The following is a 72,089-nucleotide window of genomic DNA, read 5'->3' on the forward strand; positions in this document are numbered from 1 at the left end:
TGTAATGACACATCGCGAGGCGAAGTGCACCGTTGTCAAACGCGCAAATACCGGTCCGAGGTTAAGCCAAATTTAAGTGAAGTTAAATTTGCCCGTCCGACACCCGAATTAGTGCTATCGCTTGGTTGGCGTCCACAGAAATACTTCGTGATCCAGTGCGTATAATATCGCACCGCTTCCTTAACGCTTTTTTATTATCTCATTTGTTTGCGTGCACACGACCAGAGGCGCGAAATGACAGTTTCATCGTCTCTCTCATTTCGCCACTTCGAGGAAGATCAGTTTGAGAGAAACAGAATGGATGCACGGCGGCTCCTCAAGTCAACGGCTGTCCCGACGTTGTTTGATTTTAGACGTGTTTGCCCACATTCGGCTTGCTAGCCTAGTATCCGCATCAGATAATCTGAGGAGCACAAGAGCCTCGGATATGTTTGGGTACTGATGAATTAATTTCTTTCTTGCGCAAACAGCGCAGCCGAAGCGAAGAAAGCCGCCTGCACCGCGGCTTTTTCCTCGTAGTTCTACACCTGACGCCACAAAAGGCTCTTCGCCAACCCCTGAGACGCCACCTGACCAGGATGAGACCCGAGCCGACAGCGATGCAAAATATTTTTGATATGCGCGGCTGACTAAAACGTCAACTAGTTGTTCATCTGCATCAACAGACGCAGTTAAAGCCTTTTGCATGTCATGCACCTTATAAACTCCGTCATGCTCTGGCAGTACAAAAGGCATTGCTCTGTAAAGCAGTCACTGCAGTTAAAATAACCGCTTTGAGCATCTGAGACGGCCAAAAAGTAAGTGCTGTCCTAGCTGCACAGTGGTCATTTGCTCTAAAAGCTGCGCTTGTAAGCACAGGCTAGCTCTTTTCTCATTTATATCACTAAGCAAAAAGTGCTCAGAACTGTGAGCATATATGCAGAAACCTTATACAGCTCAGCCTGCTAGCGAAAGCGCGTTCTAAAGAGGGATACCGGCCGACGCTCCGTAGGCCCGCATTTCAGCGCTTGCCCCAAGATGGCGCCCACGAAGGTCGTGTCTCCACCCTGTACGGCGCAGCGCTGGGCATCGAGGCACCCTAGGCCGGCGCTCCGCGGTGCGCCTCTCGCGGCCGCCTGGGGAAGTATTGCGCGCAAGCGCAGTGACAGCTCTAGGCGGGGCCTTCGCCGCGTCGTCTGCTTCAGCGCGGCGGCTCCGCCAAGCCACGCTCGCTATGAGGTGAAGCGAACTTTGCTCTTGCTATGCGCAATAAAACGACAGTCCGGCACTGCTGTGGAGAGGCGCAGCAGCCGCGCTTGGTTCTGTGTAGCGCGTGGTATATCGGTGGCGTTTGCCCCTGTTCTTGTTTCCTTCCTTTCTTTCTTTCATGCGATTAAGGCTCTCGTGCAAAACTTGGTCCATGTGTGAATGAGATGCCCAAGCTCTGCGGACATTTCGACAACTCAGGTACTCAGCTCCTTGGTGGCGATCAGCCAATCTATTCCCCGGACTCACATGATTTTTTTCATTGCCTCAAAGTTGGGAGAAAGAAAAAAGGAAAGAAAGGAAGGAAGAAAGAAGAAAAGAAACAAAGAAAGGAAGAAAGAAAGAAATACAGAAAGAAATCAAGAAAGAAAGAAGGAAAGAAAGAAAGGAAGGAAACACGAACAGGGGCAAACGCCACCGATATACCACGCGCTACACAGAACCAAGCGCGGCTGCGGCGCCTCTCCACAGCCGTGCCGGACTGTCGTTTTATTGCGCATAGCAAGAGCAAAGTTCGCTTCACCGCATAGCGAGCGTGGCTTGACGGAGCCGCCGCGCTGAAGCAGACGACGCGGCGAAGGCCCCGCCTAGAGCTGTCACTGCGCTTGCGCGCAATACTTCCCCAGGCGGCCGCGAGAGGCGCACCGCGGAGCGCCGGCCGCGCTGGCCGCACGGAGCGGTGTTCAGGTTGGAAGTGGACGCCTCTGTACACTCTGCATTGAATTCACCGATGATCCCGTATATAGCTGCCACGGCAATCCTTGCTACACTTCTAGTGGTTGTATTAAAATGACCAAGTATTCAACCAAGGAAAGCCATGTATTACCAAGCCTAGCCATCAATATGCTTCGCATCTAACTAGGCTTAACCTTAGCTAAGCCTCAGCCTTATTTTTTCCTGGAATTAATAAGAAATCTGATTTATCATTGCCTGCTCTCAGGCAACTGACACTGCATCATTTGCATTTTAACCATAAACACCGCATACATGTCTACACAGATGGCACAGTGACTTCAACAAGCTCTGCTGGGTCTGTGGTGATACCGGCCAGCTCTATTTTAATGAAGGTGAGGACTACCTATCTCACCTCTTCAACTGGTGCAGAACTAGCTGCCCTACGGGCTGCAGTTCAGTTCATTAGTCAGGAATCTGCACATGACTGGACAGTTTTCACCGACTCTAAAGCAGCCCTTCAAGGCCTGCAAACTGCACTATGCCGTGGGTCACACGAACAACTCGTTGCCGAAATCCGCAAGCTGTACCATGACGCCACATTGAAAGGGCATGACATAATTTTCCAGTGGCTGCCGGGCCACTGCGGCATTCATGGCAATCACCAGGCTGACGAAGCTGCCCGTTCTGCCCACAATGACGGAATCCCCGTTAATATCCCCGTAACGAGAGCTGACGCAGCGTGTGGGCTTCGTTCCTTGAGGCTGAAGCTCACACTTTCAGCATGGAACTCTGGAGAGTTGTGCAACCGTCGCCTCAGGACATTGGACCCTGAACTGCACCTGTGATGAGACAATCACCCATATCTTGTGTGAGTGCCCTGCCTTTGTAGCCGAAAGACATAAGCTGCGATGTGCTCTGGACCGCCTGGACCCTCGCCCTTTCACAGAGGCCAAGATCCTCGGTCCGTGGTCGTATTAACTTTTTTGTTTGCCCACCCCTCATGTAATGTCCCCTGTGGACCCTTGAGGAAACAATAAATAAATAAATAAAGGCTTACAAGACACTCTTTCGCTTTTTGAGAGCGACTGCCTTGATTGACAGACTGTGATTATTTCCCGTTCCTTCTCTCTTCCCTCTTTAATCCCCTCATTCCCTTCCCCTGTGCAGGGTAGCCAACCGGAATCCTTTCTGGTTAACATCCCTGCCTTTCCCTGTCTCTCTCTCTCTCTCTCCACGCCGATACCGGACGAAGCTGGAAGCGGCACAGACAAGTTGCAGGCAACACGACCTCGGGGTACTTTCGGAATGAAAACCCCGCGTGCAGATTCATTCGGAATCGGACTCTCGAGTCCGCCAGACTCACCGCGCACAGAAACGAGAACTATAAAAGCCGGATCCATAAGTGCAACGACAGAGCTCGTGTGCTCAACACTGCATTACAGATGATGGCTCGACTCCTAGAACGACAAATGGGAACATCATATATTGCGCTAAACGCCAGCACGACGCTTCAAATCACGACAACGCCGGATTTAGCAGGAACATTACCGACTTACTCCGTAACTGAAAGCGACAACTTTCAAGATTAGAAAATCGCAGTGGAGTCGATGGACTGACGCAGCAACTTTGAATGCAGGAATAATATTGCCACGTATCATTGGAGTGTTTGTTCGTTCACGCTCAAGGCAGCAGGAAAGGGTCGTTATCACTTCTGTTCGTGACGCGAGAAGCGACCAGACTAATCTCGACTATTCGCAGCCATGAAAGGCTGCATCTAGGTTTTTACAGATTACCGTAGATGATCTTGACCTGTTATCTGGAAGTTTCCTTGCCGGCTTTAAATTGAGCGATGCCGCGAGCGGCGGACATTCGTAGTTCGACGACCGACGAGCACGTTTGTTGCTTACGCCGCCACGAGTGATTCAGTTATTTTGCGGGCGCAAGTCAGCCCAAATAAAGAGCTTCGTTTCCAAGACTGGCTGGTGTCTTCCTGACCACTGGACTGCCGTCACTACAATGTGACATCTGGTGGAGGTGCTGGGTAGCCTCCCATGTTCCGGACACCCCCTACAAGTCGTGACGCCAGCCCTTTGAGTCATCTACCGCAGGACCTGAGTCCAGTCCACCGCGCAAGCCGACGCCTGCAAGGGGACGAACCTGAGTTCGGGATTCTGCCGGACCCTACCCGGAAGCGAAAGACAGCAGCAACGTCTACCATGAGCTTGCCCCAGACGATGACTCCAATCATTCTTCAGCAGCCCCGGGTGCCACCAACCTTCGACGCTTCGCCTGGCGCCGACCCCGAAGAATGGCTGGAGCAGTTCGACCGTGTGGCTATCTTCAACAACTGGGACGATGCCACGAAACTTAGATACGTGTTCTTCGCCTTGGAGGGACCAGCAAAAGTCTGGTTTGAGAATGAAGAAGCTAACCTCACGAACTGGGAAACCTTCAAGGAACAGCTTCTAAAGACCTTCACGAACGTCGTGCGAAAGGAGAGAGCCCAGCAGCTGCTACAGTCTCGCATACAACACCCAACCGAGACCGTTGCTGTGTACACTGAGATGAAGCGTCTCTTCCGGCGTGCCGACGCAAACATGAAGGAAGAAGAAAAAGTAAAGCTGCTTATGCGAGGAGTTAAAGAGCAACTCTTTGCCGGCCTCGTACGGAATCCACCGAAAACCGCAGCGGAATTCGCCGAAGAGGCAGCCACCATGGAAAAAACTCTCGATGCCCGAGCCCGCCAGTACGACCGCCAGCAGCGCGTTTTCTCAGCCAGCTGCCTGGACACCGTTAACAACGATAACCTGCGGGAGGTTATACGTCAAGTTGTGCGTGAAGAGCTCCGACGATTGCTGCCAACGGGAACGCAGCCGCAGCTTACTTCGCTCACCGACGTCATCCGGGACGAGGTTCAACAGGCCTTGGGTGTGGTGCCGACACCCACGCAGCCTCTGCAGCCCCCAGCCATGACTTACGCCGCAGCTGTGCGCAGTCCTGCCCCTCGACGACGGGACCCAAGCCCCTATCGCCATCAGCCAGCTGCGCTGGACCGCCGCCCTCTCGCCCCAGCCCGCCCGACGTACGAGCGTCGCACTCAGCCGAGGAAATGCGACGAGTGGAGAACTCCCGAACAGCGGCGCCCACTATGCTTTCACTGTGGCGAAGCCGGTCACGTCCTCCTGCACTGCCCATACAGAAGACTGGGCATCCGAGGGTTCTCTTACGACGCTCCACGACCCCGACCCGGCCAGCGACCAGCCGAAATCGAGGAGTTTTTGCGTCGGGAAGGATGCTCATCGCCGAGCCGCCTGTCATGTTCTCCGTCGCCATCGTCACCACGCTTTGTATCTCCTAACCGAGGTTACGCCGTGCGTGGACGCTCCCCCAGCCCCCGAAGGTTAAACTGAATAAAGCAGCCTCTGGAGGTGAGGTTGCTTCTAAGCGCAATGACAAAGATCCTCCATCGACGATTACTCAAGACCATACCTCGACTACGACGACAACACCGACGAGGACAACACCGACGACGACAACACCGACGACGACGACGACGACGCGGCCAGACTTGAAGCTTTTACCGCTGCCCAGTGAAGTAACGTCGGAGTACGCCCACCGCAGCCCCACTACTCGACGAAGCCGAGATCGGACACCGAAGACAACGTGCAATACGAGAACGCGAACAAGTGACCTTGAAGTTACGGTTGACGGTCACGCGGTTACTGCCTTGGTCGACACGGGAGCTGACTACTCAGTCATGAGCGGGCCACTCGCTGTCCGACTCAGGAAAGTGACAACAACTTGGGATGGCCCGCTGATCCGCACCGCAGGTGGTAACCTTATTACGCCGTCAGGACGCTGCACCGCGAGAGTTACAGTAAATGGGCGAATCTATGCTACAACCTTCCTGGTCCTACAGAAATGCTCGCGAGACGTGATTTTAGGAATGGACTTCCTGAATGAACATCGGGCGATCATCGACCTTCGATCCAAGTCGATCAAGCTTTCTACGGACAAAGCCATATCTGCAGCGACGAAAGCGACTCATCGCGTTGCCTTAAACGTCCTTGACGAAGTACTGAGCGTGCCGCCCCGATCAAGTGTCTTCGCCTGCATAGGTACCGTATTTTGCGGTGTATAAGACGAGGTTCTTTTAGAAAAATCTTGCTGGTGCGTCCTATACAAGGGTGCGTCTTATATGCGAATTTTACGGTTTCTTTTGCAAGTTCAGAAATTACTCAGGTTCATGTTCAAGCTTTTTCCACCGACAAATTATTACTACCAATAACGCGGTTGTAACATGGTTAATACTTCAATACGGGGACCGCCGTGCGCAACTTTTTTAGGTGAACTTTATCATGAAACGGCGGGGTTGACCACTTCCGGGATCTTAAACCCAGCGGCCGTTTCGGAGGCCCCAAGCAAAGGTAATGTGAAATGACAAAACATAGCGACAGTCGCGCTTCTCGCCATTGTCAAGACAAGCCAGGAGAAGCCGATGTTTTTTTTAGTCACCCTTTGCAAGTACGTAGTGCGAAGAGAATGCTTGAGATGCGTTGCCTTTTCGATAGCGCATCCGAAGATAAAGACTTTGAAGGTTTTATGTAAAAATAAATTGTTATGGACAAAGAGTTCTTTCGCTTTTTTTTCTTTTGTGCTAAAACGTGGGCTGGTATGGCGTGATGGTCGCATAAGCATGTTTAATTAAGCCTCACTAGCCTAACTGGGTAAATGGGGGTGCGTCTTATACACGGGTGCGTCTTATATACCAATTTTTTCAATGACACCCTGCATATATGGCAGGTGCGTCTTATACAAGGGTGCGTCTTGTACACAGGAAAATACGGTACTGGAGACGTCGAAACTGCCGAAGGCGTCGTCGAGGGGAACACCCAGTTACTCCTTGATCGAGGACTGGGCGTCGCAAGGGAGTCGCCCAAATCCGAAATGGCCAAGCCCAGGTGCTGCTAACCAACTTCACCGCAGAACACCGGCATCTAAACAAAGGTACGACGATAGCTTTCCTCGACGAGCTGGCAGACATCTGAGACATATTTGCCCTACCCGACCAACCCGTAGAACCATCTGACCAAGGCCATCAACCAACGTTTGATATCAATCCAGCATTACCACGTAGCAGACAAGACCAAATACGCAGTCTTCTTCAAAAGTACAGCGATTGCTTCTCATCAGCATCGAATGTGCGAAGAACCCGGCTTGAAGCACCGCATTGTCACAGACGAACACGCCCGACCACTGCGACAGAGCCCCTATCGCGTATCGCCGCTAGAACGCCAAGCTATTCGCAAGCAAGTTGAGGAAATGCTACGTGACGACGTCATCCAGCCATCAAGGAGCCCATGGGCAGCACCAGTTGTCCTAGTGAAAAAGAAAGACGGCACCCTTCGCTTCTGCGTCGATTACCGCCGCCTGAACAGCATTACGATGTCTACCCCCTCCCGCGCATCGACGACACATTGGATCGGCTATGCAACGCTAAGTACTTCTCATCGATGGACCTGAAGAGCGGCTACTGGCAAATTGAAGTCGACGAAAGAGATCGCGAGAAGACTGCGTTCATCACGCCAGACGGACTCTTCGAGTTCAAGGTGATGCCATTCGGCCTCTGCTCTGCACCAGCGACGTTCCAGCGAGTAATGGATACGGTGCTCGCAGGCTTGAAGTGGCAGATTTGCCTCGTTTACTTAGATGACGTTGTTGTCTTCTCCTCAAAGTTTGAAGACCACCTCAGAAGGCTTCGGATAGTGCTGGAAACGATCAAGTCGTCAGGCCTGACACTGAAACCAGAGAAGTGCCACTTCGCCTACGAGAAGCTGCTTGGCCACGTCGTAAGCAAGGATGGAGTTCGCCCAGACCCCCAGAAGACGGCTGCGATCGCAGAGTTTCCACAGCCTAGTGACAAGAAAGCTATACGCAGATTCCTTGGATTGTGCGCTTATTACCGGCGATTCGTCAAGAACTTTTCGCGCATCGCTGAGCCTTTGACCCAACTTACCAAGGCTGACGTGCCTTTTAAATGGAAAAGGCCGCAAGAGGAAGCTTTCAACGAGCTGAAGCGCCGCTTACAGTCCCCTCCTGTGCTCGGGCACTTTGATGAAAACGCCGAAACCGAAGTTCATACCGATGCAAGGAGTGTGGGCTTAGGAGCGGTCCTCGTTCAGAAAAATGGCACACAGGAGAAAGTTATCGCGTACGCTAGCCGTTCACTGTCGAGAGCCGAAGCCAACTATTCGACGACAGAGAAAGAATGTCTCGCCATTATTTGGGCCACGTCGAAATTTCGCCCCTACCTATACGGACGACCATTCAAGGTTGTGAGCGATCACATGCTCTCTGCTGGCTGGCCAATTTGAAAGATCCCTCCGGCAGCCTTGCTCGTTGGAGCCTGCGTCTTCAAGAATTCGACATAACTGTAGTCTACAAATCCGGCCGCAAACATTCCGATGCAGACTGCCTATCGCGAGCCCCCGTAGACGCAGCACCGGAAGAGGAAGACGACGATGCTTTCCTAGGACCGGTAAGTGCCAGCAGTTTCGCGCAGCAGCAGCGCTCGGATCCTGAGTTGCAAAGCCTAGTTGATCCTAGTTGCAAAACCTAGCCTCTCCGGGGGTTCAAGCGTCAAGTGTCGTCCTTGGTCCTTCACAATAATGTCCTCCTGAAGAAGAACTTCGCGCCCAACAGGACAGTACATCTTCTTGTCGTGCCCAAGAATCTTAGGCAAGAAATTACGCAGGCATGTCATGATGAGCCGACTGCAGGGCATCTCGGGATGGCTCGCACGTTGCACCGCATCCAGGAGAAGTACTATTGGCCGCGGCTAGCTACCGACGTTTCCCATTACGTGAAAACGTGCCGTGAGTGTCAGCGACGCAAAACGCCTCCTACTAGACCAGCCGGACTCCTGAACCCCATACCACCGCCAACTAAGCCCTTTCAGCAAATCGGGATGGACCTCCTCGGCCCCTTTCCGACCTCTTCATCAGGAAACAAGTGGATCATCGTGGCCACCGTCTACATGACCCACTACGCCGAAGCAAAAGCGTTGCCTAGTGGTACCGCAACAGATGTCGCAAAATTTTTTGTCGAACAAATTCTCCTGCGACACGGCGCCCCGGAAGTGCTCATCACAGACAGAGGAACGGCGTTTACAGCGGAGCTGACGCAAACCATTTTAAACTACAGCCAGACAAGCCATCGGAGGACCACTGCCTATCATCCACAAACCAACGGACTCACAGAGCGTCTGAACAAGACCATTGCAGACATGCTCTCCATGTACATCGACGCCGAACACAAGACGTGGGACTCCATTCTGCCCTACGTGATCTTCGCTTATAATACTGCCGTCCAGGAGACAACCAGGTTTACCCCATTCCAGCTGGTATATGGCAGGAAGCCCACGACAACACTCGACGCAATGCTCCCGCACGTTTCCGACGAACACAATCTCGACGTCGCCGCCTACCTTCATCGTGCCGGGGAAGCCCGAAGACTTGCGCGGCTTCGAATTCAAGACCAGCAGCACACTGACGCCCGACGCTACAATCTGCGCCGACGAGAAACGCATTACAAGCCAGGTGATCGAGTTCGCGCCGCCGTGGATTGAGCGAAAGTTGCTGCGACGCTACTTTGGCCCGTACAAGGTTCTCCGTCGCATCGGTGACCTCGACTATGAAGTCATCCCCGATGGCACGACAGCATCTCAGCGACGCCGCACACGCCCGGAAGTCGTACATGTCGTGCGCCTGAAGCCATATTGCCACGTATCATTGTAGTGTTTGTTCGTTCGCGCTCAAGGCTGCAGGAAAGGGCTGTTATCATTTTTTGTTCGGGACGCGAGAAGCGACCAGTCTAATCTCGATTGATCGCAGCCATGAAAGGCTGCATCTAGGTTTTTCCAGATTACTGTAGATGATCTTGTCCTGCTATCTGGAAGTTTCTTTGCCGGCTTTAAATTGAGCGATGCCGCGAGCTGCGGGCATTTGTAGATCGACGACCGACGAGCACGTTTGTTGCTTACGCCGCCGCCGAGTGATTCAGTTCTTTTGAGGGCGCAAGTCAGCCCAAATAAAGAGCTTCGTTTCCAAGACTGGTTGGTGTCTTCCTGACCGCTGGACTGCCGTCACTACAACGTGACATCTGGTGGAGGTGCTGGGTAGCCTTTCATGTTCCGGACACCCCCTACAAGTCGTGACGCAAGCCCTCTAAGTCATTCACCGCAAGACCTGACTACAGTCCACCGCGCAAGCCGACGTCTGCTAGGGGACGCACCTGAGTTCGGGACTCTGCGGGACCCTACCCGGAAGCGAAAGCCAGCAGCAACGTCCACCATGAGCTTGCCCCAGACGACGACCCCAATCATTCTGCAGCAGCCTCGGGTACCACCAACCTTCGGCGCTTCGCCTGGTGGCGACCCCGAAGAATGGCTGGAGCAGTTCGACCGTGTGGCTGTCTTTAACAACTGGGACGATGTCATGAAATTTAGGTACGTCTTCGTTGCCCTGGAGGGACCAGCAAGAGTCTGGTTTGAGAATGAGGAAGCCAGCCTCGCGAATTGGGAAACCTTCAAAGAGCAGCTTCTCAAGACTTTCACAAACGTCGTGAGAAAGGAGAGAGCCCAGCAGCTGCTACAGTCTCGCATACAACACCCAAACGAGACCGTTGCAGTGTACACTGAGGAGATGAAGCGTCTCTTCCGGCGTGCCGACTCGAACATGAAGGAAGAAGAAAAGGTCAAGCTGCTTATGCGAGGAGTTAAAGAACAACTCTTTGCCGGCCTCGTACGGAACCCACCGAAAACCGTGGCGGAATTCATAGAAGAGGCCTCCACGATGGAAAAAACTCTTGACGCCCGAGCCCGCCAATATGAGCGCCAGCAGCGCGTTTTTTCAGCAAACTGCGTGGACGCCGCTAACAACGATAACCTGCGGGAGGTTATTCGCCAAGTTGTACGAGAAGAGCTCCGACGATTGCTGCCAAATGGAACGCAGCCGCAGGTTACATCACTTACTGACGTAATCCGGGACGAAGTTCAACAGGCCTTGGGTGTGACGCCGACACCCACGCAGCCTCTGCAGCCCCAAGCCATGACTTACGCCGCAGCTCTGCTCCGTCCTGCACCTCGACGACGGGACCCAAGCCCCTATCGCCCTCAGCCAGCTGCGTTGGACCGCCGCCCACTCGCCCCAACCCGCCCGTCCTACGAGCGACGCGCGCAGCCGAGGAAATGCGACGAGTGGAGAACTCCCGACCAGCGCCGCCCACTATGCTTCCACTGTGGTGAAGCCGTTCACGTCCTCCGGCACTGCCCATACAGAAGACTGGGCATCCCAGGGTTCTCTTACGACGCTCCACGACCCCGACCCGGCCAGCGACCAGCCGAAATCGAGGAGTTTTTACGTCGGGAAGAATACTCATCGCCGAGCCGCCTATCACGTTCCCCGTCGCCATCGTCCCCGCGCTTTGTTTCTCCTAGCCGAGGTTACGCCGTGCGTGGACGCTCCCCCAGCCCCCGAAGGTTAAACTAAATAAAGCAGCCTCTGGAGGTGAGGTTGCTTCTAAGCGCAATGACAAAGATCCTCCATCGACGAGTACTCAAGACCATGCCTCAACTACGACGACGACACCGACGACGACGACACCGACGACGACGACACCGACGACGACGACACCGACGACGACGACGACGACGCGGCCAGACTTGAAGCTTTTACCGCTGCCCAGTGAAGTAACGTCGCAGTACGCCCACCGCAGCCTCACTACTCGACGAAGCCGAGATCGGACACCGAAGACAACGTACAATACGAGAACGCGAACAAGTGAGCTTGAAGTTACGGTCGACGGTCACGCGATTACTGCCTTGGTGGACAAGGGAGCTGACTGCTCTGTCATGAGTGGCCCACTCGCTGTCCGACTCAGGAAGGTAACAACAACCTGGGATGGCCCGCTGATCCGCACCGCAGGTGGCAACCTGATTACGCCGTCAGGACGCTGCACCGCGAGAGTTACTGTAAATAGGAGAACCTATGCGACAACTTTCCTGATCCTACAGCAATGCTCGAGAGACGTGATTTTGGGAATGGACTTCCTGAACGAACATCGGGCGATCATCGACCTTCGATCTAAGTCTCTCAAGCTTTCCACGGAAAAAGCCGTACCTGTTCCAACGGGCGCGACTCATCACGTTTCCTTAAACGTCCTCTATGAAGCATTGAGCGTGCCGCCCCGATCAAGTGTTCTTGTCGGCATAGGTACTGGAGACATCGAAAATGCCGAAGGCGTTATCGAGAAGAACACCCAGTTACTCCTGGATCGAGGATTGGGCGTCGCGAGGGGAGTCGCAGAAATCCGAAATGGCCAAGCCCAGGTGTTGCTAACCAACTTCACGGAAGAATGCCGGCATCTAAACAAAGGTACGACGATCGCTTTCCTCGACGAGCTGGCAGACATCAGAGACGTATTTGCCCTACCCGACCAACCCTCAGAACCATCTGACCAAGGCCATCAACCCACGTTCGACATCAACCCGGCATTACCCCGGTGCAGACAAGACCAAATACGCAGTCTTCTTCAAAGGTATACCGATTGCTTCTCATCAGCATCGAATGTGCGACGAACCCGGCTTGCCAAGCACCGTATTGTCACAGACGAACACGCACGACCACTCCGACAGAGCCCCTACCGCGTATCACCGCTAGAACGCCAAGCTATCCGCAAGCAAGTTGAGCAAATGCTTTGTGACGACGTCATACAGCCATCGAGGAGCCCCTGGGCAGCACCGGTCGTCCTAGTGAAAACGAAAGACGGCACCCTTCGCTTTTGCGTCGATTACCGCCGCCTGAACAACATTACGAAGAAGGATGTCTACCCCCTCCCCCGCATCGACGATACACTGGACCGGCTGTGCAACGCTAAGTACTTCTCATCGATGGACCTGAAGAGCGGCTACTGGCAAATTGAAGTCGACGAAAGAGATCGCGAGAAGACTGCGTTCATCACGCCAGACGGACTCTTCGAGTTCAAGGTGATGCCATTCGGCCTCTGCTCTGCCCCAGCGACGTTCCAGCGAGTAATGGATACGGTGCTCGCAGGCTTGAAGTGGCAGATTTGCCTAGTCTACTTAGATGACGTTGTTGTCTTCTCCTCAAACTTTGAAGACCACCTCAGAAGGCTTCTGATAGTGCTGGAAACGATCAAGTCTTCAGGCCTTACACTGAAACCAGAGAAGTGCCACTTCGCCTACGAGGAGCTGTTGCTCCTTGGTCACGTCGTAAGCAAGGATGGAGTTCGCCCAGACCCCCAGAAGACGGCTGCGATCGCAGAGTTTCCACAGCCTAATGACAAGAAGGCTATACGCAGATTCCTTGGATTGTGCGCTTATTACCGACGATTCGTCAAAAACTTTTCGCGCATCGTTGAACCTTTGACTCAACTTACCAAGGCTGACGTGCCTTTTAAATGGGAAACGCCACAAGAGGAAGCTTTCAACGAGTTGAAGCGCCGCTTACAGTCCCCTCCTGTGCTCGGACACTTTGATGAAAACGCCGAAACCGAAGTTCATACCGATGCAAGCGGGGTGGGCTTAGGAGCGGTCCTCGTTCAGAAAAATGGCAGACAGGAGAAAGTTATCGCGTACGCTAGCCGTTCACTGTCGAGAGCCGAAGCCAACTATTCGACGACAGAGAAAGAATGTCTCGCCATTATTTGGGCCACGTCCAAATTTCGCCCCTACCTATACGGACGACCATTCAAGGTTGTGAGCGATCACCATGCTCTGTGCTGGCTGGCCAATTTGAAAGATCCCTCCGGACGCCTTGCTCGTTGGAGCCTGCGTCTTCAAGAATTCGACATAACTGTAGTCTACAAATCTGGCCGCAAGCATTCCGATGCAGACTGCTTGTCACGAGCTCCTGTCGACGCAGCACTCGAAGAGGAAGAAGACGACGCTTTCTTAGGACCGATAAGCGCCAGCAGTTTCGCGCAGCAGCAGCACTCGGCTCCTGACTTGCAAAGCCTAGTTGATTATCTGAAAGGCAAGACCGCATCGCCTCCCAGAGGGTTCAAGCGGCAACTGTCGTCCTTCGTCCTTCACAATAATGTCCTCCTGAAGAAGAACTTCGCGCCGAACAGGACAGTGCATCTTATTGTCGTGCCCAAAAATCTCAGGCAAGAAATTATGCAGGCATGTCATGATGAGCCGACTGCAGGATATCTCGGGATTGCTCGCACGTTGCACCGCATCCAGGAGAAGTACTATTAGCCACGGCTAGCTACCGACGTTTCCCATTACGTGAAAACGTGCCGTGAGTGTCAGCGACGCACAACGCCTCCGACTAGACCAGCCGGACTCCTGAACCCCATACCACCGCCAACTAAGCCCTTTCAGCAAATAGGGATGGACCTCCTTGGCCCCTTTCCGACCTCTTCATCAGGAAACAAGTGGATCATCGTGGCCGCCGACTACATGACCCGCTACGCCGAAGCAAAAGCGTTGCCTAGTGGTAACGCAACAGAAGTCGCAAAATTTTTTGTCGAACAAATTCTCCTGCGACACGGCGCCCCGGAAGTGCTCATCACAGACAGAGGAACGGCGTTTACAGCGGAGCTGACGCAAACCATTTTAAACTACAGCCAGACAAGCCATCGGAGGACCACTGCCAATCATCCACAAACCAACGGACTCACAGAGCGTCTGAACAAGACCATTGCAGACATGCTCTCCATGTACATCGACGCCGAACACAAGACGTGGGACTCCATTCTGCCCTACGTGATCTTTGCTTATAATACTGCCGTCCAGGAGACAACCAGGTTTACCCCATTCCAGCTGGTATACGGCAGGAAGCCCACGACAACACTCGACGCAATGCTCCCGCACGTTTCCGACGAAGACAACCTCGACGTCGCCGCCTACCTTCATCGCGCCGAGGAAGCCCGAAGACTTGCGCGGCTTCGCATTCAAGACCAGCAGCACACCGACGCCCGACGCTACAATCTGCGCCGACGAGACACGCATTACAAGCCAGGCGATCGGGTTTGGATATGGACGCCAGTTCGCCGCCGTGGATTGAGCGAAAAGTTGCTGCGACGCTAATTTGGCCCGTACAGGGTTCTCCGTCGCATCGGTGACCTCGACTATGAAGTCATCCCCGACGCCACGACAGCATCTCAGAGACGCCGCCCACGCCCGGAAGTCGTACATGTCGTACGCCTGAAGCCATATTATGAACGCTAAAGGACTCGAAGTTTAATTTTCCGTGTTTATTTTCATTTTAAAGCATCGAGACGATGCTTCTTTGGAAGGGGGGTGATGCCACGTATCATTGTAGTGTTTGTTCGTTCACGCCCAAGGCTGCAGGAAAGGGCTGTTATCATTTTTTGTTCGTGACGCGAGAAGCGACCAGTCTAATCTCGATTGATCGCAGCCATGAAAGGCTGCATCTAGGCTTTTCCAGATTACTGTAGATGATCTTGTCCTGCTATCTGGAAGTTTCTTTGCCGGCTTTAAATTGAGCGATGCCGCGAGCTGCGGGCATTCGTAGATCGACGACCGACGAGCACGTTTGTTGCTTACGCCGCCGCCGAGTGATTCAGTTCTTTTGAGGGCGCAAGTCAGCCCAAATAAAGAGCTTCGTTTCCAAGACTGGTTGTTGTCTTCCTGACCGCTGGACTGCCGTCACTACAACGTGACAATATTATGAACGCTAAAGGACTCGAAGTTTTCATTGTCCGTGTTTATTTTCATTTTAATGCATCGAGACGATGCTTCTTTGGAAGGGGGGTAATGCCACGTATCATTGCAGTGTTTGTTCGTTCACGCTCAAGGCAGCAGGAAAGGGTCGTGATCACTTTTGTTCGTAACGCGAGAAGCGACCAGACTAATCTCGACTATTCGCAGCCATGAAAGGCTGCATCTAGGTTTTTCCAGATTACCGTAGATGATCTTGACCTGTTACCTGGAAGTTTCCTTGCCGGCTTTAAATTGAGCGATGCCGCGAGCGGCGGACATTCGTAGTTCGACGACCGACAAGCACGTTTGTAGCTTGCGCCGCCGCCGAGTGATTCAGTTATTTTGCGGGCGCAAGTCAGCCCAAATAAAGATCTTCGTTTCCAAGACTGGCTGGTGTCTTCCTGACCACTGGACTGCCGTCACTACAACGTGACAATATCTCCACTCCGAGGACACGCATCATCGTAGCATCAAACCACACACAATCGAGTAAGACGACCTGGGTGACAGCGCTGAAGGAAGAGTTCGATAAACCACTACTATTTTGCCGGTGGGTTGCTTCAGTAGACGCAAGAATGCAACGAGACCATGACTGACCACATGTAGGCCCGTGTCCAACACATCAAACGTGGCTCACATGGAGTTTCCGACGACGATGGGGTGGACTGGCTCATTTAGGGTGTGCGATCGGACAGTGCAAAGCCCACGCTGGCAGCATTCCATGATCTCCGCCGCGGAACGATAAGTGAGTTCTTGCACTACGTTCAACAGCTGGTTCGACGAGATGCCGGACTATCACAGGATAACACCAAACACGAAGCATCCGCTAAGAGTTTAAAATTCCACGACAAAAATTCAACGGAAGCCACGAGCACAAGGTATGCGAAGCACCAACGTCTACCGCCAGACATCTGCTCAGGGTGCAAATCGGAAAGGACATAACGCGCCAAAGATTGCTCCCAACCAGACACGAGAACTGAAGAGCGAAAAAAAAATCTGCAGCACGTCGCAATGAGGCAAGAGCAAGTGCAGAATCGCGAGGAAAACTAATTTCCTTACTGGTAAAAATCACTGGTTCAGCAGTTTCCTTACAGATTTTTTTACCTCACACGCAGGCTGCTGGCGCGCCCCTACTCTCGACACCAGTCGCCATCTATCGGCGCGCGCGGACCGATGGACTGCGGGTCGCGCCGACGCCGCGCGTAGAATGCATGTTTACGTGTTCGCTTATGTCGTTGTATTGCTTCATCATAACGTATGAGGGTATGTGCTGTGCGTCACTACTCACATCTTCCCTCTACCAGACAGTACTGCGGTTATCTTGCGCGCAGTTAGTCGTTAACGTGACATCTCCGAGTTTTTTTCCGTTCATTTGGATGTAAGTGCGGCGAGGCAGTGCGCGTCTGTCGCGTTGTTTGTGCCCACCGTGATGATATTGATCATTAGCGCTCGTGTCCTGTCTTCACGTTTTCTGTGTCTCGTTTTTCGCGCTACGTTTTTCAATGATGATATTCTGCTGGCTCAGGATTCTAAACGCTGGCACCGCAGCGGCGACGCTGCTCCACCGAGCCGCTGGTGCGGCGGCGCTGCTCAGGGAAATTCTGGAGGATTGGTGGCTGAAAAGCAGAGATGTGGCATAGGGTTAGAATTGTAGGAAACCGTAGGCAAAGGTGATGGAGAATCTTAATGAGCATTGCCAACACAGTAAACAAAAAAAATAATAATAAATAAATAAAAGCTGAGCATGGTGGCAATTGCCACCACCCCGTTTCAAAGGGGGCGCTCCTATCCATCCATCCTGGAATAGTATTGCAAACAGCAAGGATTTTTCCTGCGGAGTAGTCGGCCAGGTAGCGTACGGACTGGAAACCGGCACTTCTAACCAGATTTCTGCGCAGGCGTGTCGTTTGTTGCCGTCTTTTACGTGCGCTATCATCTATGATATTTTTAGGCGCAGGAATGTGGATTTATTGATTTGAATCAGTGGTGCAGACTGAACGTTGTCCCGACGAAGCGCGTGTTTTCGATCAACTCCTTGCGCTGAGCTTGCTCTAGTTTCCATTAAACACATTTCATGCACAGGATGTAAGCACGACCGCTACCGATTTCAGTTGCTCTTTCCGCACGCATATCATAGGGATCAAGGGGGGGGGGGGGGTAAAGGGTTTACCCTAGTGTCTTTCTGCTTTTGCTATCTACCTTAATCATAGGAAAATATGCGGGATTTTAATACATTCATTCACACTTAGCCAAACGCCTACGCAACGCTGTCACACGCGGGGAGAGCTACCGAATGAACGTGACTTCGGACCTCAGAATTCATGAAAGCTGGATTCGCTGCTAATACTTATTCAAGCTTTGATAATTTGAGCAAAAGTACGTTTTTTTTGCACCAGGTTGCATAAACCATGACAAATTTTGTTTTTTGTTGGCGCTGCGACTCAGTTAAACTCACAGCGGTAATTTGTTGACAAACTGGCGCACCACGCATATGCGACAAGAAAGCCCTGTTTGTGGGTGACATTTTATGGCCGAAGGATTAAGAGTGCATGGGAATTGGAACTGCATGCTAGCCGCACACCTAATACTTGATATTGAACAAAATCAGCACCTTCTTCCTACAGGCCAATTTCTCTTTTGGGCACTTCAGTAAAATTGCTTGAACACATCATCTAAAACACTTGACTAACTTTCTCGAGGAGAACCACATTCTTGATAACCGCCAGCACGGGTTCCGTCGCGGTCTCTCCACAGTAACACAGCTTATTGCAACAGTCCACGATTTAGCGGCAGCACTAGATAGGCATAATAAAGTTGGTATTGTTTTTCTTGATTTCGAGAAAGCATTCGATCGTGTGTCTCATCAAAAATTATTGCAGAAGTTAAAACCTATACTGAAACACGAGTGCCTACTCTCATGGATCGAAGCCTATCTTTCGCACAGACGCCAAAGTGTGGTTGTTGATGGTGTCCTCTCTGATGCTGTCCCAGTAGAATCCGGTATTCCGCAGGGCTCAGTCTTGGGTCCCTTTTTCTTTCTAGTATTTAGTAATGGCATAGTAAACAACGTATGTTAAAATACGGCTTTTCGCAGACGATTGCATACTTTATCAAGAAATTTCTAGCCCTGAAGATCAACTCCTCTTAAACGATTCACTGTCTGCAGTAGAAAAATTGTAGTGTTTCGCAGGACGACACATCGGTGAGGACTAGTGCGTGGCCCCCAGGCCCACGCCCAAAAGAAAAAGCCCCGTTCATTCCAACCTGACAAGTATATATATACAGACACGGAGTACGTCACGCATGCGCCGAGCATCACAAGAGTACACGTGCACTTGCTACGATAGATACTATCACACGAGGATTGATAACACCACATCTTCCCTTTCCCTTTGAGAAAACTAAAGCAGCAACTTGTAAAACGAAATACAACCACTATTCAATGTAAGCGGTTCCATGAGTGGCATTCACAAATACCGTACCGTTCCGGCTTTCTTACTTTTCGACCAAAACGTGTGACATGTTCACCCTGTACCGCAGGCGAAGAGGTTTCCGGCGGCGGCTGCAACGGATCACTTCGGAGAGCTTCCGTTCCGTTCTCCTCGGGACCGTCTGGGACAGTTTGTGCAATGGAAACAGAGTTTCCGTTCTCCTCTGTACCATCTAGGCTAGACAGAAATTCATACTCCCCGTCCCTGGATTCCGAGCCTCTGTTTGGCGCCTGCTTGATTAGCGCTCGCCGGTTTCGTTCAATCTGGCCCCCGCTCTCCAAAACCACAATATACGAGCGTGGCCGCTTTGCGCGCTGAAGCACCACACCTTTTCGCCTGTAGTCCTTGACCCAAACAGAATCACCTGGCACCAACGGGAACATATGTCGGGCAGCATGCCGGCGATCATAATTTTGCCGCTGAGTCTCCCTGAAAGCTGCGTCTTTTTCCCGTGCTTCTTTGAGATTGGGGGTCTTTGGTGCCAGCTGCTTTGGGTGGAGAGGCAAGGTAGTGCGAAGGCGCCGCCCCATGAGTAGCTCTGCTGGCGTTTTTCCTAGGGGGTCCCGGCGTGTCCCTGTATGCTAACAAAGCCAGATGTAGGTCAATAGATTTTAGCAACAGCTCTTTCACAGTTTTTACCATTCTTTCTACCTCCCCATTTGCCTGCGGGTACCTAGGGCTACACGTCACACGTTTGAATCCATAACAGTTCGCGAACTGGCTGAACTCCTGGCTGACAAATTGAGCACCGTTATCGGTTACCAGCGTTTACGGTATACCGTGGGTAGAAAACACTTTCTTGAGATGATAAATAACTGCTGTGCTGCTAAGAGAGGTCAGCGGACACAATTCTGGAAATCGAGATAAGTAATCAACTATGAGCAAGTAGTTACAGCCTTTCACATGGCAGATATCTACGGCAACCCTTTGCCATGGCCGAAAAGGTGTCTCGGTCGGGATCATTGGCTCGCACGGCTGGAAGCGAAATTAGGAACACGTGCGGCAGTCGGCAATGAATACCGCAAGCTGAGCGCTTAAGCCTGGCCACCACACAGACTCCCTTGCCCTTGCTCTACACCTTACAACCCCCTGGTGGCCCTCATGAAGCAGTTTTAACATTCTGCTTCTAAGGCAGTGTGGCACAACAATGCGAGTGCCGTGCATGAGGACACCTTTACATACGCTCAAAACGGCGCGATCCTGCCAATAGGGCCTCAAAACGGCCGATAACGAAGGTAGACTAGGCCACCCCTCACGGACGTAGCGACACAACGTACGACAAGTCTCGTCCTTCGCCTGTTCTTCGGCTACTAGCCCGAAGTGCTGCGACTCGCTCAACTCAGATAACACGCCGGCAACGTAACAGTTGACTTCATCGACCGAAAGAAAGTTCTTCGTCTTTTGGCCTGCCACTGGTGCTCTGGAGAGTGCATCAGCTATTTCGAGATTTTTGCCCGGGACATACTGCACCTCAAAGCTGAACCGCATTAGCCGCATTCTGAACCTTTGAATGCGAGGCGGAACCAGATCAAGTGGCGTCTTTCCTAGCAAAGTAACCAACGGTTTGTGGTCTGTTTCCACAGTAATATGCAGTCCACGCACATAGCTTTCGAGACGTTCCGCGGCCCATGTTATAGCTAAAGTCTCCTTTTCAATTTGCGCATAGCGCATTTCAGTTGGTGTCAATGACCTTGAGACGAAAACAACTGGCCGCTTTTCTTTATTCGGTTGTACTTGCAGTAAAACTGCTCCTAGGCCGTACGACGAAGCATCTGCAGAAATAATCGTTGGACGTTGTGCATCAAACTTAGCCATACACCTATCTGAGCAGATAGCACTCTTCACGTTATCAAAAGCTATCTGCTGAGGCGCTGCCCAGACCCACTCAGTGTTCTTTTGCAGCAGTTGACGCAAAGGCGTCGTTTGCTCAGCCAAGTCTGGAATGAATCGTGAACAATGATTAGCAAGACCTAAAAATCTGCGCATTTCTGCAACGTTCGATGGCGGCTTTAGATCTGCAATTGCTCGAACCTTCGCCGGATCTGGGCGTATGCCATCTTGGCTCACGCGGCACCCGAGAAAACAAAGCTCTTTTACACTGAACTGGCACTTTTCTTTGTTCAGGGTCACACCATTTTCGGCCAAGCGTTCCAAGGTGCGAAACAACCGTTCGTCGTGTTCCTTCTGAGTAGAGCCAAAGACAAGGACATCGTCCATTAGGTTCACTACGCCCGGAATTCCCTCAAGAATCTTGCACATTTGGTTTTGGAAATACTCCGGAGCCGAAGTTATGCCAAAGGGTAGCCGCTCAAAGCAATAACGGCCAAACGGAGTAATGAAGGTTGTGAGCGGCTGACATTCCTTTGCTAACCTCACTTGATGGAAACCAGAGTTTGCGTCGAGTTTGGAAAACTTGACGGCACCGCTGAGCAACCCGAGTGTCTCATCAACAGTGGGGAGCACAAATCTTTCGCGTTGCACCGATTTGTTTAGTTGAGTCAGGTCAACGCATATTCGCACTTGTCCTGACGGCTTCAAGACGGGCACTATGCCAGCACACCACTCCGTAGGCCCTTGAACTTTACGAATGACCCCATTCTTTTCCATCTCTTCCAGCTCTTGTTTCACGCCATCTCGCAGCGGGATGGGTATGCGACGAGCAGTGTGAATGGCATAGGGTACGGCATCTGGTTTAAGACGAATACAGTATTCGCCTTTCATGGTCCCCAGACCGCGGAACAAGGAACCAAATCGCGTCTGCACTACCTGATGAACCGATGCTTCGTCCACAAATTTAACTATTCCCAGGGCTTCTATTGCGGGTAAGCCAAGAATCGCATTGCTCACCGAATCGACAACGAACACATCCTGTCTAACCGAAGCACGCTTCCACAGAATGTCGGCAGTAAACTTTCCCTTCAAGTTCAACCTGTCACCGCCTGGTCCCATCAGAATAACATCAGTAGGCTGTAGTACCTTGGGCAGCGCTGGAAACGACCCTGGGACAACATTTACCTCGGCTCCCGTGTCAACTTTCGCTGAAGCAACTGCACCATTAATAGCAATCTGAACAAAGCGAGCCTTTGCAGATGACACAGCCAAATCTCCCACGGAAAATGTCACACAGTTCATGTTCGGTTGCTCACCCCGAGGACTGCGGATGCCTACCTCTGAAGGCCATGCTTCGGGCTCCGTAGTCCTTTGTGTCCGTGAGCAGACAGCTGCGAAATGTCCCCGGCGCTGGCACACGTAGCACAGTGCTCCTCTGGCAGGGCACGACGACCTCGAATGAGGGCCCCTACCGCAAGCGGCACACGTCTGGTGATCCGGACGTCTCTGGTTCGATGGCCGCCTATGAACAGTGTCGATTTCAGCCCTCGTCAGGGATTCATGCTCTTCGCGGTCCACAACGCTCCGAAGATCCTGCTGCTGTCGCTGCACAGCTTCTTTCAGGCGTGCCTTGGTGAGAGCACTTTTCAGAGTCAGCGCCGCATCCATTTGAAGAGCTTCGACAACTTTGCGTCCCGTAGTCCGACTACAAACCGGTCGAGAATCATCCGCTGTTTCATCTCCCCGTAGTCGCATCTATCAGCCAGCGTATGTAACTCCGTACATACTGATCTACAGACTCGCCTGGTTCTTGGTGGCGGCGATGGAAGCACGCACTTTCGTATACTAAGTTCCTTGTGGCGACAAAATGGGTGTCGAACTGTGTCTTCACCCCGTCGTATTTCTTCGAGTCTTCCTCGGACAAGTTGAATGTCTTGAAAATGTTGCGAGCCTGTCGTCCCATCGTGTACAGCAACGTACGTACCTGAGCCTCTTGAGTTCGCTCATTAAGTCCTGAGGCGAATCGGTAGTCATCGAATTCTTGTATCCACCCAGGCCACTCGGACGTCTTGTCGAAGTTGAAGCTCACTGGCGGCTGCACCAAAAAAAACTGAGACGAAACCTTCGTTTCTTCCGACATTTTCTGGGCTGTTCTCCGGCTGGTATACGATGCTGCTGGCGGCCGGCCACAGGCGGTAACCTTACGTCTGCCGTGGGTCCCGTATAACCTGGGCAACCACTTCTGACACCATGTAGTGTTTCGCAGGACGACACATCGGTGAGGACTAGTGCGTGGCCCCCAGGCCCACGCCCAAAGGAAAAAGCCCCGTTTATTCCAACCTGACAAGTATATATACAGACACGGAGTACGTCACGCATGCGCCGAGCATCACAAGAGTACACGTGCACTTGCTACGATAGATACTATCACACGAGGATCGATAACACCACAAAATGGTGCTCCACGTGGCAAATGACTGAATTCCAACAAGACAGTAGCGATGACTGTGACACGTAAAAATAATCCTTTTAGTTTTACATACCGCTTAGACAATGAGCCCCTCTTAGTTGTCAACGCTTTTAAATACTTAGGAATTCAGATAGCCTCAGACCTTCGATGGAACGAGCACATATCGTATATAGAAAAAAAAGCTCTAAGACAACTGCACTACTTGAGAAGAACGGTTTGGTTTATGGGGTTTAACGTCCCAAAGCGACTAAGGCTATGAGAGACGCCGTAGAGGAGGGCTCCGGAAATTTCAACCACCTGGGGTTCTTTAACGTGCACTGACATCGCACAGTACACGGGCCTCGAATTTCTCCCCCAAAGAAATTCAGCCACCGCGACCGGGATCGAACCCGCGTCTTTCGGGCCAGCAGCCGAGCACCATAGCCACTGAGCCACCGCGGCGGCTTGAGAAGAACGCTGGCACAATCCACACAAGAAATAAAGCTTTAAGCTTATAAAACATTTGTTCGGCCAATGTTGGAATATGCTGCGGCAGTGTGGGATCCCTGGACCGAAAGTAACAAACTTAAAATAGAAAATGTCCAACGCAAAGCTGCTAGGTTTATCTTTAATGGTTACAGTTGGAATATTTCCCCAACAGCCCTACTGCAAACCGCAGGACTTGAACACCTGGCCATGCGTCGTCATCGTGGAAAATTAAAGTTATTCTACCTGCATTATCACAATAAACTAACAATAGAGGAAGGAATATTGAGTTGAGCACACATCTCGACACCCTACACGCTCTTACCATACTAAGAAAGTTGCCGCGTTTTCATGCAAAACTAATGTTTTTAAGTATTCGTTCTTTCCCCATACTATAATTAAGTGGAATGGTTTACCTGCTGATGTTGTCAATTGCGAATCGGTGAATTTATTTTTACGCGCTCTGAAGGATGTATAGGGCTCTTATGTATCCTTGTTTTGGGCCAAGTCCGATGCCTTCGTTTGCTGCCAGGTTCGATGTTTTTTTTTTCTCGCTCATAGTGGTACAGGAGTGGAGAGGACGCAGGGAAAAAAAGCTGCTTGAACGCAGCTTGAGAGGCACCCTGCGCCCATGTTCTATGTCATCATATGTTCTATGTCTTTGTAATCGATTTTATGTTGTATGTTCTGTTTTTTGCTCTGTTCGCTATCTGCTTCTTTTGCAATGTGCTTGTCATTTTGATCAATATGTTTGTACCCCACTCCTGCCTAAGGCCTGTACAGGCCGGCAGTATTTGCTAAACAAATAAGTAAAAAAGTTTTTTTTTGCAGTGGAGCACCAACACGGTAGCGATATAAGCACGAGCGCGTTCTAAGCGTCAGCACAGTTCACGTGAATGTCAAACTAAATGTCATTAAAACGCATCAATGTGCTCCCTTTGATAACGTGAATACTTCCCGCAACACAGCCACGCTGCGGAAGTATGATCGGCAATGTTTTTCGCGGAGCTGCCGCAGCCCCGCAGTCCCCAAATAAACGCCCGCACCGCGGCGTACCAGTCGGCGGAAAATGGCCGCGCCCAGGAGCGGCTCTGGATTCTGGTCTATAGCACAACCTCGAAGCGGCAAATGAAAAAGACATTCTGCTATATATATGGACCTTTCGGAACCTCTTGCAATCAAGCATCACGATCGGTGCAGCCTCAGCAACAATCGAGGTCAAAGTCGTGAAAAACCTACCCTACAACGCAGTAGTGGGAATCGACTGACGCGAATGCATACCGTATGATTACATTGAACGGTGTACAAATGGCGTCCACAGCTTGGAGTGGATTCCAAAGAAGCTCGTGAAGTAAACAGAAGGAAACGTCGTTACGCAGCAATTACCGTCCAGCCGCACGAAAGGGACAAGTGCGATACATTCAAGGCTCAAATGCGATACAAAATTCTAGGCTCACGACTTCACACGACACCGGAGATCTCGCAAGACGGTCAAGAAGCCCTTCAAAATAGCTCGAGGACTACGTCCTCAAGTAATGCCTCGTGAATCGACGGCACTGGGAGGATGCAAAATGTTTTCGAGGCTCGGCCGTGTTATATCCTAGTTACACGGCCGGCTTAACCACTGTTACGCGTAACTATGGTTAGGCGGAGTTAACCATGGTTGTCACGAACCTCAGTTCGGCGGTGTTACACGGGAAAACCTGTCCTCAGTTTGCGCAGTGGCGCTGGTCACGTGGCTGCTGCTCAAAAAACATTTATAAGACTCATTTTGTGACAGCAATATAAAAAAATTGTAAGGAAACACAAGGCTAGGAAGTTCTTTTACTAATAAACTTTGGTGTCGTCTGTGGAACATCATTTGTTGACGGAGGTTGCTGAAATTCAAACAGAACATGAAAATAGTTTTACAACATTGTGTGCAGTCAACTCCGCAGCCGATGCAAAAACCAAGTCAATCCACCTGTTTTGCTTCGCTTCGTCGCTCCGTGCTGTGTTGTTCTCTTCCAGTTAATCTTTTTTCTCGTGTCTTAAGTGTATTTTAAGTGTATTTCCATCTCTTATTTTTATCAATTTTTCTCTTGTGTCAAGTGTTTTTTTACTATATCTAGTGTATTTGAATGTGCTGTGCGTCAGCGGCAAGTCGTGCATACCGCGATGGCTCACAGCAGGCCTGTGCCGGACACCAACAACAACTTCCCAAGTGCAAGTGCGGCAGCTGCGTTTGCGGCAGCCGGCCATTCTAGGCGAACTAGAGGAAAAGCAAGCCGAGCAGGAACAAGCCGGGAGTACGTGCCGGCGCCTCCAAGCTCTGGCTGCAAGGCTGTGCTCCCGTGAGCGCAGTGTGTGGCCCTACCCCCGCGGGACGTCGTGGTATGAGGAAACGCTCCCGCACCTCCCAGAGAGTGGCTTCAGGGAGAATTTCAGGATGACGAGATGTACATTGCAATACATTTTAAATGCGTGCGAGAGCATGAGGCGGCTCGACACGAACATGCGGAGAGCAATACCGCTACACAAACGTGTGGCGATTGCCATCTATCGCCTTGCCACCTCCGCTGAAGAAAGAACTGTTGCGAATGTCTTTGGAGTGAGTCGTTCCTCAGTGAAGATAATTGTTAAGGAGTTTTGCGAACTAGTTGTGCGGCTCCTAGAACCTCGGTTCGTGAGAATGCCGAGGGTGCACGAAGTGGCCGAACACCTGCGACAATTTGGTGCAGTGGCAGGCTTCCCTCAAGGTATTGGAGCACTGGACGGCTGCCATATTGAAGTGTGTCCACCTACCGATCATGCGATCGATTACTACAACTATAAAGGTTGGTACAGCACCATACTTCTGGCTGTTGCAGACCACCGGTACAAGTTTTTTTTATACAAACACCGGGTCTCCTGGGAGGAACCATGACGCAGGCGTGTTTGAACAGTCCAAGCTGCCGAAAATTATGGAAAGCGACATATTCAAGAGGGAAGCAAGAATCATCAAAGAAATACAGATTGGTCCTCTCCTCCTGGCTGATCAAGCCTTTCCGTTACAACACAACATAATGAAGCCATACCCTCATTATGGTGCTTCCGATTCTGCTGCGCAGGCATTCAACTTCCACCTGTCGAGTGCCAGGCGTGTAGTCGAAAATGCCTTCGGGCGGCTCAAGGCACGTTTCCGGATTTTGTTGAAGGGCCTTGAATGCGACATAGTCAACGTCAACAAGGTCATTCGTTGCGGCTGCGTTCTCCACAACATGTGTGAAGAGCTCAACGACAGGTGCAACATGAACTGGCTGGATGCTGTCCACGTCGCGGACAGACGACGACCACAGCCCTCCTGCACAAGCAGTCAACAGGAGCCTTCGGGTGCGGCTGTACGAAACGCCCTGGCGAAGCACCTTGCTGCAGAGTGAACCGTCTTGAGTGATCCATAGTGCAGCCTTTACGACATTCCTAAAGACCGAAGGGGGTCTGTTGTATTGTGGTTTATGTGTCTTCCGTGCTTGTTTCAGTTCTTGTTTCGGTTTTGTGGATTGTCTCGTACTCTTGTCTTGTGAAGTCATCTCGTGTATATACATATATACTGTGTCTGCTGAATAAGAGGGGCTCTTGACTATAGGACAGTGTGACAGATGGTGCGCTGACGCAGGATCCGTCAGCGCACCATCTGTCACACTGACCAAAAAGGAAATAACGTATTTGGGAGCGGCCACGTGATGTCGGTAGGGCTATCAGTTCGCCGTCATGCAGCAAGGTGTATATAATTGGGCTTGTGTGTCAATAAATCTTCAGTTGGAACTAAGCGCTCGTGTTGTCCAAGTCTCTTTCTCTGTCCGTGTTTTTTTGCGCTTGTACATGTCTGCTATGAACCAACTAGCCCAAAGGTCTCTGCTCCTGAATACAGAGAAGACGGAATAAATTATTCTGTACATTCCTTTGAGGCGAAATACTGCTTCATCACTTGTAGCATCCCTTTCTGAACTTCATTGCTCTCTTTCTGAAGCTCGATGAGCTGCCTTCGTAGCTCGCTGCTTTCCTTCGCAGCCTTGGCTGCGCGTTCCTCGGCCTTCTCATTCACAGCCATGAGTTCACGAAGCAGTGAGCTGGAAGGCCACTTTCTGCGAATGTTAGAATTGCTTCTTCCACTCGGCCCCTGCTCAATGCCTGCTTGCTCGGTGCCTGCCCTACTCTCAGTAGTCTCTTCCGGGGCGCAGGGAATTGGAGACTGCTCGGATGTAAGGTGCGAGTTTGGCTGGCTGACTTCAAGGTATAAAACCTCGTCTCCATTTTCTGGTGGATCGTCTGGCATCTGTGAATGGAGCAAAACAAGATAGAAAATGGCACAGATATGTCAGCCACTAAACAAAATATGATGGCTAGTAGGCAAGTAAAGCCTCGATCACAGACTAGAAAACCACGGGAATAGAAATCGCAGGAGGATACAAGAGCTTCCTACTCATTTGTGAAAACAAACTCTGTCTTACGGCGTACAATTTTTGCATTGCCTCTTGTCCTTCTGTAGAACACCTCTATTAATATTTGAATGTGAGCAAATCCTTGGGCTGGAATACCATGTCAGGTTTACACTGAACACAACACGGCTGCCACATGTTATGCAAAAATGAATTGTCGTGACCCAGATTGCTTCATTGTGACCTGCTGCTACATATGCTGCTCATATATCGGTAGTGCGCTGTCCCATCCCCGCAATGAATTTTTTGTACTTCGACTGTTCTCCTCAAAGAGCATATAGGAAGCTTCACTGAAAGGGTTTGGGCCGTCACATTTCGAGGTGCATTGCACATTGTGCCTATAGGCTCAGTTCTCTATTCTGTGTGATGATGTTCTAGCGCAAAAACCGTTTTGTAAGGAGGCATTCAAAACACTTTACAGAACTATGCTCAAGGTCCTCCTTATCAACTGTTGATTTGTCACTTTGGTTTTCAATGTTTTTGTTGGGTTTTAGACAAGTGCGATTTCTTTCATGTATTCTTGCTGATATATATTTTGCTGTTATGTTCATATGATTATCTCTTTCGAGCGTGCTCATCTCTTTAATAAAAACACATCAAGTTCTGAGTGACGTAAGTCTTCGCATTGTTTGTGTCGTTTGCTTTTGGTGTCATGTGCTCCGATGCAAACTAGATGGACATCAATTAGCCCTTCTTGTATCCTTGTAAGCCCCGACACTGTACAACACATATGGAAAAACAAAGGCATGTTTACATGCATGATATTGCTTTCGACTCTGTTTATTCCTTTTTCCATGCCATTTCTGAAAGACTATGTAGTAGTTTCTAAAAGGTATTTCCACATTGGAATGGAAAGCAGGCACAGAACATTCACTGCACTTCTATCAGGCTAGCCTGTGCTAGAGATAACAATAAAAGATTACCTGCACACTCTCCTGCACTAGATCGTTGTCGTTTACTGGCAGTGTGCCAAGAAAGGAGTGGAGCTGCCAGTAAAATTGCCACTCCACTCCTTTAGATCCTGTTGTGGACCCAGATTGCCTCAGCTTCCTAGAAAGAAAGGGTGTTTTAGTCCACGAAACTGCATTACAAAAATACACAAGGTGCACATACTTTTAAGAGAGAAACATAGAGGAAAGGTGATGCTCGTGCTATTGAACACATTCAGCAAATGAAGCTGTATGGCTCCGGTAGCACCTGTATTGGCACGTGTAAATGAAGCACGTTAACTTCAGCTATCAGAAAGGTACGTTGTTGAGCACCTACTATAGGTGAGAATACTCGTACTTCTTGATGTCACCTGCTATAGGTGACATCAAGAAGGAAACGCGCGTGCTGCTGGCGCAAGTCATTTGTGCCAGTGCAGAAGTCGGTCCTTCGCACGCTGACGATGAAACGTTAAAATACACACGGTTTACTTTGATTTGGTTTACGGTGTTTCACGTCGAAAAGCGCCCAGGCTATCAGAGACGCAGTAGTGGACGGCTCCGGAAATTTCGACACCCCACAGCATTTCGCCCCCATCAAAATGCGACCGCCTCGGCCGGGATCGAACCCGCGTCTTCGGCGTCAGCAGCAGAGTATCATTACCACTGAGCCATCGCGGCGGCTCAAAAATACACACGGTGCAAAGGAAATGTACTACGCGGTTAGTGCAGCCAAGCTTAGTTCAGGACGACACAGCATCACGTGTACCAAAGGACACGCAACTCGTACTAATTTGTGTGTTCTGCCGAACGCGACGAGGTTGACATTCACCCAGACAAGCTAGGCATTACTACGATAGCGGTCGCCGCGCGTCACGCACAAACTAATGTTTACACGCGAAACCAAAATAGCCTGTAAACATCATTACTTGAGAAGGAAAAACAAGATTTCGTGCTTACCGGTATTGCTTGTTTAAGTTTTCAAGCTTCTGCCGCACTTGCTTTGCCGAGTACGGTCCTTCGCCAGCCGGCAAGCGCCCGTTCAACAAGTCCGCCATCGCGCTATATATGCGCGCAGTGCGCTAAGGTTGTCCTTTCAGATTCGTATCAACGCCTCTGTAGTCGCAATAGTCCAGTTGACACGCTTCTGGGAGGACGCTTCGCTCGCCGTGGCACTACACTCGACCGACATAAAGGCAGCCATTTTTTTTCAGTTAGCAAGGCTTGACTGAGGTGGCCGGCCTCAGTTTACAGTAACCATGGTTAGCGACATAACAGAGATTAGGCTTTCCGTCTAACAGCGCACAACTGCGGTTAGTATTAACTGAGGCAAACTGAACTATAGTTAAGGCGGCCGTGTAGCTAGGGTATTAGCCTGAGCGCGCGCACCTCTCCGCCGCCACAGCCGCTCCGTCGTCTCTGCGCTTCGTGGACAACTAGCGCCGGCTACGGTCCCCGGATCTATGGGCTTCAGCGCCGGCTGGGAAGAAGCGCCCAAACGAGGAGCGGACTATAATAGAGAGGATGAGAGTCGGCGATCACGAGACGGGAAGGTCAAGATAGGAGCGTCACAGATTCCGCGAGCGCCGTGTATCTCAATACATCGATAACCATATAATCCAGTTTTTTTTTAAAAATTAAACTTCTTAAATCTGTTACTGTGCCTCTGTACGACAACTTACGACTGACACAGGTCACAACTACGCGTGCTGTCTCTCCTTTTTGGCATACCACACACGTCACGCCTGTTTCGTTTGCGTTTCGTCCGCTGTATTTTGAACACCAAAGCTTTGTCCGTAGCACCTCAGCACGCGCCTCAAAAAGCAGCGAACTTCCTACTGAGTGCTCGTACAATTGTTCTTGCTTGATGTCTGTATTCCCCTCACAATACGCTCCAACGCTGCGTCTCGGCCACTGACACCAGCTTTTTCAGTTGACCTGGGCTCAAGCTTGTTCCCTTCTGGTCGATCGCACAAAGTCGGCAAAGGGACCTCGAACTTGATCGCTAAGCCACGACTCTTTTGTTCCATCTTGTGGCCATCCCCGATTATACCATGTAGCGTTGCAACCGATTCACCCATTGCTCTGGACCAAGGGCCCAGGAATGGATTTCAAAGACCAGCTTCGCCACCGCCTCCCGGGCCTCGAACGCGGACCACCCGACGTCGCCCTGTACCACCTCGTTGGGTGTGGATTGGTGGGCCCCCAACGGTTGTCTTCTCACCCCCTGTAGCCGCCGCTTTAAGAACTCCCGGGTAGAAGACGACAGACACAGCACAGCGCATTGCCAAAGGTGAGTCCAGGTACCATTACTGCCTTCCACAGGCACAGAACCACTTCCATGCGGCTGAAAGCCCACAACGCCCGCGCTTCTAGTACCCTCTGACCTGTCAGCGCCTTCTCATGTACTTGTTTTTATGCACGACGAGGCAGTCTCCAACCGCGGTAAACTGCACGGCAAGGTAGCTGTACGAAGACACTGATGGCATCACCCTGTCCTTCAATAAGTGGCTGCCCAACATTTTGCGTCTCGCAGGGTCCCCATGTCATCACTGCACTCTTGCGGGCGCTGAACAGGAGTCCTAGATGTCTGGCTTGTAGGCTGCACACGTCTAGCAGCTTTTGCAGTTCCTCCCTCGAGTCCGCCAACAGCACTATATCGTCGGCGCACAGCAGGGAGCCTTTGGCACTGGACCTCCCCTTCAACCCTGTGTGACAGGTTGAAACCTGCTCCGCACGTGTCCAAGTCAGAGGGCATCTCAGCTTCATGCCACGTTCTATTGTTACCGGCTCTGACTGAAGGCCCTGCCACTCTACCATCACTGACGCCGCCGAATACAGCGCCCTGAGCCTATCACGTGGGTAAGACTTTTTCGATGAGTTTCTGCCAAAGCGTGGCACAGTCAATTCCATCTTAAGCCTTCTCTATATCGAGAAAAAGCTGGCCATAGTTATCTTTCTTGTTTCTCTGCTCTTTTCGCGCACTGCGTTGAGCACAAGTCTTTTCTTCTTGTAATAAGTGGTTTTCGTATAAATGAATTTTATTTGTTTTCAATTAATGTGACGAACGTTGCGTAACGTGTCCAAGAAATGATTTTGAATAGTTTTGTTCTTTTTAAATGCTTTTTGTTTTCTGTTCCGCCACTGATTTCGGTTGCTTCCAATCATTTGATGTTCCAAGCATCGCTGTCAACATTGTTCATGGGTCAGGGGACCCTGCCAGGTACCGGTTAGTAGCTTTTGTCCCCGGCCCTGTCCCCGGCCTTTATTTTTTCTGTAAAGACAAAACTAAAACGTTTTAATAAACTGAAACTGAAATAATTTTGATTCTGTATACTGTATCATTATCGGAACTTCTCTATGGCATCGGATATCGATATCCAAGATGCTTTCTTCAAGTACCGTGCCCAACCCTGCGACTGACGACTTGACACATTACGCAGAGCCGATTCGGACCCGCGTGTCACATCTGAGATTATGCAGTTCTTCATGAACCACTTATTTTTAAGACGCGGGGCACGGTCCTTTACTTGCTCACCGATAGAGGCACCGCATTTGCAGCGCATTTTACGAGCTGTTCAGACTGCGTCAGACGAGCCATCTCAAGACTACTGCCTATCACCGAGTGTCAGATGGACTCACACAGTGACTCAGCAAAGCCAATCGCGGACGTTCTCGCAATGTACGTCGACGTGCAGCGTAACACTTGGTACCAGATGTTTGTTGAATCTTCGGTTTCTTTACATGTTTTGCCTGTGTGTTCTTTTGTAACGCATATATTTAAGTCTGCTGCGCGAGACGAACCCAAGGCGCCAGTCGCTTGTCCATAGCTGCAGCGGCGGCTTGTCCCGGGCGACGCGAATCTGTGAACTGGAGGGGGAGGGGCCAAAGGTCGAAACGTGCAGGGCCTCCTTCGTCTAGAGGGGCAAGGGAAAACGGCAGAGCGAGCGGGAGGCCCCAACGAAGACCCTATGTTTTCGAGCTCTTGCTCTCCTCACAGCGAATGTTGGATTGTTTTAGACAAGAAAAGCAACTGCGACTTGAGACAGGAGTTTTAGTCTAAGAAGTGGGTGGTACGAGCGGTAGCTAACAACTGAGGCCCATTAAAATGAGAACACAGTGCATTTACAGTGTGCGCCGTCACATAGAGTACGGCGCCAAAGGTACGCTACGTACAGGCGCTCACTTCTGCTCCACCGAGTTCTCTTGTAATAATCTCAGCGCTGCTCATACCGCCCACTTCTCAACACTAGCGGTACTTATCTCCTCAAGGGAAAAAGTGGGTGTGCAATAACGGTTGAAGGAAAAGGATGGTGAAATGAATAAGAAAACGTTGGTCGATCTAATGAAGTGAGCGATGATGCGGACCCTCTGTCCAAGCGGCATATGATGGATTGATCGTGGAGAGACCCGCTGCCGCCAGGTGCCGGATTATCGTTGGCTTGAGCGCCGGGCAAAGCCACAGCAGGTGATGAATATCGGCATCAGTATTTAGGGTCTTGCAGATGGGACATCTGGGGCATGATATGAGTCTCGAAATTGAGGCCAATTTCGAGTTACGGCAGGAGTGAAGTAAAACAGCGAGTAAAACAGCGGGGGACGTTTAAGTGCCCTCTTAAGTGCCCTGTGAATTTTTTTTTTTGCCAGGGGCTTCCTATCACCCTTTTTTTTGTTCGCTTCTATTGTTCATACATTTGTTTTGTCAGTGCGAAGTCACTGCGAAGGCCATCAATGCTTTTCCGCCATTTTTTTTCAAAAGGGGACTAACGTCGCCCGCTGTCCTCAGATGCTAATTAATGACTCTTAAGCTCCGCCTTTAGGAGTGGAATGCGACAGCGAACGCTGCCAGGGTGTCCACGGAACGCCATGACCCGTTCAGCGCGATGCCTTGCCCTTTGAACGCCACGCTTTTTCAGGAAAGGAGCAGTAATTCTCTGTCATCTCGGTTGACACCTGAACCACACCCTACAGGAAGGGAGGAAGTTGGAGTGAAAGAAGAAAGAGAAACAGGGGCCATAATGAAGAAAATGAAAATTGTATTTGACGAAAGGAAATTACGCAGTAACTGTCTCACATATAGTCCAAGGTTCGACGGAACACCGTCTGGTCAGGGCGAAGCATGATTTATTCACAAATGAAAATTGGGTCACATATCTGGGTAGACACCCGTCATCCGTTTGTAGAGGAAGTGGGATGTAAAGAAGAAAGAGAAAGAGGGGCCGTAATGAAGAAAATGAAAATTGTATTTGGGAAAAGGAAAGTACAGGTGCGGCCAGAAAAATATGGAGCACGCGAAAGGCGGCCAAGCTAGCAGAAACTGCATATAAGCGCCATCTATCAGCACAACAAAGACACCCCTGGCTATCCGCGCGCGGCGAGAGTGCCTGCCGCCGAGCCCCCCTCTTTGCTGCAACCCTGCCGTTATCACTGAAGGGCCGAGATAACACGTAATGCCCAAACGGCCGTCTTGCACCGATTTACAGCGCGCGCCGCTCTACGATGCGAGAAACGGGGCAACGAAGCGTCCGGCGCTGTCACCTGAGTATGAGTCGATCATAGAGCAATTGGGATTAGGCCTGCGGAAAAAGTGGGTCCGTGATACCGGCGCCATCTGGCCGCGTCCAAATTAAGATAGTGCTTGTCGCCACTGCTAGGCAGCGAGCATAAGCACGTTTCCGTTTCCAAATTTTGCATAAGGTCTGACTGACAGTTGACAGCCGTGCTGTGCGGACGTAGGTTTAGGTGCTCTTCGGATCACGCGTGGAGACCGGGAACGGACCGACTGCGAGAGCGACTGCGTAAAATAGATGAGTACTTTCCTTTAATAGTTTTAAAAGCGTATTTAGTTTTTTTAGGATGTTAGGGGAAGTGCAGGTTAAGGAATAGAATTTAGGTCAGTGACCTATATTCGGCCGGCAGGTTTTTTTTTTCAGTGGCTTTTTTGTGCGTTATTCTTTAGAGAGATACCTATTTTTTCTAAGTGATAGATCGGCATTTGCGGTAGGCAGAATTTTATTTTATTTGTGCACGTGTTTTCAAGTGTGTTTATCTTGAGCCTGTAATTGCCTTAGCAATCGAGTGTTGCTAAGATGGTTAAGCTACTGAAGGTTAGTTGCACGGAGTGTGAGGCGTCGGTGAATTTAAAAGAAACGCGGTTCGATTCGGTGGAGGAGGCCGAAGGCGCAGATTTTATGTGCAAATTCTGCGTATTAGGTGCACGCCTAGATAGGGCTGAACAGGCGAACAGCGAACTAGCTCTAAGGATGGATGCTCTAGAAACAGAGTTACAGATAGAGAGGGCAGAGAAGCGTAAGCTTCAAGAACAGCTTTGTCAGTTGGAGTCAAAAACGGCTGACACCACCATTGGAAGCCACAATGGCGGGCATTCCAGCGCCAGCCACGTGGATGGGGCTTGCACTGGCATGGACAGCGAGAAGCCAGTAGGTCACACATGTTCAGGCAGGAACAGCTACGCACAGGTGGCAGCTGGGAAGTCGAAAGGCGATACTGAGAAGGGGATCGAGCTAATTCCAGGAAATGAGGTCACAGTCACTGGTAAGAGGCAGCAAGATCCTGAAGTTAGGAGGGAGGGGCAGAGTAGGCTAGTGCCTATCGCTGGTGACTCAAACATGGGGCGCTGCAAAATAGCTATTCAGGACCGGGTGAAGGGTGAAAGGCGGGTAGCAGTCGGGGTGTTTCCATGAAGGACAATAGACGATGTTCTGAGAGCGACTACAAGTGAACTTTCCGAGAAGGCTGCAAGGCGTAACTTGGTAGTGGTAGCGGCGGGGCTAAATGATGTCCTGAATGGTAACGCCGCACAAGTAGGCAAAAGATTAGCTGAGGGAGTTGACGGTGTAAGGGCGATAGCACAGCAAGCGCAGATCGTGGTGTGTACAGTGCCGGAGGTACAAGGAAGGAATGTAGAGGTTGCTAAAGACGTTGTGAATCTTAATCGAGAGATAAGGCAGTTAAGCCTCGAGAAAGGATTTGAGGTGGTAGACATAAACAAGGAAGTGCACAGAGCAGGCTTGGGCAGGGCTTTTGACGAAAAGGCATACATTTCAGTGGAAGGGTAGGAGAAGAGATAGGCTAGCGTCTGGGAGGCCGAGCGGTAGCTTTTTTAGGGGGTCCACGGTGGCTCAGGGCGTAGGGGTAGGTAGAAGCGATGTAGTAAATGAAACAATGGCGGCTGAGCCCAACAAAATGGCCACTAAGAGGCCCAGAAAGAAAACTAAGAAAAAGAAATTTAACGCCAGGATCAGTTACATAAACATGCAAGGGGGTAGAAAGAGAGCGAAATGGCTAGAAATAGAACAGCAGTTAAAGGACGAAGCAGTAGGTGTGTACGCTCTATGCGAGACACATCTGAGGGATCTAGAAGATCTACCTTTAATCGATGGCTATATCTGGGAAGGGTGCAACAGAACAACAACGGAGAAGAAGGGAGGAGGAGTAAGTATGCTGATACATGAAGGAACAAATTGGCAAAGAATAAAATCAACTTGCAAAGAACATGTCTGGGTATCAGGTACAATTGCTGGCAAAAGGACATGGCTAGGGGTAGTTTATTTAGGGACCGGGGACAAATGCAGGCAAGAAAACAAGGATCTAGTTAAGTGCCTCAATGACGATATAAAGCACATTGGAGACGGTGTCGATATTATTTTGCTTGGAGACATGAACGGCCATATCGAGGATCTGGATGGATACACAGATTGTAACGGGAAGTTAATGCTAGATTTGTGTGAGCGGCACAACCTAGTTATTGTCAACAGAGAAACTAAATGTGAGGGACAAATCACGTGGGAATCCCGTAACAGGCAAACAACCATTGACTACTGTCTAATGTCGCAGGGCATCTATAGCAAGCTCGCAATAATGGAAATAGACGAAGAGGGGAAGTACAGCCTAGGAAGTGATCATAAACGTATTAGTCTACAGTTGGGAGCCCTAGTCAAAGGAGAATTGCCGAAAAGGGGAAGTACAGCTTAGGAAGTGATCGTAAACGTATTAGTCTACAGTTGGGAGCCCTAGTCAAAGGAGAATTGCCGCGAAGTCAAAAAGACAACGCAAAATTAAACGATGAACAAATAGCAGCCGAAATAGAAGAAGTAATCGAGAAACGCCCCATGGCAAAGTGGGATTATAATCAGTTAGAACTGCTCATCGCTACAAAAATGAAACAAGTGAAAGGAGTAAATCGCTGGAGACGAAAGAGGAAGCCACGAAGCTGGTGGAATATGGAAATTAAGGAGGCCATCGAACAACGACGGGTGGCTTCAAGGGAACACAGAGAAGCAAAGAAGGCGCAGTTATCTGAAGAGGAAATAGGCGAAAAATGGGAATCTGATCGACAAAAGAAACAGCAAGTTCAGGTCCTAGTCCAGGCTAAAATGAAGCGTTGTGCTGTGTTGTGTTGGGTTTAATGGCACATAGGCATCTAAGGCCATCATGCGCCAAACACAAGGTAATAGGGAATGTTTTCTGTGTGATTTAATAAAAATATGGTGTAAAGGGCCTAAAAATTTTAACTACCTAGTAATAACAGACAAAACGAGATTTGAGAATGGCTAATGGTAAAAGCTTTAAAGAAAAGGTCAGGCAACCTTAGCGGCCATCCTTGGCTGGCCAAGGATGTCGAGGATCCCAACCAATCATATAAAAGCCTCAGCCTTCTTCTCAGGAATGAGAAAGCGGCTGAGGTGTATCATGCAATGAAGCGAGCCAGTGGTTCAATGTTTACAGTTTTTCGAGTAAGCCTGCTTCTTTTAAAAAGTTAAAAAATAGAAGGTATGTTAACAATGGCATTATCATGTGAGAGCAGTGTTGGATGGAAAGGAATGCATTCTTTATAAAATGGACTGAAGTACTTTTTTCTTAGTTTATCTAGTTGAACACAAGAGATTAAAATATGGTTAACCGTAAGTTCGTCTCCGCATTCTTCGCAAACAGGTTTGTCTTGTTTGGTTAGTAGAAAGTTGTGGGTAAGGTGTGTGTGTCCAATACGTAAACGACATAAAATAACTTCAAAGAAGCGTTCCTGATGAGTGCATGATTTCCATTCTCCTAATATTGGTTTTATTAAGTGTAGCTTGTTATTTATCTGACTATTCCATATGCTCTGCCATTTGTTTCTCAGTCTGCTCTGAACAAGCTTCATACAATCATTATGTGGCATGCTTATTTTCTGTATTTCCTTGTTGTGGGCTTCAGAGGCGCATGCGTCCGCTCTCTCGTTACCATCAATTCCGACATGGCTTGGAACCCAACATAATTTTATGTTATGTCCTTGTGTTATGATCCTTATTATGTTGTGTATGACAGTTCCTATTGATGGTATGACTGCATTTCTGGACTGTAGTGCTTTCAGTACACTGAGGGAGTCTGTATAGATAATACTGTTTTCGATGTTCTTGCTTATTATTTTCTCCGTAGCAAGAAACACAGCATAACACTCGGCTGTAAAAACTGATGCACACTGAGGAAGCCTTACTATTTTTTCCCAGTTCCCTTCCACTACTGCACTTCCAACATAAGCTGTGGTTTTAGATCCGTCTGTGTAGAACTCCGTGTAGCTATCGTATTTTTCCTTTAGTGTAAGGAACTCTTGTATGATGTGTTCTGCTGGAGATTGTCTCTTGTTGAACTGTGTAAGACTTATATCACAGACCGACGGAAAACTGTACCAAGGGCCAAATGCGTCGCACCGTTCTGCCACATTTGGTAATGTTTCTGATAAGTCAAGTTCTCGGCAGATCTCCTCAAACCGCATTAGCAAAGGCCTGGTTGCTTGGGGCTTATTTGTAAATATTATTCGAGAAGGGCATGTTGTGACGATTGAATAACACACGTGTTTTGGTCGCGACCTTATTCTAAGAATGTATGAACATGTAAGTGCTTTCCTTCTATTTTCTAGTGATGGCTCATTTGCTTCAACATGAAGGCTCATTACCGGAGACGTTCGGTATGCTCCACAACAAAGGCGGAGACCTAGATTATGAACTGGATCTAATCTTTTTAGATATGAAGGCCTTGCCGAGCCGTACACTATACTCCCATAATCTAGACATGAGCGCACTAGAGAACGGTAGATATGAAGGAGGCATGTTCTGTCAGATCCCCAGCGTTTCCTTGAGAGTACTTTAAGGATATTCATTGCAAGTTGTTTATGTGCGGCAGAAATGTAAGTTTTTTATCAAATGCTATTCCTAAAAATTTATGTTCTTGTTTTACCGGTAGTGTGGCTCCATTTAGGTTTAAGTTCGGATCGATCTGCAAGCCTCTTTTAAGCGAGAAAACAACAGCCACTGTTTTCGGTGGAGAGAACTTGAACCCATTTTTGTCTGCCCAGATTGCTAGCTTGTTTAATGTGAGTTGTACCTGCCTCTCACACGTTGACAGGCTGGAGGACGTGCAAGCAATCTGAAGGTCGTCGACATACACGGAATACATAATGGAGTTGGGAATTATTTTCGCTATAGAATTCATTTTCACTACAAAAAGAGTGGTACTTAGGATACAGCCCTGTGGTACCCCATTCTCCTGGACAAAGCTCTGCGAAAGGGTTGCACCCAGGCGCACCTGAAAAGACCGCTCTGACAGGAAATCCTTCAGGCTGTTCAACATCCTACCCTGGATGCCAAGATCTGCCAAGTCGCGTAGAATGCCATATCTCCATGTGGTATCATATGCCTTCTCCATGTCAAAGAAGACTGCCAGACAGTGTTGTTGATGTATGAATGCCTCTCGGACCGTGTTTTCTAAGCGGACGAGATGGTCAGTTGTCGAACATCCTTTTTTAAATCCGCACTGGTGGATGTCAAGTAGTTCGCGTGATTCAAGAATGAACATGAGCCTAACGTTGAGCACACTTTCAAATGATTTTGCTATACAACTTGTAAGAGCTATGGGCCTATAATTATTTGGGGAGGTGGGCGGCTTTCCAGGTTTTAAGAACGGTACGATAACTGCTTTTCTCCAAGCCTTCGGCATCTTTCCGGACACCCATATTTTGTTAAAAAATTGCGAAAGTGCCCCTACAGCAGCTTTGGACAGGTGGGCAAGCATTTCATAATGTACACCATCCGGACCAGGTGCTGTCTGTTTACCGGAGGACAGTACATTTTTGATCTCCTGAATTGTAAATAATGTATTGTATGTTTCGTTTGTACTACCAGTCGTTGGGAGTTTCTGTTTTTCAGCTGTGTTTGTGTTTTAAGAACGACTGTGTGTAGTGGGAAGAGCTTGAAACGTCAGAGAAATGTTGTCCTAGTATGTCAGCCTGTTCATCTATACTTGTTTGTGTTCCAGGGGCTGTTAGAAATGGTACTGTAAAGGGAGAGAATTTGCCGTCTAATTTATGCACCTGTTCCCACATCTTTTTTGATGTAATTGAACTATTGATAGATGATACATATTTTTTCCAGGAGGTCTTCTCGGCATTGCGACGGATACGACGTGCATTTGCTCTCACCTTTTTAAAGTTTATAAGGTTCTCGTGTGTGGGGTATCTTCTAAAAATTCCCCAGGCTTTATTTTGCACCTTCTTCGCTTCTCTACATTCTCTGCCATACCACACCTTGTGGTTGTGTCGAACCACCCCAGAGGACTGAGGGATAGCCAGGTGTGCCGCAGAAATTATGCAGGATGTCATCATTTCATTTAGTTGATCTACATTAAGGTGATCCGCAAATATTTTTTCTAGAGAGGCTTTTTGCCGAAACAGCTCCCAATCCGCTATGTTAAGTTTCCATCGACGTGGTTTGCTAGGGATGATTGATGGTGATGACGACAAGGTGATTACTACTGGTAGATGGTCGCTTCCGTAGGGGTTGTCAAGGACATCCCATTTAAAATCCATAAAAATAGATGGTGAGCTAAAAAACAAGTCTATACAGCTCATTTTTCCCGAGCTTGGAGAACAGTATGTGTGTTTGCCTGTATTGAGCAGGCAGAGATTATTTGACAGAATAAAATCTTCTAAAATACGACCCCTAGTATCTGTTTGTGTACTTCCCCAAAAATTAGAGTGAGCATTAAATTCACTGACTACCAGATACGGCTCTGGTAGCTGTTGTAAAAGTGTTTCTAAGTCACGAAGTGTTACTGATTGATGTGGCTGTAGATATAGAGAGCATATGGTGATGGTTTTAAAATGGAGGATGGTGACTGCAACAGCTTCATATTTGGTTTTAATCTTGATTTCACGTGTTGCAACTCCACTCTGCACAACAATAGCAACACCTCCCGAGAGCCTGTTAGCCTGCTCTCGGTCGTACCGAAACACTTTGTACTTCTTTAGGATATTCTGCTGTTTGGGACCTAAGTTTGTCTCCTGTAGGCATAGAGCCACAGGGGAAAGTGTGTTTAGAAGTTCTTTTATGTCAGAATAATTATTTAATACTCCACAGCAGTTCCAGTGTATAAGGAAAGCCATGTTGGACAATTATGGGGAGTGTAGTTAAGAAGTTACGATATTGGTTTTGGGGGTGCCATTACTGGGCTCTTATCTTTTCTTTTTCTTTCAAGAGAGCTGCGCCGCCGCTGCAGCGGAGGCGAGCTCTCCGTTGTGTCCATCGCCTCGCTCTGGAGGCTCTGGAGGCCCGCGGAGATCCCGCGGGTGTGCGGTTTACAGGCCTCTCCCGACTGGGGGAAGCCTTGCGGGCAGCCGACTGAGGGGCCGGCGGGCCCTTTTTGAGAGGTGGCAGGGCAGCCTTGGCTGCGCCTGCCGGGGACGAAGAAGGCCCTGCCTCAGGCTTTGCCTGGGCATTGGCCGGAGACCGGTGTGGTGTGTCGCCCCTGCGCACCACATCAGCAAAATTTGTTCCTGCAGTGAAGGAGAATGTATTGATGTTGTGTGACAGTCGATTACGAGCTTCTTTGAATGAAATGTTTTCTTTTGTTTTTAGAGTGATTATTTCTTTTTCAGTTTTCCATCTTGGGCAGGATCTTGAGTAGGCGGGATGATCTCCTTCACAGTTTGCGCAGCACAGGGCTGCGGCTTCACAGTTCTCAGAAACATGCTCGTGTGAGGCGCATTTTGCGCAGGCTTGTCGACCACGGCAACTCAGCGACCCATGGCCATATCGCTGACAGTTGAAACACCTTCTGGGGTTTGGGATGTAATGTTGGACTTTGATCTTCAAGTAGCCTACTTCGATGTATTCAGGGAGGGTGCTGGAGTTGAAAGTGAGCACGAGATGTTTGGTTGGTATTTCTTTGTTTTCTTTTCTGATTTTGATGCGAAGTACATTTGTGACATTTTGGTCTTTGAGATCCTCAAGCATTTCATCTTCAGTCAGGTCGAGGAAGTCAAACTCCGATATCACACCACGAACGGTGTTCAATGATCGGTGTGCAGTTGTTGTGACAGGAATGTCCCCTATTAAAACTATGCTGGAAAGTTTGGAGTGCTGGTTGCTGTCTTTAATTTCTAGAAGCAGGTCACCGCTAGGCATTTTTGATAACTTGTAGCCCGTGCCCAAGGCATCGGTCAGACATTTGGAAACTATGAAGGTAGACAATTTTCTGGCAGTTTTCTCAGTTTCACTGTGGATGACGTGGTATTTTGGAAACGTTTGTTTCGTTTTTTGAAAGCACTGGGCTGTAAGGTCCTCGGTCCGCACTCTTTTTGGAGTGCGATCATTGTTTGATGTAAGGGATGCCATAAAAAATTATGTTCTTCGGCCATGGTGCCAGCCACCCACCAAGGAGCCCAACAAGGGGACGCGACAGGAACTTGAAAGCAAGTCCTGCCCACGCCAGCTGTACACCACTGCTATAACCAAATATGGGCAACTCAGGGTAGTTACACCGCACAAGGCTAACCCTAGCCGCCTATGAAAAGTGAAAACACCGAGAAAAGAGGAGGAAACAGGAGAGTTGTAAGAAAGAGATAGGAAAGTGAAAGATAGAGGGGAGGATAGGAAAAGGCAACTGCCGATTTCCCCCGGTCGGGTCAGGCCGGAGGTGCCGTCTACAGGAAGCTGGGGCCAAAGTGGTGTGTTGCCTCCGCCGAGGGGCCTTAAGGGTCCAAACTCTCGGCATCGGCTCAACCACCAGGATCCCCTTTTCCCCGGACACGGCAATGCCACGCACGGCTAAGCGCGGGTGCTCGGGTCCGTGGTGGCGCACTGTTCACCATCATCCCCCCGCGGGGATGTCCCTGCGGATGCTCAGGTACCCGTGGTGTCGCAACTCACCATCGTCTGCATGAATCAGACGCCCCTGCGGGGATAAAATGAAGCAGTCCTCTGATAAATGGCTGGCAGAAGTTCGCGAGGCAAATAAAGGGGGCCAAGAAAATTCTGGAACCATATAAGCTGGTTGGGAAAAACAAATAAAAGAACTTAGGAACAGATTATAGATGCTGAGGGAAAATGTTTAGAGGGAGACGATGCTGTGAACTACATTACATCATTTATAGCTGCGTCTTTTAGTAACGACAATGGGGTAATCTTCCCAAGTGAGGCGGCAACACAGGACAGCACAATAGAGAATAGCTTAGAACTGACTAGTCTTAACTGGGAAAAGGCGGAAGCGAATATTCCTAAAACCACATCCGCAGGGATAGACGAAATTCCAATTAAGCTGATTAATAAACTTGGCCCAAGAAGCAAGGAAGCGCTGAAAAAAGCATTGGAGACAGTCATAACAAATCAGCAAATTCCGCACAGCTGGAGACAGAGTAAAATGAATTTGATTTATAAAGGGAAAGGAGATAAGATGAACATCAAATCCTACCGTCCGATTACGATAACGTCTGTTATGTACAGGCTGGCCATGCAGGCGGTGAAATTAAAAATGCAGGCATGGGTAGAAGGTAATCGGATACTCGGAGAACTTCAGAATGGGTTCAGAAGGGGTAGGCGTTTAGATGATAGCCTGTTCGTGCTTACCCAATGCATAGAAATAGCTAAGGAGGAAAACAGACCTCGGTTTTTAGCCTTTCTGGACATAAGCGGTGCATACGATAACGTGAACAGGGAACTCCTGTGGAGCATATTGAAAGATTTAGGTATCGGTCATAACGTAATTGATTTTCTACAGGAAATCTACCGAGATAATGAAGTTGAAATTACATGGGAAGGCAAAAAAAGTACCACAACTGTGGGGGTGCACAAAGGATTAAGGCAAGGTTGTCCTCTATCACCGCTGCTGTTCATGCTTTACGTGATAAATATGGAAAGAAGACTAGAAGAAAGTAGTCTAGGTTATAATCTGTCGTAAAGATTAGGCGGAAATGTAGTTGAGCAGCGACTCCCGGGTTTAATGTATGCCGACGATATTGTACTGTTAGCAGATAGCCAGGAAGATTTACAAACTTTGGTTAATTGCTGTGGAGACGGAGACACTCTAGGATTCAGTTTTAGTGGAACTAAATCAGGTGTGATGGTTTTTAACGATACAACTGATCAGGTGCTTACAATACAAGGCCACGAAATACCCAAAGTGGCCGCATACAAATACCTCGGGATATGGCTAAACGAAGGGCAGATATACACGGAAAAGCACGAACAGGCTCTTAGGGCAAAAGGACGAAGAGACGCCGGGATAATGAAACATAGGGCATTATGGGGGTACAACAAATATGAAGTACTAAGAGGTATTTGGAAAGGAATAATGGTGCCGGGACTTAGTTTCGGCAATGCGGTTCTGTGCTTAAGGGAAGAAGTTCAGTCGAGATTAGACGTAGATCAGAGAGCTGTTGGAAGATTAGCACTAGGTGCCCACGGCAAAACCACAAACGAGGCAGTACAAGGGGATATGGACTGGGCATCGTTCGAAGCACGGGAAGCTAAGAGTAAAATACTATATGAAGAACGCCTGAGGAAATTGGACGATAACAGGTGGGCAGCTAAGGTATTTAAATATTTATACAGAAAGAGCGTTGACTCACAGTGGCGGAAAAGAACTAGAAAACTAACCAGTAAGTATGCAGGTCATGAGGACGGAGAAAGAAAGAGCATTAAACGACAGGTTAAAAACGCGGAAGTTAAAAATTCGATGAATTCAATGGAAAAAAAAACATAGTGTAGAACTATATCGATGCTGGAAAAGGCAGATCAGGAAAGAATTTTTCTATGATAACTCAAGAGGCAGTGCCATACTTTTTGAAGCTAGGTCAGGGTGTCTTAGAACGCGCAGCTACAAAAAGAAATTTAACGAAGAAGATGACACATGTGCAGTGTGTGGTAGATCTGGGGAAACAATTGAATACCTTATAATCAAATGTGCCGGTATCCATCCGGATGTCGATGCAGGCGCAGTCACTCTTCCTGAGGCCCTTGGATTTAAAGATAACAATGGTCATGTAAATAAATCTGCAGTGGAAGTTAACAAAAAGCGATTGGAGGATTGGTGGCTGAAAAGCAGAGATGTGTCATAAGGTTAGAATTGTACGAAACCGTAGGTAAAGATGGTGGAGATTCTTAATGAGAATTGCCAACACAGTAAAGAAAAAAAAATGAAGAAAAGCTGAGCAGGGTGGCAATTGCCACCACCCCGTTTCAAAGGGGGCGCTCCTATCCAACCATCCATCCATCCATCCATCCACCCATCCACCCATCCACCCATCCACCCGTCCACCCACCCGTCCGTCCACCCACCCGTCCGTCCGTCCACCCGTCCGTCCGTCCGTCCGTCCGTCCGTCCGTCCATCCATCCATCCATCCATCCATCCATCCATCTACCCACCCACCCACCCACCCACCCACCCACCCACCCACCCACCCGTAGTGTTCCTGTATATGCTCCCGCAGGGAGCAGAGTTGCGCGAAGGTCCACCATGTTCTAAGCTGTGCGGGAAAGCCACTGCGTTCATGAACAGGGGCTGCTTTCATGAGCTTGCAGCGTATAGAGCTTCGGCTTTTTTTTTGTTTAATTGCGTACAAAGTGTACTCAATGGCAAGTTGATAAACGTAACTATTAAAACTAATCTGTTATTTTTCAAGGGTGTGCATATAGCATGAAAAAAAGAATCGAAAAAAGGTTAACAGCAAATCTTAATCATGACAAACTGACGAAAAAAGACTGGTTAACGGCCTACGAGTTTTTGTTTTTTCTTTCTGCAAGAAGTAATTTCAGATGAGCAAGCAGTCCCGTTCCGGATGAGACAGCGTCTGTCCAGTCCTATATTGCTGCGTGCTCGTCTTAAGAACAAAAAGAGTATAGCGATGAATTACTTTTTTCACAACCGCCGTGTGTTCTGTGCGAGTTATGCGCGGAAAATACGAAAATGCATCTCTCTAGACCCACATTAAAATAATTCTGCAGCTGGTTGCAGGTAAGGAGACTAAAGCAACGCCAATCCATTGAACAGGCGTGTCTGACATAACGAAAAAATGTAAAACTCAATTGCTTGCCCAACAACATTTCACAAAATCTTCACCGATGGTAAATGGCGTGAAAAGACGAATCTTTATAGGACCTTGAAAGTACTCTGATACGCTGATATTACTAACTTCCCTCATTTTTATTAAAAAGGATTATTTATCTTTTCACCTTAGTTATTATATTATAATAGTTGTTGATTACTGTGGTAGGTTTTCCTGCCTGCTTCATCCCGATTGTTGGGAAAAAATAATTTAACGTTCCGCTTTGCATTCTTTCAATTCAAGTTTATTTGCATCTAGACATGTACAGATGACGGGAGTGCAGACAAAAAGCCAAATGGATTTGGCTTGACGGGGTCTGTACCCCCTACAGAAATGGCACTATGCACAATAAAGAGAACGCAAAGATACAATAATGGATAAACGAAAAAAAAGTATTAGTGAACATTCTATAACATTCTATGCTATAACAGAAATACATACGGCCAAAAAAAAATCAATGATAGAATGCTGAAATGATTTTAAAGCAGAAAGCATAAAGCATAAATTATAGAAATAAAATAGCTTTGAAATTCACAAACATAAATAATAAGTTACTAACAAGCAAAGAAAATTGGTTAGACATTCATGGCGTCAGTGTATACTACAGCAAAGCAAACAAAAAAAAAACGAATCCACAATGAGCCCATAAAAGGAGAGCTACGTTGTTATTAAGTTTCTAATGAGTTTAACAAAGATGGCAGTGTGTGGCGTAACATTTGTTGACCGTAGTTAGTGCGCGTTTTAGGAACGTACCATGTTTCTCTGTGACGTGTGTTGTAAATGTTAGAACTCATTGTCAATAGAGATAAATGCTCGAAGAATTTGGTGTTCTGTTTTTTCGCAGTAGTGAAACGCTTGAGTAAAATACTACGATATATGGAGGTGACCGGCTGTAAGTTAAGGGCACTGAAAAGAGGCTGCGTATGAGCGTCATATGAGAAATTAGCGATAGCGCGCACTGCTTTCTTCTGCAAAAAGATAAAGCTTTGTGATGTTAGACATTGTGGTGTTTCCCCACACTAAATGGCAGTAATTCAGATGGGACAGGAAGAGACAGTTGTAAAGCAGCTTTTTCACGCTCAAGGGAAGAAAAAATCGAAGTTTCGTTAGTATCCCCACAACACGAGCGATTTTGTTAGCAGCTGAGTCTGTACAAAGATTCCAAAGTAAGTTCTCTTGAAATACGACCCCGAGGCACTTAATGGATGGCACAATGTTGATAACCGAGGAACCCATTTGCAAATGGCCGTCAATGTGGACATTTTTGTTTTTAGGTTGAAAAAGTACAGCCTTTGTCTTGCTTTTATTTATAGACAGTGAATTCAATGAACTCCATCGATTGAGTTCGCTTAAAGCAGTGTTCGCAAGAGCCAACAGGTCCCTTGCACATCCAGATGTAAAAAACAGACTAGTGTCGTCAGCGTATATGATGAATTGGGCAGTGGTGTCAATATTTATTATGTCGTTAATGTAAATATTAAATAACAAAGGTCCAAGAATGCTTCCTTGAGGTACACCAGAATGAATGGGTAAGTTATCTGAAAGACGGTTATTTATTGAAACCCTCTGACACCTGAACTGCAGATAGCTTTTGATTAAGCTAAGGAATGGGCCCCTGAAACCATAAATTTCAAGTTTTGTTAGCAGTGTGGTGTGATTAATTGTGTCAAAGGCCTTTGAAAAATCGATGAAAATGCCTAGTGTCACAAAATTTTGCTCAAATGCTTGTAATATTAGTTCCTTTTGTGTTAGTAGAGCTAACTCTGTCGAACGACCCTTTCGGAAACCGAACTGACAGTCAGTAAGGATATTTTGTTTTTCGCAGAAAGCGGTCATTCTGAGTGTTATTAATTTTTCTAGGCATTTTGAAAATACAGCTAAAATGGATATTGGTCTGTAGTTAGACATGTTGTTTCTATCACCGGCTTTGAAGAGCACTGTAACCCTTGCGAGTTGCATGCGCTTAGGAAATATACTGTTTACAAAGCACAAATTATACACATGCTCAAGAACTGGACATATCAGATCTAAAACGTGTTTTACGGGGCGTATTTGCAGGTCATCAATATCGCAGCTTTTACTGTTTCGCAGAGCGGAGAACGTGAGACAAATTTCTTCGGCGCTAGTTGGATGCAGAAAAGCACTATCGCAAGTTTTGGAATTGACGTACTCTGCGGAGCGAGGATCGTGCAAACTATTCACTAGGGACACAAAATAATTATTAAAATCGTTTGCTAAATGCGCGCCTGTTGAAAGTTCCCCATTAATGATCAATTCTCGTACGCCCTCTGGATGCTGACGTCCAATGTTAAGCACTGCGCTAAGGTTTCTCCACGTGATGTCCGTCCGCTTTACAGCTTCAGGATCAAACAACCTATGAAGGTAATCTTTCTTAGCTTGTCTGAGGGTTGCAGTTAACTTATTCCGAAATTTCTTAAATTCGGATAGATGGCACGTGTCTCTTGTGTCCAAAAAACGTTTGAACAGAGCATCTTTTTGCTTGATTAGTTTCAGAAGTGCACTGGTTATCCAAGGTTTTCTAGCTTTTCTAGGCTTCAGTGTTTTAGGGTGAAAAGATTCCGAGTAAGCCTTTTTGAAAAGACACAAAAATGACTCGTACGCGGCGTCTGCGTCAGACTGATTGTACACGTCGAGCCAATTTATTTTTGATATTCTTGTATGGAAATCCTCGAGTGTAGCTGAATTAATATCTTGGATAGTGATCGGGGGACACTGCTTTGGCTCTTTACTCGAGACATACGATTCCAAGAGAAGAAATACTGGCAAATGATCGCTAATATGAGCGCTGATTACTCCGGAGTTAATAGTTCGAGATTCAGTGTTTATAATGAAAACATCAAGCAAACTTTCACAGTCCTTGCTAATGCGAGTTGGAGCAGTAATTGTGTTGAAACATGCATTAGCTTCTAAAAGTCGAGTGAAATCAGTACTCAGCTGCGTTTCGTTCAACATGTTAATATTTATATCGCCGCCCAAGACGAGTTCATACCTGTTTTCATTTATCCGGGATAAGAAGTTTTCCATAAATGTGAAAAAGTTTGCAACGTTCCCGCCTGGAGGGCGATATAAAACAGAAAATATGCTTTTGTTGTGAACGACAGTCAAGATTTCAAAGTCCGCTGTAACCGCCGTAAACTCGTCGATTTTTTCACACTGAAAATTCTCCCTGGCCATGAAAAGTACGCCTCCACCGTTCCTGACTGAGCGATTTTAGTAGTGTCTTGTGTAACCTGGGATCTGTATAACTTCGTGGTCGTGTCGGTACCATGTTTCACAAAGCATAATAACATCAAATGAAAAGCCAAAACATGAAAACAAGGCACACAGCTCATCAGACTTATTGCGCGCTGATTGAGTGTTCAACAGGAAGAAAGATGTGCATGGCTTTTCATGATAAATTTTAGTCACATCCGCAGGGTTCACCGATTTGCCAGCCATTGACGGGAATGGCTGTTGGCAAATTGCTCGGAATCCTAGTTCCTCACTTCATCTTATCGATGTCCGCAACGCAAGATATGCGCAGCACATTCGACGTGTCTGTCTTGCGCGCGAAAATTTTGCCGCCCTTTGTCCACGCGTACTTCCATTCTTTTGATTTCTTTCGCTCCACAACTTGTCCAAGAAGTTTCTTCAAGGCGGGGCAAAGGTGCTCATTAACAAATACCGGGGGAGAACTGGAACCATCAGCACTCTGGTAACCAAAATCAGAGGTATAAATTCGATTTTTCCTGGCCTTTTCAATCACCTCTTCCCGTTTCGCACGAGAGCGGAACTGCACGACAATGTTAGGGCATCCTTTGTCTTTCCTTGGCACACGATGACACATTTCTACATCGGAATCAGAAATGGGTTCGCTTATGACGTCTCCTAGTTTGCTCAAGATTGAAGGTAAGTTCTCGTCGTCGCTGACCGGAACGCCTTTAATCTCAATGTTCCGGTTCCTCGAGTACTGTTCTTGGTTTGTCACCCGGTCTTCAAGATCAGATAGTTGTTGTTTCAGTCCTGTGCATTCCTGTGATAGTTCGGCATTTTCTTTCTTTAGCGCTGAGTTTTGGTTTTCTAGTTTTGCGCAGCGCTCAGCCATAGCATCAAACTGTTCACTAAAGAAACCAACGGATTTTTTCAGTTCTTTGTATTCCTTTCGAAGCTCTTTCTCTAGTGCACTGCGCATATCTCGCATTTCCTGTTTAAAATCTTTCAACAGCTTTGTCACTTCAGTAGGCATTTCAAATTAGCAGTTCAGCAAACACGTACAAGAGCTTGGCAGCAGCGGCAGAAAGAAAAAAAAAATAAAAATTGGTTACAAATGATTGCACAAACCTGTGTGTAAGATGCGCAGATTTAGTGAACCGGTCGGTACAGCCGCTGCTGCCAAATGACGATCAGCTGCGAGGTGCAGTCCTTTTGTAGTCGGTGCCTCTTTACGGCAGCCAATCCTGGTCCACGGCTCGCTGACGTCACACTGGAGGCCACGACAGTTTATAGATGAGCGGCGATACGTGCGATAGTCGGAGATGCGGCACGTGCAACGGTGATCCGCCGAAGATGCAGACCAAAGCCACCGGGAAAGCGGGTGGTGTCCTGTGTGTAGGATGCGCAGATTTAGTGAACCGGTCGGTACAGCCGCTGCTGCCAAATGACGATCAGCTGCGAGGTGCAGTCCTTTTGTAGTCGGTGCCTCTTTACGGCAGCCAATCCTGGTCCACGGCTCGCTGACGTCACACTGGAGGCCACGACAGTTTATAGATGAGCGGCGATACGTGCGATAGACGGAGATGCGGCACGTGCAACGGTGATCCGCCGAAGATGCAGACCAAAGCCACCGGGAAAGCGGGTGGTGTCCTGTGTGTAAGATGCGCAGATTTAGTGAACCGGTCGGTACAGCCGCTGCTGCCAAATGACGATCAGCTGCGAGGTGCAGTCCTTTTGTAGTCGGTGCCTCTTTACGGCAGCCAATCCTGGTCCACGGCTCGCTGACGTCACACTGGAGGCCACGACAGTTTATAGATGAGCGGCGATACGTGCGATAGTCGGAGATGCGGCACGTGCAACGGTGATCCGCCGAAGATGCAGACCAAAGCCACCGGGAAAGCGGGTGGTGTCCTGTGTGTAAGATGCGCAGATTTAGTAAACCGGTCGGTACAGCCGCTGCTGCCAAATGACGATCAGCTGTGAGGTGCAGTCCTTTTGTAGTCGGTGCCTCTTTACGGCAGCCAATCCTGGTCCACGGCTCGCTGACGTCACACTGGAGGCCACGACAGTTTATAGATGAGCGGCGATACGTGCGATAGTCGGAGATGCGGCACGTGCAACGGTGATCCGCCGAAGATGCAGACCAAAGCCACCGGGAAAGCGGGTGGTGTCCTGTGTGTAAGATGCGCAGATTTAGTGAACCGGTCGGTACAGCCGCTGCTGCCAAAATCTTGTACTGCTTATTCGTAGATTCGGCTTAGGTCGCAGTATCAAAACATTTCGCGTCTCCTGGATTTTTTTCAAGCAGAAGTTATAGGCTGATTTGCTGTGTTCGAGCTGAAATTATTCGCGGCATCAAGATTTGCGAAACTTGTTATCGCGGCCCATTCTCAACAGCCACTTCAGTCACCGACGCACTTCAGCCGCCGACCTTCCACACGGCACTGCATGCGTAAAACACTTTGCCGTTGCCAGTGCGGTTGCTGCAGTTTGGCGCACTGCACCACTGCGTCCGCTGCAGAAAACCGTCCCTGACGCCACAGGTGTGCATGGAAAATGAATGAAATGTAGCCGACAGCGCGGGCTCACATGAGGTGTCGAGCTGACAAGGGTTCGCTCTGCACTGCGCCTATGAAGTCAGCTTCTCCGCGCAGTGTTGAACACCTGACGTCACGAAAATCATGTGATCGCCTCTCGGCGAATGGCGTTCGGAGCGGCGAGGGAAAAGAGACGCGCAACTCTGCTCCCCAGGAACACTGCTCCGCGACCCTTCCTGTGCTCCGTATTATTCTGGCCGGACCTGTACGCAGTAACTATCTCACATATCTCGGTGGACACCCGCCAAAAGGGTGACACCTCCGCTGATAAGCTTCTGCTGACAGCCTTTTGTCGACAACGATGAGGCATTAAAGGCTTTCGCTTTAATACTTGCAAAGACCTCGCCTTTGAGAGCCGGGCATTGGTGCAGCAAGTCAAGCATATACCGATTTCTCCCACCACAAAGCTTCCTTCACGACAATAAACTCTTAGAGGAGTGTTTCTTGACGAAGGAATATCTATGAAAAATAACAAGTTGTCTGCAATTGTACACACATGTCTAGCTCGAATGCTTTGCCTCAGTTTATCGAAATGATGAAACTGCTGATCAGCTGCGCTCAAATTTCGCATTAGGAAGTAATGTAATCGTCGGCAATTTTTACAAGTGAGAAAGAAAGACGGCGCACATCGATTCTGCGTTGACTACCGCCGCTTGAACAACATCACAAAGGAGGACGTCTACCCGCTACCCCGCATCGACGACACACTGGACTGGCTCTGCAACGCCAACTATTTCTCATCGATGGACTTCGAGAGCGGCTACAGGCAAATTGCGGTCGATGAAAGAGATCGCGAGAAGACCGCATTCATTACTCCAGATGGCCTCTTCGAGTTCAGAGTGATGCCGTTTGGTCTCTCCTCCGCACAAGCCACATTTCAGCGAGTAATGGATGCAGTGCTGGCAGGTCTGAAGTGACAAATTTTTGTGGTATATTTAGATGATGTCGTTGCCTTCGCCTCGAACTTCGAAGAGAACCTAAAAAGGTTTCGAACAGTGTTAGACGCGATCAAGTCGTCCGAGCTTACCTTGAAGGCAGAGAAGTGCCACTTTGCCTACGAAGAGCTGCTGTTTCTAGGCCAGTTCGTTATCAAGGAGGGAGAACGCCCAGACGCGCGGAAAACAGCTGCTGTCGCAATGTTTCCACTGCCGGCAGATAAGAAAGCTGTGCGCAGATTCCTCGGACAGTGCGCGTATTGCCGACGATTTGTCAAGAGCCTTTCGCGCATCGCTGAGCCACTGAGCCGCCTGACAAAGGCAGACGTGTCATTTAAATGGGAAGGGCCTCACGTGGAAGCCTTCAAGGAACTTCAGCGTCGATTACAGTCCCCGCCGATGCTCGCGGATTTTGATTAAAACGCCGAGACTGAATTTCATACCGACGCAAGTAGCGTAGGCCCAGGCGCTGTCCTCGTTCAGAAAACTGACGGATTTACCAGTTCTGAAACCAAATTGTGACTCAATTAATTATTGCCCTATGTTTGTCAAAAAACTTTTGTTATTCTTGAGGACATAACCTTTTCCAGTCCCGTGGAAAACACAGGGAGAACTGAAACTGGCATGTAATTTGCTGGTGCATTCCGGTCGCCCCCTTTATAGATTACAGACACTTTTGCCGTTTTCACTGCGTTGTGGAAAACCCCGCATTCCAGTGCAAAATTATAGATGTTAGAAAACAAGTAACAAATTGTGGGTAAGACATATTTAAGTGCTTTCATCTGCATGGCATTGATATCTAAGGCTTTGCTGTTACTAATTCCCATGCACACACTAGAAACCTAATTTTCTTCAGTAGGCTCGAAAAATATGGCCGCGCTAAGCTGACTAGGGTAACCGGCGATGTTAGTGTCCGTAGGATCTTCAGATGAAGAAAAGCTATTGAGAAAATGTTTGTTAAAATATTCTGCGAATGCTTTTCCTTTTATTTCCTTGCGATTTAATAGCATAGCTTTTACAATATAGTTATTCGCACGGCGACCTAGGACATCGTTTAAAGCTTTCCATGCAATATCAGGTCTCTTTGAACTGACGGTAGAAAAGACCTGCTGACATTATGAATCTTTTGCTTTCCGTAGCTCCGAGTTTAATCGGTTTGGTAACTTTTTAAAGGAAAGAAGTGCATCTTCTACACGTTTCCGAAGGAACATTTGACGCAAAAGGTTTTTGTCCTTCATCATTTTGAACAGTTCTTTTGTAATCCGTAGTCTCCTTATCTTGTTAGAAGGGGTGTACTTTCCGAGCGGAAACTGCTTCAAATAAAGACGAAGGAAATGGCGAAAAAACAAGTCGCACGCATCATTGACGTCCGTTTCTTGCAGCACACAAGACCAGTCGAAGTTCGTAATATCGTGCTTTAAATGCTTCCAATGAGGGATCTGTAATGCGCTGTACACTAAGGGTCTCGTTCACGTTGTTTCGCTTAGCATGCTTATTTTGAAAGACGACAAACGCCGGACAGTGATCACTCACATCAGAAGCGACTGTACCACAAGAGAGTACATTGGCTCCAATATTCGTAACTATCAAATCGAGAGCAGACACAGTCGTGCATATGACACGTGTTGCTGTTTCTATTAAGTTGACAAACCCACGTGAAAGAAGTTTCATTTTGAAATCACGTACAGTAGCGTTGTGGTGATGAATATTAATATTAAAATCACCACTGCACAAAAGCGAACAATTATTGAATGATGCATATTCTAGAATCTGGTCAAAATAGTGTAAAGTTTTTCATGTTGCCATTTGGGGGTGGTATACTACAGAAATCAGCTGGTTTCGATTTTCCAATGTTAACACTTCATAATCTTCCGTTACTTCACTAAGATTAGGCCAAATGCGGCACCTTCTGCACACGAGACTATAGATAGCAACACCGCCGTCGCGTTTGTTAGGTCTAGTTAAGGAAAAAGGCTTCGTAACCGGGCAGCTCTAGCACCCTGAAGCCAAGTTGATACCACGTTTCAGTGAGCATCAAAACCGTAAATTCGAAAGAGAACTCTTTTAATAAGAGAACGATTTCGTCTTGTTTGTTGCCCACTGAGCGCGCATTAAGGTGCAAAGCAGTTTCACAGTTACGATGCTTTAGCTTCACGTGTTGTGCGACAAGTTCGTGATAGGTCATTTTTGTTTAGTTCTTTTTGATTACAGAGCAGAATGACGATAGATTTTAGTTGCCAAGTGAGCTATGATTATCGCCTGCTGCTGACTCAGCACGACTGCTTTCCTGCGAGATGAGCTATGAGGTACTTCTCGCTGGTCATTGGTACAACCGCCGAGCCGTCACTTTGCTTCATGAATATCTTTCCATTTTGTGAGCAAAGAGACTTTCACTGATGTTCATACTTTGTTTTACAGCAAATGCAAGCAGTTTCTTTTCTGCCGGCAAAGGTGTTCATTGACGTACACAGGATCAGAATTTTCCAGCCCAAAGTCAGTGTTTGTCAGCCTCATTTTTTGTCTTTCTGGAGGACTGTGTCACGTTTGTCTCGATATCGGGACTAAACGACAATATTCGACGTATCTGCCTTTCGTGTCGGTACTCGATGACAGGCTTCAATGTCGCTGTCTTGAACTGGCTTTTAATTGTATTCCCTATCTTTGAGGCTAAGTCAATCACAGACTCGCTGTCATTTTTGATGACACCTGAATTTCTAAGTTAGCCCTTTTTGAGTATTGCTCAGACAGAATAAGCCGCTCCTCCAAATCAAGCACTTTACTTTCCATATTTGTACTGTGCGATGTCAGACACGTTAATGAGCCCCAGTTGGTCGAAGACAGAAACGAGAAAGAGCAAAAGTTCACAAGACACTTGGGAGCAGCGACGACCGGAAATATGGTAAACGTCTTGTTTTCACTAATCTGCAATCAAGGCCGAAGTAGATTAGGACGTTTGCGACTCGTTCGACGCTGCGGCCAAATGCCGCTAGCGTCGATGAACGTGCTCCTTTTGTAGTGGATGGGGTCACGTGGGAGGTCACGGCGCAGTGGACGATGATGCCTCCTTGAACCAGACGGTGTGCAGCGTAACTCGTATTTTCACAGCTGCAGGCTGCGGGATGAATCAGTGCTGGCGCCTAGTGCGGCTGCGTGGGTGTGTCCTGCAATGAAGGCCGAAGTAGATTAGGACGCTTGCGACTCGCTCGACGCTACTGCCGAATGCCCCGTCCCTGTCGCCCTCACCCCCGGGGAGCCGCCAAAGCATCCCGAACCCTCTCGAAGAAGTAGATCACTAGAAAGCCGCAGAAGCCGTCCCACCCGAAGACGACGTGCGAATCAGCCGTCGTCTCCAGCGGCGTTCACCTGAATACGGACTACTACCGCGTCTGACGGAAGCAAAGGACTCGTCAACGCCGACGTCAGCAATGGCTACGACACCAGCCTCCATTATTTTGCACCTGCTCCGACTGCTGCCAATGTTGAACGGTTCACCGGGCAAGGATCCTGAAGAATGAATAGAACAGTTTGACCGTGACGCCGTATTCAACAGTTGGGATGACCGGAATAAAGTCAGCCACGTTTTCTTCACCCTGAAAGTACCAGCCTGAATTTGGTTCGAAAACCATGAAGCTTCTCTAGCGACGTGGGAATCATTCAAGCGGAAGTTCCTGAAGGCATTCACAAGTATCGTCAGGAAAGAAAGAGTTCGGCTGCGTCTACAGTCACGCATCCAGCACCCGAATGAGACAGTGACCGCATACATAGAAGACATGAAGCGCCCTTTTAGGCGCGTCGATTCTGACAGGAGAGCTGTGTCGCCTGTTACCATCTTCCAACCAGCCTCAAATAGTGACCTTTGAAGAAATCGTCTGCGAAGAAGTGCAGCATGCGCTTGGCTCCCCGTGATCGACGCCTGCAGCTGAACCTCCAGCTTTGACCTACGCCGCTGCAGTACACAATCCACAGCCACAACGACACACCCTAAGGCCCCTCTTCGACGTGAACCAGTTGTTCCCGAACGCCGCCCCCCTGCCCCCGCCCACCTACCTACGAACGGCGCTCAAAACCCAGGAACCGCGACGCCTGGAGGACCTCCGACCATCGCCCGCTGTGCTTCCATTCGGTGAAGCCGGCTATAATCTTCGTCACTGCCCGTACCGCCGTATCGGTCGTCGTGGCTTTGCCGTTGACGAACCACGACGATGTTTCGGCCAACGTCCGCAAGAAATCGACGAGTACCTGCGTCTAGAGGAGTATGCGCCGAACCGCCTTTCGCACTGTACATCGCCGTCAGCCTCGCGTTTTGCGTCGCCAAGCCGTAGCTACGCAGCCTCGGTACGAGGAAAGTCTCCCAGAGAGCTCCCGTAGAGGCAACTAAAAACAGCAACCTCTGGAGATGAGGCTGCTCACAAGCGAAACATCGAAGATCCTCCAACTTCCATGCCGCTTGAAGACGCCTTCCCGACACGCCGACGTCGCATACAGCGACATGCTCCACCGCAACGCGAAGCGCCTTCAAAACCACGCCGCCACCTTGAAAAGCTTCGACGACACGCCTTATCCACAATTCGCATGCCCTACGAAGCCGTGACCCGACGGCTAGGAATGCGTGCAACGCAAGAGCCCGTACATCGACTTACAAGTGGTTACGGCCGAAAGGTTACCGCTCTAGTCGACACCGGAGCCGATTACTCGGTGATGAATGGAAAATTCGCTGCGCAGCTGAGGAAAGCCACGACCGCTTGGACGGCCCACAAATTCGCACAGCAGGGGGCCACCTCATTGCGCCATCAGGACAACGCAGAGCGCGAGTGACTGTCCATGGTCGTATACCCGTCCTGCTATACCTTCGTCGTGCTATGGCAGTGTTGCCGCAAAGTGATCTTGGGCATGGATATCCTTAATGAGCATCAGACGATCATCGACCTGCGATCCTAGCTGATCACGCTTGCTTTCGACGCACAGACCATCGCTTCGCTGTGAGCTCTGGAACATCACGTTGCCCTGACTGTCATGGCGGAACAAGTGAACGTCCCATCCCCTCCCCCCAAACGTCGTCTTAACTGTAGGCGCCACGGAAGCCACTAAAACTGAAGCCATCATCAAGGCGAACATGCAATTGCTTCAAGACCGAGGAATACCCATCGCAAGGGACATCGCACATTTCCGCAATGGCCAAGCTGAAGTACCGCCGACTACCTTCAGCGAAGAATACCGGCACGATAACAGGGGAACGACGATTGCTTTTCTCGACGAAATAGCGTACGTTCGAGACTTCTTTGCCCTCTGCGACTCATCCGCAGAAGATTCGCCTGACCTAGGGAACTGGCCCACTCTGGATATCAAACCTAGCCCCACCACCCAGCCCTGCTACAAGACCAGATCCACAATCTGTTTCGAAGCTACAGCGCGCGTTTCTCGTCAAAGCCGAAGGTCCGAGAAACGCCGATGGCCAAGCATCGCATTATAACCGACCAGCACGCCCGACCTCTCCGCCAAAGCCCCTACCGAGTGTCTCCGGGGGAATAATAGAGGAATAATTGAGGTAGAATAAAGGAGCAAGAATGCAGAAATCAATACGGAAATGTGTATTTTACAGGCCTCCACAGCGAGAATTTTGGGCGAGAACTCTGCGCCCAAAAGGAAAGGAGGATATAGCCTTTATCAAACAAAGAAGCAAAAGCAGGTAGCTAAAAGGAATAGAAAAGGAAAAACGGAAGCCACAGATGATGCGCCCAGTTGAACTATCCAATATCCGAGTGTGTCTGCTGGGAAACGCCGCGTGGGCCGGTCTTTCATTGAGCGAGGTCGTTCAAAATAGGTTATTGATGTCTTAGTATTCGCCTGATAATTTTGATCATGATCCTAACTTATACAATAAGCGGAAAAAAAATCTGCGGTTTTAAAAGCTAATGAACAGTTATACGCTTTCATAATTGCGCTTTTATGGTCCTGAAGGATCAGAGCTTTTTACATGCATTGATTTTTGCTGCTTCGCTATCTAAAGGACGAACTTCACTCGGCGGGGAAGTTTAGCGAAGCGGTAAACGACTCCGGGCCCGTTATTGTCAACGTCTCTGTTGGGCGTATTGAAGCGCCAGCGCAACCGTACGCTCCCCAGTCGCAACGCAAGTAGCTTTTTAGTAATCTCATGCTTGAAAATGTTCTCTCTGCGCTGGCAGTGGTCACTGGAAGCGTGACTGGAATCTGCAACAGCTTGTACACATTTGGAAAGGACCTGCAGTCGCAATGAGATAGGGCATCTGTTCCTGCGCTGGGGCGCTGCTTTGCTGCTTTGTTCGCCCAATTTGTGCACTATAGTCGCCCCGTAGTCGCCACCAAAGTAGCCCCGTTTTGCTAAAAAATGGCCACGAGGCTTTCTGCTCATTACTCTCGCTCTTCTCGCATTTGGGGTGTTGCGGATGGCACAATTATAGAAAAGTCCTTTACATTCTCCTCTGCGAACCGTTGATGTAACTGTGCTATTACGCGGATGGAATGAACACATTTCTCCGGAAATATTTCCTAACATTTTCTGATGCCACGCCCCCACAATCCTGTTGTCGGACACCGACTCGTCGGCTGGCGATTTCCACATCCATTTTTTTTTCCAGGTTCATTTTCTCAGTTTTTTTTTGTTGCCAGTTTTCGTTATGGGAATCCAGGTGCAAGGGCGTTGCCACAAAATCTAGCCCGAGTTCGAAATGTTCGCGCCGAAATGTCTTCGAGCGTGAGAAATACAATATTGTAGACAAAACCTAGAACGATTTCCGGCGCCGGTGGTTGTTTTGTTCGGCGGTGCAAGACAGTGCAAAAAAAAAGTCGAGGAATGGGGCTGATGCCTCATAAGCGCCCCCCCCCCCCCCCCCCCCTTTGGCTACGCCCCTGCGCGACCGCAGAAATGTCTCGTCTGTGTCCAGTTCTCCGTCGACGCCCCGAGCCAGGCGCCACGGAACAGGTAGGTGTTTATTTTTTGCTTTCAAAGACGCTCCTTGCTTAATAGGCGGAGTAAAAAAATAGCGATCCCGCTGATTTCTACACAGACATAAAAACAAATAATGCGCCTCTGTCAGCGTACTACAGTCGCAATTTGTTAAGTGTTTCTGAAGGCAGAATACAGAGGACAGAAACAGTTTTCTGGGTGGCCAAATTTGTATCTACATTGAATCCTCTCGCTATGCTTGATAAAGATAGACAATCAAAGGTTATTGGTGATGTGTGAGTGCGTAGCCCTTTAATATTGTGTATACCTCCCCCTTCCCCAATTTCTATTCGATGGTGTAGAATGTCCTGGTTTGCTGATTTCCGGTTCGTGCGTGGATCATATCCAGTACAAACAAATATACGCGAAGCAGGTAGCCTAGTATTGAAGCTGATAAGCCTATAATTAAAGAAGTATCCTCCGACGTACCGGTGGTCACCGTACAAGGGACACCCCGGCCCGAAAAACCGTCGAGGCAGCGGGTGCTGCACAACTGCCCAAAGTATACACGAGGCCTTTCACCAGCCGCGAAAGACGCTGGTACTATCGACGTCAAATTCATAAATAAGCTCTCCGAGGGGTCATCCGAGAAAAGCAGGTTTTCTTATTGTGTGCAAACTAACAATCAAATAATAATATAGTCAAATAGTAAATAGTCAAATAATAGTCAAATGTGAAATAATTACATACCGCTAAATTCTGATATTGTTATAACCAGTCCTTATAATGGTAACGTCATCATTTTGGTTTTGTCTGACGAGATTCTCATAATTAGTTTTAATTGAAAAACTTATTCTTCGCTTTTTTTTATCTTGGTGTCGTGCACGAGACCTTAACCCACTTAACCTAAAAAATATGAGGATGAGGACAGGTTCAAAGACGCCGCCAGTGGCCTAAGGAGAACTGAGGTGAGGGCGTCAGAGGAGACCTCAACCTCGACTGATGAGGTTGAGTGAGATCGGCAAATTTATTCTGAGGCTGAGGTGAGGTCCAGATTTTTTAGGTCAAATGCCCACCTGCGTTGGTGTATCTAGTGTGCAGTGTACTTTGCTGCTGTTCTCCGTACCTGCTTTACGTTGTATGACTTGATTGTATCCAATTTGCTCTTGCACTCTTGGTCGATTCAGGACAGCTGTGTCCCTTACCCTTAACCCCACTTTTTTTCTTGCATTTCTCTTATACTTTTATACCTTGCACCACTCCTGCCATGACTGCCAAAAGGAAGACGGCGGTATTCTTGAAACATATGAAACAAATAAGTGCCGATTCTATCTGAGAGTGTTTAGGGTTGCCAGGAGCAGTGTATAGCATTTTGCTTGAGCTAAGGTCTGTATGCGTTGGCTCGCTTGGCGCTCCCTCAGTCCTGCAGGGCGTTTGATGATGCGGCGGATCATGTGTGTGAGCTGCTGCCAAGTATTGATTGTGGAGGCAACCTTAGCGTGTGCATGAAGCTGCAGGCCAAGTATCCTATGTGAATGGGCCGGAGGGATTGGGTTACCTGCGATCTGAACGTGGATTCAGTGTGATCCTTCTGGTATTTGGTGCCCTGGAAGACGAATAGTTCTGATTTTTTCTGGTGCCGGTGCTAGACTCGCTTGTTCAAAGTAATCGTTTACCATGATTATGCCTTACTAAAATCGAGATTTTCGATCGCCATCGAACTCGAGGGAGTTGTGGTCCTGCTACACGGCAAATCTCAATGGCCATTGAAAAGGTTCTCGCGGCTTACGCCAAGCTCGTGTGGCGCTACAATCGCTGCGCACGGTTTCGCGCAAATAACAAAAATATTGCTATAAAACCTGACTAAATGTTGAAATACACTTTTTTGCAGTCATAGGGCCCGTTCCCACTTGTCCAAAAATCGGGCGAGCGAAGCGGAATCGCTCGCCGCAAAAACTAGGAGCTGTTCTCATCTGTTGACGCCCGGGCGAGGGGAAACTGCCACGCCGCTGCTGCTTCTCGCTTTTGCTCACCACGTCGCCGCTTCCGGCGTACACAGATACAGTGAGAAAAGGGCATAAATTTATGCTGTCTACGTACCAGCGTATGCGTGCTTACGTACGCTAAACGCAGGCGCATTCCCACTTTTAGTTCAGCGCATGCTAGCACAGACGCAAAAATAAACTCAGCTTTTAGTGGCTCCATCTGGTTGCCTGGACGGGAACGATTACTGTCAACAAATCGACTCTCCTCATAAGCCTAGCAGCGGCAGAATCATCACTCTGAACAAAAAATAAAGCAAGCTTATCGCTTATACGTTTTCTTATAGGCAAGGTGAGACGAAGCGCAAGACCAGTGCCCCATTTGTGACCAGTGAACCGACTGAAAAAGGCGGCAACATTGGATTGGAGCAAACTTTATTTGTGCCTGCAGTTGGGCGCTCGCGCGCCCCGACGAGGGCCTGCGTCGTCTACGAGGCTGCCGTTACTCGGCGCGGGTCTCCGCTCGCCGTTGCCGGCTCGCTGGGTCCCTGCCTTTCGAGCGCCCCGAGGACCTGCTGGACGGCCCATAGCTGTTGGTCATGGTCGTTGCTCTTCGCGGCTGCCTCCAGCCGCGGCGGGATTGTTCCTGATCTTGCTTCCTTCGGATTTCTGATGCAGTCCCACAAGATGTGCGTGTGATCTGCCGGCTCCCTCCGGCAGACTCTACACGTATCGGTCGGGTAGGTCTCGGGGTACATGCGATGCATCAGTCCCGGGCTCGGTAGCGATCCGGTCTGGAGCTGTCTCAGTAGTACCGCCTCCGCTCGACTCAGCCTCGGGTGCGGGGGTGGGAGAGTCCTGCGAGCCAGGCGGTAGGCCTTCGTGATTTCGCTGTAGTCGGTCATGCGGTCCTTGGCTCCGAACCACGTCGGACGGTGTGTTGCCGGGGCGCAGTTGGTTAGCGCTCGCGCCGCTGCGTGTGCCGTCTCATTGTGGTTCGCACTGCGTTCCGACGCGTCGCCCGCGTGCGCCCGAAACCACTTGATTCTTACTCTTCTGTCTTGCAGTTTAGTCGCTCGTAGTACGCGCTCGGCCTCCCTGCAGACTTGGCCTTTGGCGAAGTTTCGCACCGCCTGTCTCGAGTCACTCAGCACCGTGTAGCAGTCTGCGTCGGCGATGGCCAGGGCGATGGCCACCTCCTCCGCTTGTTCCGCTCCGGCGCTTCTCACGCTCGCTGCCGTCCTCGTGGCGCCGGTCGACGCCCCTATGACGACCGCTGCGAAGGCGTTCCGTTGGTATTCGGCCGTGTCCAAGTACCGCGCGTGCTCGTCGTTGGCGTGCAGGTCGATGAGAGCCTTGGCCCTCGCCGCTCTTCTTCCCTTGTTATACTCGGGGTTCATGTTCTTGGGTATGGGGTCGATTCTGGTCTGGCGTCGGACCTCTTCGGGGACGGGGAGCTTCGTCTCCGCCTCGTTCGAGTGTCCTATTCCCAGGTCATCCAGTATCTTCCTCCCGGCTTTGGTCGCGGACAGCCGCTCCAGTTGAGAGGTCCGTTGCGCTTCGGCTATTTCTTCGAGCGTGTTGTGCATCCCGAGTTGTAAGAGGCGGGCCGTGCTCGTGGACTCGAACAGGCCCAGCGCCGCCTTGTACGCTCTCCTGATGATTACATTAATTTTATTGCGTTCGTGCTGCAGCCATCTGTGGCAGGCTGCAACGTACGCGACGTGGCTGATGATGAAGGATTGGACGAGCCTGATTAGGCTCTCCCCTCTCATGCCAGCCTTCCGGGAAGTGACTCTTTTGAGGAGTTGCATAGCGTTGGCCGCTTTTGCCGTGAGACGGGCGATAGTTTCGCCGTTTCTTCCATGCTTTTCGATGACCATGCCTAGGATCCTGATTTTGCTGCCCTCGGGGATCACGTTGCAGGATTTGGTTACGATTCTGATTTTTTCGCATTCGCGTTGTCTGGTCTTGCATCTGCCATCGTTGGTAGGTGGAAGTATGAGGAGCTCCGATTTGCTCGGCGAACATCTCAAGCCAGTGCCTTCCAGGTGGTCTTCTATCACGTCGACGGCGGCTTGCAGAGCGCCCTAGATGTGGGCGTCGCTGCCGCCGGTCACCCACAGTGTGATATCGTCCGCGTAGATGGTGTGCCTGACGTCTTCGATATCCGCGAGCTTCTCGGCCACTCCGATCATTACCAGGTTGAACAGCATCGGCGAAATGACCGATCCCTACGGTGTGCCGGTGCTCCCGAGCTTCTTCTCTTGCGTTTGTAGGTCGCCTGCTCGTAGCTCGGCGGTCCTGTCCGTGAGGAAGTCCTTGATGTAGTTGTAGGATCTTTCGCCCATGTTGAGATTAGAGACTTGGGACAGAATCGCCGAGTGTTTCACATTATCAAAGGCGCTCTTTAGGTCGAGACCCAGGATTGCCTTGTTGTCGCGGGCGCTGCCGCCATTGTCTATGATTTGGTATTTGAGCTGCAGCATCGCGTCCTGCGTGCTGAGGTGCTGTCTGAAGCCGATCACCGTGGCCGGATACAGCCCTTCTCGTTCCAGGTAGTCTTGCCACTTGTTGAGCAGGACGTGCTCCAGCACCTTGCCCACGCAGAACGTGAGCGTGATGAGCCGAAAGTTGTCCGTGTCCGGTGGCTTCTTTAAGGAACGAAACAGCGCAACTAAAACGAAGGACCAAGAAAAAGAGAGACACGAACACGCGCTTCCCCGTGTGGCTTCCGGTGGCTTCCCCGGCTTGGGTATCAGGATAGTCTTGGCTGTCTTCCACTGCTTTGGTAGCGCGGCCGCTCTCCAGCACTTTTTGAAGTATTTTGCGAGGTTCTCAATCGTCGTCGAGGTTCTTGAGCGCCTTGTTCGTGACGATGTCCGGGCCAGCTGCCGACCGGCTGTTGAGGGCGTGCGGGGCCGCGCGGACCTCCTCGACATCGATGTGACGATCGAGCTTCGCGTTGGGTAGGCCGCCGTACGGCGCGTGTTGTTCGGTGGGTGTAGTGGGCAGGTATTTGTCATTGATGCGCCTGGTGACTTCATCGGCGCCGTGTACCGAGACCGCCCGATGTATGAGCTTGGCAAGTCTGTCCCTTTGGTGCGACTTGGTCTTGGTTTCGTCGAGCAGGTGCCGCAGCAGGTTCCACGTCTTCCCGCTATGCATCTGCCCGTCTGCCGCGTTGCAGATCTCGATCCACTGTTGCGTGCATAGAGCGCGGCAGTGCTCCTCGATCGCTCGGTTGACCTCCGCGACCTTACGAGAATTCAGTCCGAAGCGAGGGGTCTGGCTTTGAAGGGGCGCCGCCATGTTTGTCGCCGCGCGGCGGAAATCAGTCTGGGCCGATCGGCTTCTGCGATGGAAAGCACAAAAATAATGAGCTTTAAACCAGACCGATGCAATTTTTAAATTATTGTGCAGTTTACTGCTTGCAGTAAAGTTTGAAGAATAATGTTTGTTCATGCTGATGTATCGTGCACGAAAGTGCGCGTTGGTTGCGTTCGATGCAATGCTAGCAACCTTGGGCAACGCTCGAAGACCCTCGAAATCTCGATAGTATGGTGTATCGATAGAGTTCCGGGCTGCTCCGTTGACTCGATTGACTGTTGACTCGATGGCTATTCAAACTGCCCGTGTAGCAGTGCTCGATTGGCCGGAAAGTGCAGCCATTCCCATTTTAAGCAGGCCATAGGGGAAATCACTTGAAAAAGATTTGAGAGGAAAGATTGAAAGTATAGATGCGCAACGCAACAGCCACGTCCGCCGAAGCGACGACGACGGCTTTCGCAACAGATGCCACCCTGTGGCAAGAACCTCTGGGCTCTATATGCGCGATAGCCTTTGGATCGCAGCCCCGAAGGCCCAGGAAGACACTCCCTTCACAGCTTGCCTGTTGCAAGCTGCCTCCACCGGATAATGTGAAACGCACACTGCTGCATAGCTTCATAAATTGTAAACTTGGTTTTGAGGAAAGGAAATGATGCAGTAACAGTCTCACATATCTCGGTGGACACTCCAACCGCGCCGCAAGGCAAGGGAGAAAGGATGGAGTGAAAGAAGAAAGGAAGAAGGGGGTGCCGTCGTGGAGGTGTCCGTAATAATTCTGACCACCTGGGGATATTTAACCTGCAATGACTTCGCACAGCACACGGGAGCGTTTTGCATTTCACCTCCATCGAAACGCGGCCGCCGCGGTCGGGCTCGAACCCGGCTTCATAAGTATACCTTTGTTAGAGAGTTTTGGAATAGAGGGCTCCAAGGATTGGGGGCCCAAATAATATAGCGCACCCCAACAATACGGATGCGTACACCGCTGACTTTTAGAATGAGGGTTTTCTCTTCGCAGTGACGCTAGGCTTGGATTCATTGACCGCAGCAGCACCATTGCGACCAAGAATAGAAATTAAAAATATAAACAAATGAGAATGTTTCTGTTTCATATATCTGGTTACTTTTCTGCAGCACTAAACTCGCATAACATATTTGAATCAAGCGCTACAAACAAGTAATAGTATTGACATTTTTTTTTGGATTGTCTGCCACGTGCAGTGCCATCTCGGATGGAACCGGCAGTGGTAACTCTCGCGGATGTAATTTTTTAAGGCGAAATCCTTTGATGGCTCACACTCGCGGCCAAGGTCACGTCCGGTGTAACGCTGTCTTCCACGAATAACGTCGGAACTGACCAGGATTGTAGAAAACGAATGATAGCATCAGGTAGAGATGAAAAAATGCAACCCCGACGCCAAGTTTGACGACTGTAGAGTTATTAGTCAAATAATTCAATTCAATTCAATTCAAGTTTATTACACAGAAAAAATATACAAAGTTCACGGTGAATGAGGCATCTGGATCCTTAGCCAGTGGCTAGTTTCGGATCCATTACAAACATGTTACAAATCTAGGCAGTTCAACAAGGCTGAAACATACAAAAGATACAACTAATATAATGCAATAAAAATAATCAATTCAACAATAAGGGGAGGTGTATTGTTCTGATAGCATGTACTTTTTTAGAGCAGGTGCAATGTTCGAGATGGACTTAATGCTGAATGGGATGATATTCCAAACTTTAGCGCTGACAAATGCTATGCTTCTACGTCCGTATACATTGTGTGTTGTGGGTAAATTGAGGTTATTGTTGTCAGCGTGTCTAGTGTGACTTGAAGGAAGCTTCAGGATGGAAGAAATGTACGGTATATTCGTTTTAATAATAGTGCTCACCAAGAGCGCTGTTTTGTAATCGCGAATTATACGAAAACGCATGATGTTGAGGTCTCTGAAGAGTGGATCTGATGATGAGTGCCAAGGTGCTGACGCTATGATCCTTAATGCTCTTTTCTGGAGAGTAATAAGCGGCGCGAGGTACGATGAGTAAGTGTAGCCCCATGACTGGATGCAGTATGTAAGATGAAGAAGGATGGATAACTGGGCGAGTTTGTACTGATACATCGTGGGAGGGAACAGCGCGAAACAAAACGACGGACAAAGGAAGAGGCACAAAGACGAGCGCTACATTGTCATCTTACATTGTCATGTAAGATGACAATGGAATATACTGAAATAGACCACACGCAATGTATCAATGCTGAAATGCTTTCTAGCTTTAATTAATGTGGCGCATGCAAAGGTTAATTTTTTACTTAATGTTTCTATGTGCTCAGCCCAATTTAGAGATTCATCTAATGTTATTCCTAAGTACTTGAAGGTTTTCACTTTTTCAATGGGTATTCCCCCGACCTGTATTGCACATGTTTTAGGCCCCTGTCTTCTGCTAGAGGCGAAAACTACAAATTTAGTTTTTTTGGTGTTAAGTAGAAGCTTGTTCATTCTAAACCACTGCATTGTAGTCTCCAGTTCATTATTTCATTATAGCCAATTAGAGCGAAAAAACAAAGAAATGCATTGTTTTCTTTTCCGTAGCCGCAAACCACCGTTTGCGGCTACGGTGCGCTTAACTGAACCGTACCTTCACTGCTCTGGTGGACGCCTGGACGGACCATCCTGCTCACCGTGGTCCACGTGTCACAGCGGTGGTGGTGTTATCGTTGCCATTGTATCGCCTGCCTCCGTCGCCGCAGTCATCCGCGGAAGCCACAACGACGCATCGCGATAGCGCACTGCGCCCAATTTTGACCGACTAGCGACACCTGCATCGGCTGTACCGCTACAAAAGCCTGCGCAAATCGTAGTTCCTTGGGATTTGCGGCTACGGTGCGCTTGTCTAAACTGCGCCTTCACTGTTCGATAGGTGAGTGGAAACACTGCTTTCCGATTATATTTCCGTCTAAGTCCTTGCCGCAAATCTCAATGTACGTGTGACGCTTCTCGATCTGTGCGCGTTTTGAAATGGGTGTTGACATTGCGACATACCGCGTACGAATCGGCTGCTTCAGCCAGAGGGTACCGTCTCGGCAAGTTGAGACGTCGCATTACTATGCGAGTGCTTTGCTTTTAACTAGGTACTGTCCTGAAGGCAAGCTTGTCGTGGTATATTTCTGTTGGTCTTACCTTCTAATCTGTTCTGGAGACATCGAGGTGAACCCGCGGTTCCCGGCAAATATGATCAAGACCTTGATGCTTTGAAAAATTCTTCGTTATCGCAAGATAAATTTCAAAAAGAACTACTAGGTAAAATGAAGGATATGTCAGCCGGTATAACAGACATCAAGAAACGTCTTACGAAGATTGAGACTACTTTAGAAGAACTAGAAAAAGCTCTGAAACTGTCTCGGATGTTAAGGACGCAGTCGACGACATAAAACAGACGTACTGGCTCTTGTGACGATAAAATCAGCGTGGTTAACCTTGTGGACGTCATGAACAACCGCATGCGCCGAAACAACTCAATATTCAAGGGGTTACCTGAAAAAAAGGGAAGTTCCGAGGCCTCAGAGTCACTTACCATCAACTTTTGCAGTAAGCATTTTGATGTATACAGATTAATGACATTGAGCGCGCCCATCGCATTGGGGCTCGAAAGGAAGACCACAACCGACCCATGATTGTTAGCTTCCTCAATTACGTAACTAAACGCGTGATTCTTGACAATTCATCTAAGCTGAAAGACGTTACTTACCCCAAGGTTTATATTGAAGAAGACTTTTCACCTCGTATCCAATTTGCCCGGAAAGAACTTCGAGATTTCGCCCGTGCAAACCGTGAACCAAACTAAAAAGCCAGGTATTCTTTTGACAAACTTATTCTCCCTAAGAATCAGTGGCAAGGTCTGTTTATGCGCTCCGCAATTTCACCAGCCATCGCCAACCGAAGCACCCGACAACCAAAGCAGCCATCCATCACAAGCTACAGCTCGGCAACAGGCTACTAAAGCAGCCCAGTTTTGTTTCATCTTAGCAAATTTTAGAAGCATTATAAATAAGCGAGACCAGATTGCCTCCTCCAGCTATACTTGCGCTGCTGACGCCATTGTTGGGGCAGAAAGGTGGTTAACTCCAGGAATTGGTAGTTGAGAACTTCAGATTTCAAACTCGTTTTCTATCTTTGGTAAAAACAGAGCAGATAAAAGAGGCGGTGATGTCGTGATTGCTGTGCGAAAAGACGTACATACAACACTTATCACTGTAGACAGTGCGCTTGAAATTTTGTGGGTTTCTTGCTCTTTGCCGTACTTTACAGTAGGTATCGGCGCATGTTACAAGCCGCCGGATTATTCCACTGACTTTGCTGCAGAGTTAAACGATGTTTCAACACATGTTCAGAACAAGTACAAGAACTCGCCTATTACCCTGGCCAGAGACTTTAAATTCCTATGCATCAGTTGGTCATCTGATTCAGTTGCTTATTCTAGTCAGCCACGTGGGTCTACTGATTTTCTCGATTTGTTGCATTTATTTCAACTGACGCAGCTTGTTGCTTCTCCGACAAGGGCTGACGCCATACTTGATTTAGTTTTTACAACTCACTCCGAACGTGGCTCTGTCACTGTACTTGAATGTATCAGTGACCACCGAGTTGTTCACTGTGTGTTCCAATCAGCCATTCCAAAAGTATCTCTATCTAAAAAATTCATTTATGATTTCGTTAAAGCAAGCTTGAGTAGTATTAATAACAAACTTGATAGCTACTGTTATTTCTTTGAGTTTGGATATTCTAATCGAAGTGTCTCTGAAAACTTGGTACTTTTCCTTGATATGTTGAAAAATTTGCAGGAGAAATACGTTCCTAAAAGGTGGCTTTCAACGGCGGGGAATAATGAACGGTTCACAAGAGATATCAAACGATGTATAAACAAAAAGAAACGCCTGTATGCGAAAGCTATGCGCATTGAAGCTCTCGTCGACTGGACCGCGTACCTGTGCTTTGCAAAGACATGCAAGCAAGAAATTGAGGAAGCGAAAGATAAATTCTTTTATTCTGACATTCCGAACTTCTTGAAACAAGTTTTGGAAAAAGTTTTGGAAAATGAAGAACCGAAGAAGTTTTGGAAAATGATTTGTCCTGCATCAAAAAAGGAACTGCCGCACTTAGTTTCTGCAGATGGTACCTCCATAGACCCAGTTGATATGTGCGATCAATTTAACTAATTTTTCTGCGGCCCCTTTGAACAAGAAAAGCCTTTGTTCATTGTTGGACCTGTATCTAGCATGGAATGCACAACGCCCTGTATAAAAATAGATTCCGAGGGCATAGAGCAGGGCTATTGAACGTTTGCCTACTTTTTCGAGCTCAGGCCCCGACGAAATCCGCAAAAAACTTCTAAAAATTACAAAAACATACACATCACGTATCCTGGCACACATCTTTCAGCAATCACTGATACGGCCGAGATTCCTGATGATTGGAAGCTTGCTAATGTTTTACCCATATTTAAAGGAGGGGATAACCATAACCTGACTAACTATATAGGCCCATTATCTTTGACATCAGTTGTTTGTAAATTATTAGAACATGTTATACCATCACACATAATCAAACATATCACTGAGAATCGTATCATTTTTTTGAACCAGCATGGATTTCAGCGCGGGTGTTTTCGTGAATCCCAGCTGTACGAACAAACTACAGACTTTCACTGCAATTTAGAAGAATTATTGTAAACTGATGCCATTTTCATCGATTTTGCAAAGGCGTCTGAACGTGTGCCCCATAATCGCCTGATATATAAAATGAACAGCATTAACATAAATAATAAAGTTATTAGGTGGGTAGAAGAGTACCTGCACGAGAAATTTCAACCAGCCATTATTAACGACGTTAAATCCACTCCTCAGTCTAAAATCTGGTGTCCCCAAAGGATCTGCGCTTCGACCAGCATTATTTTTCATATACATAAATGATATGACACCAAGCATTATATCGTCAATCAGATCGTTCGGCGATAATTGTGTAATTTACCATCCAATCTCTAATCTCACTGGTTGTGTAATGGTACACCACGGTTTGACTAAATTAGATAGCTGGTGCTCTGAATGGCAAATGACCACTAACACTAAAAAAAAATCAAGTTAATGCGTTTCAGTACCCGCTGTCATTCTAAATTGATCAACGCCACAAAATAAAAAAAAATAATTACAAAAATCCCCTGTGCCCCTTGGTTTCAGTGGCTGTTGGCTTCTGTCATATTTATAACGAGCCCCTCATCCCCTTCCCTTGTTTGCTTAATTGCTTAGCGAGGGCCTCGGTTCTGCCAGCCTTGACGCCATAGGAAGCATAAGAGGGTTCTCACGCAGCGTTCACCCTCTCCGTTCGATGACGTTCTACGTCACACCTGCGGTAACTCAGGACGTT

The 72,089-nt window shown here is 48.8% G+C and overlaps 1 protein-coding gene and 2 pseudogenes across 1 annotated transcript; 1 reads left to right on the forward strand and 2 right to left on the reverse strand.

Annotated features, from left to right (window-relative positions):
• Positions 1–1,412: 1,412 nt before the first annotated feature.
• On the forward strand, positions 1,413–21,349 carry LOC149326210 (uncharacterized). Its single transcript, XM_089564498.1, has 4 exons — positions 1,413–1,446; positions 1,872–1,951; positions 4,029–5,002; positions 21,286–21,349. The coding sequence occupies exons 1-4, from the start codon at positions 1,413–1,415 to the stop codon at positions 21,347–21,349; spliced, it is 1,152 nt and encodes a 383-aa protein (XP_089420624.1).
• Positions 21,350–21,533: 184 nt separating this feature from the next.
• On the reverse strand, positions 21,534–23,131 carry LOC149326211 (uncharacterized; annotated as a pseudogene).
• Positions 23,132–27,830: 4,699 nt separating this feature from the next.
• On the reverse strand, positions 27,831–30,513 carry LOC149326212 (uncharacterized; annotated as a pseudogene).
• Positions 30,514–72,089: the final 41,576 nt, after the last annotated feature.

The sequence above is a fragment of the Amblyomma mixtum genome, chromosome 10, assembly GCF_055824585.1.
Source record: "Amblyomma mixtum isolate Tamu chromosome 10, ASM5582458v1, whole genome shotgun sequence".
In the NCBI taxonomy this organism is placed as follows: domain Eukaryota; kingdom Metazoa; phylum Arthropoda; class Arachnida; order Ixodida; family Ixodidae; genus Amblyomma; species Amblyomma mixtum.

Excerpts from the sequence above, each read along its gene's own strand:
- LOC149326210 (XM_089564498.1), top strand. The coding sequence starts at position 1,413 with ATGCCCAAGCTCTGCGGACATTTCGACAACTCAG. Across the intron at positions 1,952-4,028 it reads GGTTGGAAGTGGACGCCTCT|GACCTGAGTCCAGTCCACCG; the intron begins GTACACTCTGCA and ends CATCTACCGCAG. Across the intron at positions 5,003-21,285 it reads CTCGCCCCAGCCCGCCCGAC|GGTCACACCATTTTCGGCCA; the intron begins GTACGAGCGTCG and ends TTCTTTGTTCAG.